Source organism: Triticum aestivum, chromosome 6A, assembly GCF_018294505.1.
Source record: "Triticum aestivum cultivar Chinese Spring chromosome 6A, IWGSC CS RefSeq v2.1, whole genome shotgun sequence".
Taxonomy (NCBI): Eukaryota; Viridiplantae; Streptophyta; class Magnoliopsida; order Poales; family Poaceae; genus Triticum; species Triticum aestivum.
This window is the reverse complement of record NC_057809.1, coordinates 286,816,056-286,888,144: the sequence shown is the minus strand read 5'-3', so window position 1 is coordinate 286,888,144 and position 72,089 is coordinate 286,816,056.

The following is a 72,089-nucleotide window of genomic DNA, read 5'->3' as shown; positions in this document are numbered from 1 at the left end:
TTCGTTTCTTGGTAATGATTCTAATGTTCATGAGATTATTATGCTGCCTAAATTGGATACATTTGTTTTGCTTACAAATGAAGGGCCTAGCTTGGAGAAGGATGAACATTGGAGCAAGAACACGCATGGAGTTGATGGCATGCGCAAGGGGATCAAGAACAGAGTTACAAGTGATGATTTCAGGACTTTGAAGCCGCCATAAGGAGTGCATGAAGCCTTGGACGAAATATACAAGATGCCACTTCATAATATTCGTCCATAGGCTATTCTAGGTACTGCGTCACCTTATTAATGGGCCAGGCCCATGTAATTTCGAAATACTTAAGTATAGGCTATTTTTAGAGTCCGTATGTGTAGGGAAACAAGAGTTAGGGTTGGTTTCGGACCCCACCCTCAAGGGCCACGAAATTCCCCCCCTCTTCCTCCATATATACAGCCCTTAGGGCGTCGTTTAGACTTTGGGTTTTGTTGATATTAAAAAATTCGCCATAGCTGCAACTTCGCGTACTTCGTTTGTGTCCAACGACCAGACCAAGACGTCACAGAACCCCACCTTGATTAATAAAGCTTTCATCTTATATTCGCAATATCCCGATTGCAATCTCAGTTTCTTGCTTGTTCTTCGTGATGAGGACATCAATACCATTGTTACACCCACATCCCCTACTGCTACATATACGGGACCAATTACTAGAGCTCGCGCACGCCAATTAAATTATCAGGTACTTCCGTTTCTTGGTAATGATTCTAATGTTCATGAGAATATGATGTTGCCTAAATTGGATACATTTGTTTTGCTTACAAATGAAGGGCCTAGCTTGGAGAAGGATGAACATTGGAGCAAGAACAAGCATGGAGATGATGCCATGCGCAAGGGGAACAAGAACGGAGTTACAAGTGATGATTTCAGGACTTTGAAGCCACCATAATGGGTGCATGAAGCCTTGGACGAAATATACAAGATGCCACTTCATAAATTTCATCCCGAGGCTATTATAGGTGCTGCGTCACCTTTTTATTGGGCCAGGCCCATGTAATTTCGAAATACAAACGTATAGGCTATTTTTAGAGTCCGTATGTGTGGGGAAACAAGAGATAGGGTTGATTTCGGACCCCTCCACCAAGGGCCACGAAATTCCCCTCTCTTCCTCCATATATACAGCCCTTAGGGCACCGTTTAGATTTTGGGTTTTGTTTAGATTAAAATTCGCCATAGCTGCAACTTCGCGTACTTCGTTTGTGTTCAACGACCAGACAAAGGTGTCACAGAACCCCACCTTGATCAATAAAGCTTTCATCTTATATTCGCAATATCCAGATTGCAATCTTAGTTTCTTGCTTGTTCTTCGTTTGCTCGCAGGAAACAGACCCTCGTGGTCAGGTTGATCGTGCTCCCGCGTGGTCAATAACCTCTCGGAGTTGGTTTAGCGATTGCTAAGGCGCGACGTCCTCGCACGTTCGTAGTCGGATCGTCAAAGTCGACTTCCACCAAAGCGATATCCATCATCTCATCGAAAGACGGGACACCTTTGTCTCTATCAAGTGGTATCAGATTTCCAGGTTGCTCGGTGAGATTTTACAGTTTTTCGTAGTTTAGATCGAGTCTGTTCTTCATACCTACAGTCCATGAAAAAGCCACAAAAAAAAGTTAGGGTTAGTTCAACATATCCGAACCAATCTGAGCCTTTGCATAATCTTTTTAGGGTTTTGCTTTGTTGAATTTGCGGTTGCATCATCGATCTAGTTGCTGGTCTTAGAGTCTAGTCTTTTAGAGTTTCGAGTTCTGGTCATAAGTTGTCACACCGCCGCCGCACCATCATCATCGCCCCTGCCATCTACCACCACCGCTCCGAATCCGTATCCATATACAACCACCAATCCGTGTCCATATACCACCACTGATCCATATCCATATACTACCACCGCTACCACCACCGCTGCCATATACCACCACCATATATCCACCACCAATCCGAGTTCCTTGCTTATTAGGTTTGTTTTCGGGATCCATCTAGTTTCCGATTCGTGTTTCCTTGCCGGAGTAGGTTTCGGAAAAAAAAGAGTCCGGAAACCACCCTCCGTTTAGGCCCAAAATTTTCCGAAAACGCACTTGTCGAAAAAATTTCTGGCTATCCTATTTTTAGGTGTTTTTGAGTGTTTTGAGACAGGTGCCATTATAGGAAGTTTTTTTTGACCCGTTTCCAGTTTTTGGGTTCGGGCAGTCGAAAAAAAAAATTGGTCAAAAAAATTTCGTGCCCATCCTGTCAGTTTGACATAGGAAGAGTTTTGAGACACTCGCCATTATAGTGATTTTTCGCCAAAAAAAACAGCGCAAAAAACAAAAGAGCGAAAAAAAATCCAGAGTGTGCTTTTCCCTTGTTTACGTGCCGCGCCGTGATTTTGTTGGTGTTCTAGGCTCGCGTCTCTAGCACAGTCTAGCCTAGGACCAGCACAGTACCGTCGTTGAGCGTTTATTCAACTTTGCATCTCTGAATTGATTATTGCTGACCCTTTTTGCTACCTTATTATAAGCCTTCCCAGCTCCACATACATCTACGTCGTGCGTTTGACTCTCCCTGGTAATCGCTCTATCCAAGCTTTGAGAGTTTTTGACTACAACGGTTGCCGATCACCGCCTGCTGCTGGGTAAGAACTGGTAAGAATTTGAGATTTGCTTGATGGATTTGTGACACCCACCACCACCTCTTGTTAGTAGTCTGTAGGATCATATTCTTGTGTGTTTCTATTGCTGCTAACCATGCCAGGATCACAAGCCGACGAGACTGACTGGGAGAACATGACGAATAAGGATTTGCATGATAAATTTCAGCAAATGATGAGTGGACAGGTGCAAGATGTGCTAAACAGATTTGAAGAGGCCATGGAGAAGATAGATGGCATGGAGAAGACGTTCGAAACAAAGCTCGATAACAAGTTTAATGAATTGCTCGCGCGTCTTCCACCACCACCACCCGCTGCACCTAACGCACCTCTCCAACAACAACAACAACGACTACCTCCACGTCGTGAAACAGACCTTCGCCGAGCGAGCCGTGTTCCTCTTGCGTTTGGCCAAACTGTTGGTGCTGCTGTTGATACTTCTGTGGCTCCTGCTGCTAATGCGGAGGAGGATGATTATGTGGGAGATTATGAGGATGAGGTTGATCAAAATCAGCACTACGTGCAGCCACCTGCACCACCACCAGCAGGTCGACCTCAGGTATATCTTCGTAATGGTAGGCCTGCACCACCACCTCAGGTACGAGATGATGTCCATATTCCTAAACTGAAATTGAATATTCCACCATTTGAGGGTAGATATGTTCCTGATATATATCTTACTTGGGAGTTAGAAACTGAACAACGATTTACATGTTTACAATATCCTGAGGAGAGACGAGTTGCTGCTGCTGTTTGTGCTTTCACTAGTTTTGCATGTGTATGGTGGTCTGAACATTGTAGATTATATCCTATTCCAACTACTTGGCCTGCTTTGAAAACTGCTATGCGTACTCGTTGGGTTCCACCATATTATCAACGTGAATTGCTTCAAAAATTACAGCGCTTAAGACAAGGAAAAAATTCTGTAGAAGAATATTATCAGGAATTACAAACTGGCATGATTAGATGTGGTATTGTTGAGGAGAATGAAGCTATGCTTGCACGTTTTCTGGGTGGATTAAATAGAGAGATTCAGACCATTCTAGACTATAAGGAGTATACTAATATCACTCGTTTATTCCATCTTGCTTGTAAAGCTAAACGTGAAGTGCAGGATCGACAAGCATTGGCGCGAACTAACTTTTCTGCAGGCCGACCTTCATCATGGACACTGCGTGCATCTTCTACTTCAACTACACCAGCACCTCAATCACGTGCCTCCTCCAGTCGTGATACAAGAAAACAGGCACAACCACCATTATCTGCCAAGAGCGCACCTGCTGGGCCTGCACAGAGTTCTTCTTCTTCCATGGCATCAACAGGGCACACAAGTGATATTATTTGTCGTCGTTGTAAGGGAGGAGGTCATTATGCGAGAGAATGCAAATCTCCACGTCTGATGATTGCTACCGCGGATGGTGGATATGAGTCCGCTAGTGACTATGATGAGGAGACTTTGGCTCTTATTACACGTGAAGAACATGGTGGAGATGATTCTGATCATGAGACGCAATACATGGCTCCTGAAGACGCTGACAGGTATGAATGTTTAGTTGCTCAACGTGTTTTGAGTGTGCAGGTCACACAAGCTGAGCAAAATCAGAGGCACAATTTGTTCCATACCAAGGGAGTTGTGAAAGAACATTCTGTGCGCGTCATCATAGATGGAGGGAGCTGCAACAACTTGGCTAGCATGGAGATGGTGGAGAAGCTTTCTCTCACCACAAGACCACATCCACATCCTTACTACATACAATGGTTCAACAACAGCGGCAAGGTTAAGGTAACACGTACTGTTCGTGTGCATTTTAGTATATCTACATATGCTGATTATGTTGATTGTGATGTGGTACCTATGCAAGCATGTTCCTTATTACTTGGTAGACCATGGCAATTTGATAAAAATTCTGTACACCATGGTAGAAACAATCAGTATACTCTTGTTCATAAGGATAAAAATATTACTTTGCTTCCTATGACTCCTGATTCTATTTTGAAAGATGATATTAATAGAGCTAATAAAGCAAAACAAGAGAAGAATAAGAGTGAAAATTAGATTGTGGCAAAAGAATTTGAGCAACAAATGAAGCCTAATAATAAACCATCTAGTGTTGCTTCTGAAATTAAATTGAAAAGTGCATGTTTATTTGCCACCAAATCTGATATTGATGAGCTAGATTTCAGCAAATCTGTTTGCTATGCTTTTGTGTGCAAAGAGGCATTATTTTCATTCGAGGACGTGCCTTCCTCTTTGCCTCCTACTATCACTAACATTTTGCAGGAATTCGCTGACGTCTTTCCACAAGACGTGCCACCGGGATTACCACCTATTCGAGGGATTGAGCATCAGATCGACTTAATTCCCGGTGCTTCACTGCCAAACTGTGCGCCATACCGTACCAATCCAGAGGAGATGAAGGAGATTATGCGTCAAGTACAAGAGCTTCTCGACAAAGGTTATGATGAGGACATCATAAACCTCTCGTGGTCAATAACCTCTCGGAGTTGGTTTAGCGATTGCTAAGGCGCGACGACCTCGCACGTTCGTAGTCGGATCGTCAAAGTCGACTTCCACCAAAGCGATATCCATCATCTCATCGAAAGACGGGACACCTTTGCCTCTATCAGGTTATATACGCGAATCCCTTAGTCCTTGTGCTGTTCCTATTATTCTAGTGCCGAAAAAGGATGGTACATCGCGTATGTGTGTTGATTGTAGAGGCATTAATAATATTACTATTCGTTATCGTCATCCTATTCCTAGGCTAGATGATATGCTTGATGAATTGAGTGGCTCTACAACATTCTCCAAAGTTGATTTGCGTAGTGGTTACCATCAAATTCGTATGAAATTGGGGGATGAATGGAAAACAACATTTAAAACTAAGTTTGGATTATATGAGTGGTTAGTCATGCCTTTTGGGTTAACTAATGCGCCTAGTACTTTCATGAGACTAATGAACGAAGTTTTACGTGCTTTCATTAGACGATTTGTGGTAGTCTATTTTGATGACATATTGATTTATAGCAGATCTTTGGAAGAACATTTGGAACATTTATGTGCTATTTTCATTGCTCTACGTGATGCACGTTTGTTTGGTAACCTTGGGAAGTGCACCTTTTGCACCGACCGAGTATCTTTTCTTGGCTATGTTGTTACTCCACAGGGAATTGAAGTTGATAAAGCCAAGATTGAAGCTATTGAGAGTTGGCCGCAGCCCAAAACGATCACACAAGTGAGGAGTTTTCTTGGCCTCGCTGGATTCTATAGGCGTTTTGTGAGAGATTTCAGCGCCATTGCTGCACCTCTCAATGAGCTTACAAAGAAAGATGTGTCTTTTCTTTGGGGTACCGCACAGGAAGAAGCCTTCTCGGTATTGAAAGATAAGTTGACACATGCTCCTTTACTCGAACTTCCTGATTTTAATAAGACTTTTGAGCTTGAATGTGATGCTAGTGGAATTGGATTAGGAGGTGTGTTATTACAAGATGGCAAACCTGTTGCATACTTTTCTGAAAAATTGAGTGGGCCTAGTCTAAATTATTCTACTTATGATAAAGAATTATATGCTCTTGTTCGGACTTTAGAAACATGGCAACATTATTTATGGCCCAAAGAATTTGTTATACATTCTGATCATGAATCTTTGAAACATATTAAAACTCAAGCTAAACTGAATCGTAGACATGCTAAATGGGTTGAATTCATTGAGACTTTCCCTTATGTCATTAAGCACAAGAAGGGAAATGAAAATGTTATTGCTGATGCATTGTCTCGTCGCTATACTATGCTTTCACAACTTGACTTCAAAATATTTGGTTTGGAGACCATCAAAGATCAATATGTGCATGATGTTGATTTTAAAGATGTAATGCAGAATTGTAAAGATGGAAGAATGTGGAACAAGTTTGTCGTTAACGATGGATTTGTGTTTCGTGCTAACAGGCTATGCATTCCAGCTAGCTCCGTTCATCTTTTGTTTGCAGGAGGCGCATGGAGGAGGATTAATGGGACACTTTGGCGTGAAGAAGACGGAGGACGTACTTGCTACACATTTCTTTTGGCCAAAGATGAGACGGGATGTTGAGCGTTTTATTGCTCGCTGCACTACATGTCAAAAAGCTAAGTCACGACTCAATCCTCATGGTTTATATATGCCTTTACCAGTACCTAGTGTTCCTTGGGAGGATATATCTATGGACTTTGTTTTAGGTTTACCTCGAACAAAGAAGGGGAGGGATATCATATTTGTTGTCGTGGATAGATTCTCGAAAATGGCACACTTTATACCATGTCATAAAAGCGATGATGCTGTTAATGTTGCTGATTTGTTCTTTCGTGAAATTATTCGCTTGCATGGTGTGCCAAATACTATTGTTTCAGATCGTGATACTAAATTTCTTAGCCACTTTTGGAGATGTTTATGGGCTAAGTTGGGGACTAAACTGCTTTTTAGTACTACTTGTCACCCCCAAACTGATGGACAAACTAAAGTAGTCAATAGAATGTTGTCTACTATGCTTAGGGCTGTTTTGAAGAATAATAAGAAAATGTGGGAGGAATGCTTGCCTCATATTGAATTTGCTTATAATCGTTCATTGCATTCTACTACTAAGATGTGCCCTTTTGAAGTTGTGTATGGTTTCCTACCTCGTGCACCTATTGATTTGTTGCCTCTTCCATCTTCGGAGAAGGTTAATTTTGATGCTAAACAAGGTGCTGAATTAATTTTAAAAATACACGAGTTAACTAAGGAAAACATTGAACGTATGAATGCTAAATATAAACTTGCTGGAGATAAGGGTAGAAAACATGTTGTGTTTGCACCTGGAGATCTTGTTTGGTTAAATTTGCGTAAGGATAGACTTCCTGATTTGAGCAAATCAAAGCTAATGCCACGTGCTGATGGTCCCTTTAAGGTGTTAGAGAAAATAAATGATAATGCATATAAACTTGAGCTGCCTGCAGATTTTGGGGTTAGTCCCACTTTTAACATTGCAGATTTGAAGCCTTATTTGGGTGAGGAAGATGAGCTTCCGTCGAGGACGACTTCATTTCAAGAAGGGGAGGATGATGAGGACATCAATACCATTGTTACACCCACAACCCCTACTGCTACATATACGGGACCAATTACTAGAGCTCGCGCACGCTGATTAAATTATCAGGTACTTTCGTTTCTTGGTAATGATTCTAATGTTCATGAGAATATGATGCTGCCTAAATTGGATACATTTGTTTTGTTTACAAATGAAGGGCCTAGCTTGGAGAAGGATGAACATTGGAGCAAGAACAAGCATGGAGATGATGGCATGCGCAAGGGGAACAAGAACAGAGTTACAAGTGATGATTTCAGGTCTTTGAAGCCTCCATAACGAGTGCATGAAGCCTTGGACGAAATATACAAGATGTCACTTCATAAATTTCGTCCAGAGGCTATTATAGGTGCTGCGTCACCTTTTTATTGGGCCAGGCCCATGTAATTTCGAAATACATAAGTATAGGCTATTTTTAGAGTCCGTATGTGTGGGGAAACAAGAGATATGGTTGATTTCGGACCCCTCCACCAAGGGCCACGAAATTCTACCTCTCTTCCTCCATATATACAGCCCTTAGGGCACCGTTTAGACTTTGGGTTTTGTTTAGATTAAAAGTTCGCTATAGCTGCAACTATCGTACTTCGTTTGTGTTCAACGACCAGACAAAGGCGTCACAGAACCCCACCTTGATCAATAAAGCTTTCATCTTATATTCGCAATATCCAGATTGCAATCTTAGTTTCTTGCTTGTTCTTCGTTTTCTCGCAGGAAACAGACCCTCGTGGTCAGATTGATCGTGCTCCGGCGTGGTCAATAACCTCTCGGAGTTGGTTTAGCGACTGCTAAGGCGCGACGTCCTCGCACGTTCGTAGTCGAATCGTCAAAGTCGACTTCCACCAAAGCGATATCCATCATCTCATCGAAAGACGGGACACCTTTGCCTCTATCACCAACAGCACAGCAACCACCAGGTCGTCCACATGCAAATAATGGCAATGGTAGGGCTCACCCTCAGGTACGAGATCATGACCATCTCCCTAAACTAAAATTGAATATTCCACCATTTGAGGGTAGATATGTTCCTGATATATATCTTACTTGGGAGTTAGAAACTGAACAACGATTTACATGTTTACAATATCCCGAGGAGAGACGTGTTCCTGCTGCTATTTGTGCTTTCACTAGTTTTGCATGTGTTTGGTGGTCTGAGCATTGTAGATTATATCCTATTCCGGCTACTTGGGCTGCTTTGAAAACTGCTATGCGTAATCGTTGGGTTCCACCATATTATCAACGTGAATTACTTCAAAAATTACAGCATTTAAGACAAGGAAAAAATTCTGTAGAAGAATATTATCAGGAATTACAAACTGGCATGATTAGATGTGGTATTGTTGAGGAGAATGAAGCTATGCTTGCACGTTTTATGGGTGGATTAAATAAAGAGATTCAAACGATTGTAGAGTATAAGGAGTATACTAATATCACTCGTTTATTCCATCTTGCTTGTAAAGGTGAACGTGAAGTGTAGGATCGACAGGCATTGGCGCAGACTAACTTTTCTGCAGGTCGACCTTCATCATGGACACCACGTGCATCATCTACTTCCACACGTTCTGCTACACCGGCGCCTCCGTTGGCTGCCACCTCCAACCGTGATACAATAAAGCAGGCACAATCACCACTATCTGCCAAGAGCACACCTTCTGGGCCTACAAAGAGCTCTTCTTCATCCATGGCATCAACAGGGCAAACACATGATATTATTTGTCGATGTTGCAAGGGTGGAGGTCATTATGCGAGAGAATGCCCATCTAAGCGTGTGATGATTGTTACTGAGGATGATGGGTACGAGTCCGCTAGTGACTATGATGAGGAGACTTTGGCTCTTATTACACGTGAAGAACACGATGGAGACGGTTCTGATCATGAGACGCAATACATGGCTCCTGAAGATGCTGACAGGTATGAATGTTTAGTTGCTCAACGTGTTTTGAGTGTGCAGGTTACACAAGCTGAGCAAAATCAGAGGCATAATTTGTTCCATACAAAGGGAGTTGTGAAGGAATGTTCTGTTCGCGTGATCATAGATGGAGGGAGCTGCAATAACTTGGCTAGCATGGAGATGGTGGAGAAGCTATCTCTCACCACAAGACCACATCCACATCCTTACTACATCCAATGGTTCAACAACAGCGGCAAGGTTAAGGTAAGACGTACTGTTCGTGTGCATTTTAGTATCTCTACATATGCTGATTATGTTGATTGTGATGTGGTACCTATGCAAGCATGTTCCTTATTACTTGGTAGACCATGGCAATTTGATAAAAATTCTATACACCATGGTAGAAACAATCAATATACTCTTGTTCATAATGATAAAAATATTACTTTGCTTCCTATGACTCCTGATTCCATTTTGAAAGATGATATTAATAGAGCTAATAAAGCAAAATAGGAGACAAATAAGAGTGAAAATCAGATTGTGGCAAAAGAATTTGAGCACCAAATGAAGCCTAATAATAAACCATCTATTGTTGTTTCTGAAATTAAATTGAAAAGTGCATGTTTACTTGCCACCAAATCTGATATTGATGAGCTAGATTTTAGCAAATCTATTTGCTATGCTTTTGTGTGCAAAGAGGCATTATTTTCATTCGAGGACGTGCCTTCCTCTTTGCCCCCTGCTGTCACTAACATTTTGCAGGAGTTCGCTGACGTCTTTCCACAAGACGTGCCACCGGGATTACCACCTATTCGAGGGATTGAGCATTAAATTGACTTAATTCCCAGTGCTTCGCTACCCAACCGTGCACCATACCGTACCAATCCAGAGGAGACGAAGGAGATTATGCGTCAAGTACAAGAACTGCTCGACAAAGGTTATATACGCGAATCCCTTAGTCCTTGTGCTGTTCCTATCATTTTAGTGCCGAAAAAGGATGGTACGTCGCGTATGTGCGTTGATTGTAGAGGCATTAATAATATTACTATTCATTATCGTCATCCTATTCCTAGGCTAGATGATATGCTTGATGAATTGAGTGGCTCTACAATATTCTCCAAAGTTGATTTGCGTAGTGGATACCATCAAATTCGTATGAAATTGGGTGATGAATGGAAAACAACATTTAAAACTAAGTTTGGATTATATGAGTGGTTAGTCATGCCTTTTGGGTTAACTAATGCACCTAGTACTTTCATGAGGTTAATGAACGAAGTTTTACGTGCTTTCATTGGACGATTTGTGGTATTTTACTTTGATGACATATTGATTTATAGCAAATCTTTGGAGGAGCATTTGGAACATTTACGTGCTGTTTTTATTGCTCTACGTGATGCACGTTTGTTTGGAAACCTTGGAAAGTTCACCTTTTGCACCGACCGAGTATCTTTTCTTGGCTATGTTGTTACTCCACAGGGAATTGAAGTTGATAAAGCCAAGATTGAAGCTATTGAGAGTTGGCCGCAGCCCAAAACGGTCACACAAGTGAGGAGTTTCCTTGGCCTCGCTGGTTTCTATAGGCGTTTTGTGAGAGATTTCAGCACCATTGCTGCACCTCTCAACGAGCTTACAAAGAAGGATGCGCCTTTTGTTTGGGGTACCGCACAGGAAGAAGCCTTCACGGTATTGAAAGATAAGTTGACACATGCTCCTTTACTCCAACTTCCTAATTTCAATAAGACTTTTGAGCTTGAATGTGATGCTAGTGGAAATGGATTAGGAGGTGTGTTATTACAAGATGGAAAACCTGTTGCATACTTTTCTGAAAAATTGAATAGTCTGAACTATTCTACTTATGATAAAGAATTATATGCTCTTGTTCGGACCTTAGAAACATGGCAACATTATTTATGGCCCAAGGAATTTGTTATACATTCTGATCATGAATCTTTGAAACACATTAAAAGTCAAGCAAAACTGAACCGTAGACATGCTAAATGGGTTGAATTCATTGAGACTTTCCCTTATGTCATTAAACACAAGAAGGGTAAAGAAAATGTTATTGCTGATGCCTTGTCTCGTCGTTATACTATGCTTTCACAACTTGACTTTAAAATATTTGGTTTGGAGACCATCAAAGATCAATATGTTCATGATGCTAAATTTAAAGATGTATTGCAGAATTGTAAGGAAGGGAGAACTTGGAACAAGTTCGTTCTTAACGATGGATTTGTGTTTCGTGCTAACAAGCTATGCATTCCAGCTAGCTCCGTTCGTCTTTTGTTGTTGCAGGAGGCGCATGGAGGAGGATTAATGGGACAATTTGGCATCAAGAAGACGGAGGATATACTTGCTACACATTTCTTTTGGCCAAAGATGAGACGGGATGTTGAGCGTTTTGTTGCTCGCTGCACTACATGTCAAAGAGCTAAGTCACGACTCAATCCTCATGGTTTATATATGCCTTTGCCAGTACCTAGTGTTCCTTGGGAGGATATATCTATGGACTTTGTTTTAGGTTTACCTCGAACAAAGAAGGGGAGGGATAGCATTTTTGTTGTCGTGGATAGGTTCTCGAAAATGGCACACTTTATACCATGTCATAAAAGCGATGATGCTGTTAATGTTGCTGATTTGTTCTTTCGTGAAATTATTCGCTTACATGGTGTGCCAAATACTATTGTTTCAGATCGTGATACTAAATTTCTTAGCCACTTTTGGAGATGTTTATGGGCTAAGTTGGGGACTAAGCTGCTTTTTAGTACTACTTGTCACCCCCAAACTGATGGACAAACTGAAGTAGTCAATAGAACATTGTCTACTATGCTTAGGGCTGTTTTGAAGAATAACAAGAAAATGTGGGAAGAATGCTTGCCTCATATTGAATTTGCTTATAATCGTTCATTGCATTCTACTACTAAGATGTGCCCTTTTGAAATTGTGTATGGTTTCCTACCTCGTGCACCTATTGATTTGTTGCCTCTTCCATCTTCAGAGAAGGTTAATTTTGATGCTAAAGAACGTTCTGAATTGATTTTAAAAATGCATGAGTTAACTAAGGAAAACATTGAGCGTATGAATGCTAAATATAAACTTGCTGGAGATAAGGGTAGAAAACATGTTGTGTTTGCGCCTGGAGATCTTGTTTGGTTACATTTACGTAAAGATAGATTTCCTAATCTGCGCAAATCAAAGCTAATGCCACGTGCTGATGGTCCTTTTAAGGTGTTAGAGAAAATAAAAGATAATGCATATAAACTTGAGCTACCTGTAGATTTTGGGGTTAGTCCCACTTTTAACATTGCAGATTTGAAGCCTTATTTGGGTGAGGAAGATGCGCTTCCGTCGAGGACGACTTCATTTCAAGAAGAGGAGGATGATGAGGACATCAATACCATTGTTACACCCACAGCCCCTACTGTTACATATACTGGACCAATTACTAGAGCTCGCGCACGCCAATTAAATTACCAGGTACTTTTGTTTCTTGGTAATGATTCTAATGTTCATGAGATTATGATGCTGCCTAAATTGGATACATTTGTTTTGCTTACAAATGAAGGGCCTAGCTTGGAGAAGGATGAACATTGGAGCAATAACACGCATGGAGTTGATGGCATGCGCAAGGGGATCAAGAACAGAGTTACAAGTGATGATTTCAGGACTTTGAAGCCGCCATAAGGAGTGCATGAAGCCTTGGACGAAATATACAAGATGCCACTTCATAATATTCGTCCATAGGCTATTCTAGGTGCTGCGTCACCTTATTAATGGGCCAGGCCCATGTAATTTCGAAATACTTAAGTATAGGCTATTTTTAGAGTCCGTATGTGTAGGGAAACAAGAGTTAGGGTTGGTTTCGGACCCCACACTCAAGGGCCACGAAATTCCCCCCCTCTTCCTCCATATATACAGCCCTTAGGGCGTCGTTTAGACTTTGGGTTTTGTTTAGATTAAAAGTTCGCCATAGCTGCAACTCCGCGTACTTCGTTTGTGTCCAACGACCAGACCAAGACGTCACAGAACCCCACCTTGATCAATAAAGCTTTCATCTTATATTCGCAATATCCCGATTGCAATCTCAGTTTCTTGCTTGTTCTTCGTTTGCTCGCAGGAAACAGACCCTCGTGGTCAGGTTGATCGTGCTCCGGCGTGGTCAATAACCCTCGGAAGTTGGTTTAGCGATTGCTAAGGCGCGACGTCTCGCACGTTCGTAGTCGGATCGTCAAGGTCGACTCCCACAGAAAACGATAGCCACCATCTCATCGAAATATCAGGACACCTTAGCCTCTATCATCCTATAATATTTAAAACTAGATCAGTAACAATTGTAGGGGAAATGGGTTTATAGCAACATAGAAAATCACCTATGCTTATTTTGAAACACTGAAGAAACATGTTAATTATGACATATCTTCTCAAAAAGATCAATGTGCAAATGAATTAATTGCTTGATCTATTGTGAGTATAGTGGGGTTTTACGCCCAAACTGTGAGTGTCGTCTTCTCCACAGGGACTAGGCGACGACAATGATCCTCGGCTAAAGCTAGGTGACAGAATTCAGATGATGATTGCGAGGAAATATAGACCTAAACTAACCAAAGTCGACGACAAAGAAAATGCAAAGAGCACAGGGAGATTCAGATTTTACTCATTGTCTTTTTGGTGTTTTCGTAATGCTTGAGAAATTAAAATACTAACATCAATGACAAAGGAAGTCAAAAGACATGGACATATATATCTAGCAAGCATATGACAGAAAGAGGAAACTAGATTATGGGACAACAGGAAAATGATTATATCACAAGCATATATGTCACAGGTACATAGGTAATACAGAGACTAGTTATTTAGATGGGTTCAAGCACATACAAAGTTAACTAGTACACAAGGTGAACACACACAAATACTAGAAGGTTACTAAATCACAGAGCAAGATTTCAATGACAATTATTTCTCACAGCCTAAAGTAATACGAGTCAAGCATTATATATTACAAGTACCAAACAGAACAGGCTACAGGTTGCCAACACTCCTAAAATCTGAATGTTACAAAGTTTTACACATCTTAGCTTATAGAAAATTCATAGAGAGAGAGATAGATCTAAAGAGAGCAGCAGCAGAGGAGGTAAGGAATAAGAGTAGCAGTGAGGGGAAGGGAGTAGCAGCAGCAGGAGGCGTTGAGAGGAGGAGGTGCAGCAGGGCACAACAAGGAAAGAGCAGCAGTGGAGCTTGGAGAGAAGGAGCAGCAGCAAGGGCATGGAGAAATAGTGCAGTTGGAGAAGAAGAAGGAGCAGCAGCGTGACAGAGTAATAGGGGGCGCAGGAGAAGGAACAACTGCAATGTGAAGATTCAGAACAGCAAAGGGAAGAAGAAGAGCACCAACAGTAGGGATTCAGAGAGGAAGAAGCAGAGACGCAAGAAAAGGAGCAGCAGCAAAGGGAATCAGCAAGGAAAACAAGCAGGTGGAGGCGCGCGGGGGGTCAGATGCCCACGGTCTCCCTGTCTGCTCAGGCGCGCGAGGTTGGAAGGAGAGCGAGTGCGGGTGGCGCTTGGTGCTGCTGGCGACGGTGGTTGGAGATGGTGGCGCTAGTGGCGGCGTTGTGGATGGATGATGCTGGACTCGGGGAAGGATAAGAAGATGCTGGCGTTGGGCGGATGGTGCACCACCACGCCGGCCTGGCCGTGGTGGTGACCGGTGGTGGAGATGGAGATGGGGTAAGGAGAGGTGTTGCCAGGCCCGATTTGGGGATTGAGAGCGCTAGGGATTTGATTCCGTCGATCAGATCTTCCAGTAGCACGCTGGCCCCTGTCCTTTTCTTCTTTCTGCACAAGTTGGTCCTGTTCTTAAGTTTGGCCCCATCTGATTACTTCTTTTTCTTCACGCCCACAACTTCTTGACACTCTCCATTATAGAAGGATTTTGGGCCTTTTTGCCCTTTTCTACAAAATATGGAGGAGTGTTGTAAATGTAACATAACGGGAACATCCGAATATTTCTTGAGTAAATAATGAGAAAATATGATTGCAATGTGATGCAAAAAGGCTAAAAAGATTATATGAGGAAATGCTCTATCAAGTTCCCCCACAATTAAATCTTTGCTTGTCCTCAAGCAAAGGCATATGACAAGAGCAAGAGTATGAACAGTGAACTGACTAAAGAAGGTCCTAGTAAAGTAGATCTCCAAACAATGCTGCTTCATACTTAGTTAGTGAAGATTAATGGTTAGGATGCTACAAAGCAATAGGATACTAGTAGACTCGATCATTTTAAACTTCTACAATGATAAAAGTGGATCAACAAGTTTAAATGCGGATTGTGCCAAAAGGTTCCTAAAGAGAGCATGATCCCGAGAAATACTTGTTACCAGGAACACAACATTGTGGCTAAACTACTTATTGAATTTTCAAGTAAGCACTGATAATATTTTATCAGTCTCACCAAAGGAACATACCACCGATCCCGAGAACATGGTATACACCTGGCTCGACCAATTATATATTTTTTGTTTGTCTCCCCAAAGGAACATACCACCGATCCCGAGAACATGGTATACACCTAGTTCGACAAATATTGCATTTTTATTTATTTATTACTGTCCAAGCTACCAAATTTCACATGCCACTGATCCAGGGAACATGACATGCTACTGTTGGTAGACTAGACTTATATTCATTATTACATATTGAACAAAGGAATTACAATGGCATGAAACATAAAGAAGGAAACAAGAATCATCACCCATCCATGTCTGGTTCACATGCTATCGATCCAGAGAACATAGCATGCTAATCCATAGTGGTTAAGTGATTGCTCTGAATGGGAACACACTTGGCACAAAATCGGCATCTAACACTTAATGATCTAGGTGTATCAAAGTAAATGCAGAAAATGATGGAGTTTTCTAGTGTACTAGGGATCTGAGCACTCAAAACTAATAACTTTCACTAATTTCAGCAAAGCAAGCAAGGTATAGATCACTAGTTTACAAGGCATTCCACAATCGGTTTACATGTTCACATCGTGCACAATATGTCAAATGAAATTCAGTGGAACAACATTTAAGAAATGGCTTAAGCAACCCAAATATCAAATGATTTCAGCATGTATCAATGGATGATATATTCAGATTGGGGACATGAAATAGCTCACCGGGTTTTCATCATGTAGCACTTGCTCGATCATCTCACATCCTCTTGCATTGTGACTCCTCTCCTTTTGCTTCTCTATCCTCATGCTCTCTATCCTCGTGCACGCTCCTGCTTCGCTCTTCTTCATGTGTGCTCCTCTACTTCTCCTCATCACCATGTTCTGAATCCACCGGGATCCCAAGGAATGTCACCTCGAACCTGGTCAGCATGTAGTGGATCGTGCACAAGCAAAAACCTGAAAGAACTCTCAACTAAAGAGACAATGCAAGTGGTGGGGATAATACCCTCCAAGTCATCAATCGAATATCCAATTACATAAGCATAGCTATAAAGCACATGTTTAGGATGGTAGAAATCAGGGTCAACACTAACATGAGGATGATATTTTTCATTAAGCTCAAGACTAGCATAAGAATGATATGTTTCATTAAGCATAGGTCTAGCACGAGGAAAGTAACTGTGATCATCACTAATGTGAGTAATGCCACTAACAGGGTATATATGATCATATCCAAGCAAATACTTTTTCAAATCTACTTTAACAGATTGCATCATGCAATGCAAGGTAGAAGCAAAGGAATCATAAGGACACATGTCATTGAGAGGATTAGATAAACCTGCTAGATCAAGCTCTTGTACGATGATAGGCAAATGAATTTTTGGTTCCTCAAGTTCAACTACAGCAGCTTCTTGTACTTCTTCAGGAGTGATAGGCAACGAATCTTCGTCTTGATCACTTGGGCATTCAAGCTCTTGATCATCTTATTCCTTGTCTTCTTGTAAATCTTCTTCAAGTTGAGGTATCTGTTCCTCTGGATCTTCTATGGTGCTACTACCAACAACACCTAATTGAGTCTGAAGTGTCCCCATCTATGAATATTCACTAACATGATCTAGTAGGGGTGCTGAGATCACTACCTCGCTGTCTTTATGAGCAATGTTCTCCTCATCAACATCACTGCTAAGTTTCAACAGTGACACTGATGACTTCCTCCAGTCATGCAGCTCAGCAACATGTGGGATCTTCTCAGGATATTGTAGTATCAACTCTTCTAAATTTGACTCAACCTCTTGTATCTCTCTCCTTGGAATGTCTCCGACTTGCTTAGTTGTATGTGCAAGAGTTGGAATCTCATCTTCACTATTCTTCTCTGAGATACTCTCTTTAACTATGATAGAGGTAACCACTGGTGGAGCTAATGATTTCTTCTTGACAAATAGTCTAGATACAGTTGTAACACAAGTGTGGGCAATTGGTGATACGACTAAATTCCACCAGTCACATAGCTGACTAACACAAGTGAATTTCTCCATATCTTGTTGTCTCAACCTTGCGTCAGTCAGAGTAGATTCCTCATAAACCTCTTATTGCAACTTTGACACATTGTAAATAGTTTAATTGCCATGAGGTATTGGATTTGCTACTATGGTATCCATCTGATCAACAGTGGTTGCATCATCTTGGAAAATATTGTAATCATCATCAAGTATAATTGAAGTAAGATCAATGTTTCTATATGGAGGCTCTAATTCAGTTCTGAAATGTTGTTGTCCCCAGAATGAAACATGTTGATTTTGAATATTAGGCACCATGGATGATTTCTGTTCACTTATGGAACACACGGCTTCTGATTGTACACAGCTTGCAACCTTCAGATTTGAACTAGGCCCTTCATAACTCCATTGCATTTGGCAGAAGGCAATGTTCTCAATGAGAATAATTGCACCCTCAACGGTCTTGTTCATGATTGTTCCACCAGCTGACATATCAATAAGATCTCTTGAAGCATGTGTTAGCCCTCTATAGAATATCTATAACACTAACCAATCCTTTTGCCCATGATTAGGACATTTTCTAAGCAAATACTTATATCTCTCCCAAGCTGCATACAAGCTCTCACTTCTATCTTGTGCAAAGTTGAGGATCTGGTCACGAATTGCACCTTGCTTGTAAAGTGGAAAATATATGTGCAAGAAAGCTTGTGAAATATCACCCCAAGTGTATGATCTTGATGGCAAAGAATAGTACCAGTCCTTAGCAGAATCTCGGAGAGAGAATGTGAAAAACATACACTTGATAGCATCTTGGGAAATGCCATGGTACTGGACTGTATTGGCATACTCCAGAACATTACTAATATTCTCATGAGGGTCTTCATTGGGTAATCCTCTAAACTGATTATGCAAGACGAGAGCAATAAGTCCAGGCCTCAACTCAAAATTTTTGGCCTCAATAGATGGCCAAATTGGCCCTGTCATTGTGTCCAAACTACTTGGCAACCAAAGATCACGTACTAAAGCCATATGTTCAAGTGCAACTATCAATCGGCCTACAAATAATAAGATATGCTACACACGCTCACAAACATCAAACACTGGTGAGAGGGTTAGTATCCTAATAAGTCGAAGCAACAAAAAGTAAAAAGGTAAAAGAAACACAGAAATAAATTTGACTGGAAATTTAAACAAAAACTATACTATGCCTAGTATATAGCTTCGCACAATCGCTCGACGCTAGTCCCCGGCAACGATGCCAAAATGATCTATTGTGAGTACAGTGGGGTTTTACACCCAAACTGCGAGTGTCGTGTTCTCCACAGGGACTAGGCGACAGCAACGATGCTCGGCTAAAGCTAGGTGACAGAATTCAGATGATGATTGCGAGGAAATATAGACCTAAACTAACCAAAGTCGACGACAAAGAAAATGCAAAGAGCACAGGGAGATTCAGATTTTACTCATTGTCTTTTTGGTGTTTTCGTAATGCTTGAGAAATTAAAATACTAACATCAATGACAAAGGAAGTCAAAAGACATGGACATATATATCTAGCAAGCATATGACAGAAAGAGGAAACTAGATTATGGGACAACAGGAAAATGATTATATCACAAGCATATATGTCACAGGTACATAGGTAATACAGAGACTAGTTATTTAGATGGGTTCAAGCACATACAAAGTTAACTAGTACACAAGGTGAACACACACAAATACTAGAAGGTTACTAAATCACAGAGCAAGATTTCAATGACAATTATTTCTCACAGCCTAAAGTAATACGAGTCAAGCATTATATATTACAAGTGGCAAACAAAACAGGCTACAGGTTGCCAACACTCCTAAAATCTGAATATTACAAAGTTTTACACATCTTAGCTTATAGAAAATTCATAGAGAGAGAGAGAGAGATCTAAAGAGAGCAGCACAGGAGGTAAGGAATAAGAGTAGCAGTGAGGGGAAGGGAGTAGCAGCAGCAGGAGGCGTTGAGAGGAGGAGGTGCAGCAGGGCACAACAAGGAAAGAGCAGCAGCGGAGCTTGGAGCGAAGGAGGAGCAGCAAGGGCATGGAGAAATAGTCCAGTTGGAGAAGAAGATGGAGCAGCAGCTTGACAGAATAGCAGGGGGCGTAGGAGAAGGAACAACAGCAATGTGAAGATTCAGAACAGCAAAGGGAAGAAGAAGAGCAGCAACTGTAGGGATTCATAGAGGAAGAAGCAGAGATGCAAGAAAAGGAGTAGCAGCAAAGGGAATCAACAAGGAAAGCAAGCAGGTGGAGGCTTGCGGGGGATCAGACGCCCGCGGTCTCCCTGTATGGTCAGGTGCGCGAGGTTGGAAGGAGAGCGAGTGCTGGTGGCGCTTGGTGCTGCTGGCGGCGGTGGCTGGAGATGGTGGCACAGGTGGCAGCGGTGTGGATGGACGATGGTGGACTCAGGGAAGGAGAAGAAGATGGTGGCGCTGGGCGGATGGCGCACCACCACGCCGGCCTGGCCGTGGCGGCGGCCGGTGGTGGAGAAGGAGATGGGGGAAGGAGAGGTGTTGCCAGGCCCGATTTGGGGATTGAGAGCGGTAGGGATTTGATTCCCTCGATCAGATCTTCCATTTGCACGTTGGCCCCTATCCTTTTCTTCTTTCTGCACAAGTTGGTACTCTTCTTAAGTTTGGCCCCTCTGATTACTTCTTTTTCTTCACACCCACAACTTCTTGGCACTCTCTATTATAGAAGGATTTGGGGCCTTTTTGCCCTTTTCTCCAAAATATGGAGGAGTGCTGTAAATGTGACATAACGGGAACATCCGAATATTTCTTGAGTAAATAATGTGAAAATATGATTACAATGTGATGCAAAAAGGCTAAAAAGATTATATGAGGAAATGCTCTATCATTGCTACTAAGACAACAACCAAATTCTAGAACATCAGAAGCTATAATTAACTACAACAATGCTACAAGTTCTTACTCATGTACAATAAATAACAAATATAACATTTTATGAGGAAGGTAAATATAACTGCAACAACATAGCGACAGTGTTTGGATGATAGTAAATTGATTCTAACAGGTGTGTGTATGCACAAATTTAGTAACATAGAACAAATAGCAATAAGGTCGTCCACTATGTATGCCAAAACTGGGGTAAAGACAATTGTTTCTATATCTCGCACTGGTGCTCTACAGTTGCGAGCCGATGCAGCGGAGAAAAATCAGGGACCCAGACTCCGGAGCACGTAGTTGCTCCAATGCCTAGTTCCTTCGTGCCATAAAGATTTAGTATTTTACTGCTTGGCTGCTCGGATCTGTGGACCAAAGTTAGCTGCACAAACTGTCGAAGCGGTGCCAAATAATTTTCTAATGACACCGCTGGTGAGATGGCACCAAGTTAAGATACTAGGTACAAACTGTGACACTGTCTTAGGATGCGTTTGGTTGAAGGTGTGGTATGAATGGGTTGGGACCATGACAGTGTCTGAATCACATCTAACAAATGATTTGTAACAATGGAAGAGGGTCTAACCTTCTCTGCACATGCCAGAAACTTGCTCCCACTGTCCACAGATTCAAACGCAACTAGCTTCATGCATGGAGATTGATGTTGACAACGAGCAGATAGATCTTCAGCCACCCCGCTCCATTTGTTGCCACTGATGGTACTAGGGAGCTACAAGAGGAATTATAGAGGCGAGGGGCATGATCTTTTGATGAGATGGTGGCTATCGTTTTGGTAGAAGTCGACTTTGACGATCTGACTACGAACGTGCGAGGACGTCGCGCCTTAGCAATCGCTAAACCAAGTCCGAGAGGTTATTGACCATGCCAGAGCACGATCAACCTGACCACGAGGGTCTATTTCCTGCGAGCAAACGAAGAACAAGCAAGAAACTGAGATTGCAATCTGGATATTGCGAATAAAAGAGGAAAGCTTTATTAATGAAGGTGGGGTTCTATGATGTCTTGGTCTGGTCATTGGACACAAATGAAGTACGCGAAGTTGCGGCTTTGGTGAACTTTTAGTCTAAACAAAACCCAAAGTCTAAACGATGCCCTAAGGGCTGTATATATGGAGGAGAGAGGGGGAATTTCATGGCCCTTGGAGGAGCGGTCCGAAACCAAGCCTAACTCTTGTTTCCCCACACATACGGACTCTAAAAATAGCCTATACTTAAGTATTTTGAAAATACATGGGCCTGGCCCAATAATAAGGTGACGCAGCACCTAGAATAGCCTCTGTACGAAATTTATGAAGTGACATCTTCTATATTTCGTCCAAGGCTTCATGCACTCCTTATGGTGGCTTCAAAGTCCTTAAATCATCACTTGTAACTCCGTTCTTGATCCCCTTGCGCATGCCATCATCTCCATGCTTGAACTTGCTCCAAGGTTCATCTTTCTTGTCCAAGCTAGGCCCTTCATTTGTAAGCAAAACAAATGTATCCAATTTAGGCAGCATCATATTCTCATGAGCATTAAAATCGTTACCAAGAAACAAAAGTACCTGATAATTCAATTGGCATGTGCGAGCTCTAGTAATTGGTCCAGTATGTATGGCAGCAGGGGCTATGGGTGTAACAATGGTATTGATGTCCTCATCAGACCTCCACCAACGCGATGGCGCAGAATGATCATCTGCCACTAGTCTTCAAGTTTGGTGAAGTCAACTCCGAGCCGGAGGAGATATAAAATAAGGAGGAATGGGGCCTCATGGACATGACCCAGAACGAGCTGGCTGCGGCAGTTGCTGCCCCCACTCCCGTCCCTGCTCCCATCCCCGCGCCTGTGCCAGCGACCATCCCTGTAGCATTGACGGGCTGGTCGCCGAGCACTATTGCATAGCTGGAAGCTGCGGGCGTCAGTGAGATCTACGCGGACCCGCGCGAGCTGGTGTACATGCCAGCGCTAGCACCCGTGCCCGTGCCCGTGCGCGCCCCTCCACCCACCGTGGCACCGGCACCCGTGCGTTGGGTTGAACCCATCGCGCCCGTGCCCCTGCCCGTGCACGCCCCTCCACCCACCGCGTTGCCAGTTCCTGTGCGTTTGGCTGTACCCGCCGTGCTCGTGCACGCGCCCGCGTCAGTGGCATGGGACGCTGCCATCGACCGCTACCTCTCAACGGCGCCAGTTACCGTCCTCCCGCGCCCCGCCCGTTGATCGCGCGATGAGATGATGTTTGATTTACAAGTGAATAACATTTTGTGCTGCCTTGAAGACTTCAACATCAGTGTCCCGGAGGACGACAAGGACAACGACGGCGCGACACGCCATCTCCGCCGCCGCTGGAAATAGTTTTTTGGGTTTTAATACTATATCTCGAATTCTCGATCATATGAATATAAATTCGCAGTGTGACTGAATGAACGATATGGTTTGAACGAACTTGCGTTTTTCTCACTTAATGTACAAACCTATCAAATGATTTTCTTTTGAAAAAAACGTCAATGGTATTTAAATATAAAACACTCATCGTAAACATTTTAGTTAGAACACCTGTATGCAAACCGACAGCTTCCCCAGGAAGCCAAGGGAAAATGTGCCGAGCAGTATTTTTGCAGCTCTTAATCGCAAACGTTTTAGATAGAACACCCGGATGCAAAGTGAGAGCTATGGTCTTCCCTCGCAGTGCAGGATTTGTGCATCCCTTCAACGCAAATGCTTGTTTTGCATGACCCGTGTGCAACCACGTAGAAACAATTGGGTGAGATTTGCATCTGTCATTTTGGGTATGTTGTCATTTGTCAAACTAGAAAGATTGACATTTGTTTATCTAGTAACATTGCCATTTGTCAAAAATGTAGCTAAAAATCACTAGCACTATCTAATTTTTGCAACTAAAATCACTAGCACTGTTCATATGGACATCACTAGGAGGCGTGAGTTGATGGACGCATATGCAAATGTACCATTGATTACATACAACAAGTCATCAACCCACAACGACAACGAGGATACACATTGGATTATAGATCATTTCCAACAAAACATTCTAGTAAAGTAAAGTTTTTCTCACACAACAAATAACAAAGCGATGAAATGAACTTCAGCTTAACCACTCGTCGGCATTGGAAACGCTTGCTTTGAACCAGGAGTGATTCTCTAGGAAGGGCCAACTACTGTCAATCTCGAGACCAACGCAGGACTGATCATCCAGGCTGAAGCGGCCTATGTCAGGACCCATATTGGGATGGTAGGGAAGCATAGAAATGTCCAAGGTATATATACAGTTGCTTCTCATAAATGGTAGTGACATCATGATGAGGACATCAATACAATTGTTACACCCACATCCCCTGCTGTTATACATACTGGACCAATTACTAGAGCTCGTGCACGCCAACTAAATTACCAGGTACTTTCGTTTCTTGGTAATGATTCTAATGTTCATGAGAATATGATGCTGCCTAAATTGGATACATTTGTTTTGCTTACAAATGAAGGGCCTAGCTTGGAGAAGGATGAACATTGGAGCAAGAACAAGCATGGAGATGATGGCATGCGCAAGGGGAACAAGAACGGAGTTACAAGTGATGATTTCAGGACTTTGAAGCCACCATAATGGGTGCATGAAGCCTTGGACGAAATAAACAAGATGCCACTTCATAAATTTCGTCCCGAGGCTATTTTAGGTGCTGCGTCACCTTATTATTGGGCCAGGCCCATGTAATTTCGAAATATATAAGTATAGGCTATTTTTAGAGTCCGTATGTGTGGGGAAACAAGAGATAGGGTTAATTTCGGACCCCTCCACCAAGGGCCACGAAATTCCCCCCTCTTCCTCCATATATACAGCCCTTAGGGCATCGTTTAGACTTTGGGTTTTGTTTAGATTAAAAGTTCGCCATAGCTGCAACTTCGCGTACTTCGTTTGTGTTCAACAACCAGACAAAGGCGTCACAGAACCCCACCTTGATCAATAAAGCTTTCATCTTATATTCGCAATATCCAGATTGCAATCTTAGTTTCTTGCTTGTTCTTCGTTTGCCCGCAGGAAACAGACCCTCGTGGTCAGGTTGATCGTGCTCCGGCGTGGTCAATAACCTCTCGGAGTTGGTTTAGCGATTGCTAAGGCGCGACGTCCTCGCACGTTCGTAGTCGGATCGTCAAAGTCGACTTCCACCAAAGCGATATCCTTCATCTCATCGAAAGACGGGACACCTTTGCCTCTATCAAGTGGTATCAGATTTCCGGGTTGCTCGGTGAGATTTTACAGTTTTTCGTAGTTTAGATCGAGTCTGTTCTTCATACCTACAGTCCACGAAAAAGCCACAAAAAAAATTTAGGGTTAGTTCATCATATCCGAACCAATCTGAGCCTTTGCATAATCTTTTTAGGGTTTTGCTTTGTTGAATTTACGGTTGCATCGTCGTGTCTAGTTGCTGGTCTTAGAGTCTAGTCTTTTAGAGTTTCGAGTTCTGGTCATAAATTGTCACGCCGCCGCCGCACCATCATCATCGCCCCTGCCATCTACCACCACCGCTTATCCGCCACCGCTCCGAATCCGTATCCATATACCACCACCGATCCATATCCATATACTACCACCGCTACCACCACCGCTGCCATATACCACCACCATATATCCACCACCAATCCGAGTTCCTTGCATATTAGGTTTGTTTTCGAGATCCATCTAGATTCCGATTCGTGTTTCCTTGCTGGAGCATATTAGGCCATGGAGAAGATCACTGGCCTTGAGAAGACGTTCGAAACAAAGCTCGATAACAGATTTAATGAACTGCTTGCGCGTCTTCCACCACCGGCTGCACTTGTCGCACCTCTGCAACAACAACAACTACGCCCCCTTCCGAATCAGTATGGACGAGCACAGCATGTTCCTATTGTGCCAGGACAAAATTCTGGTGCCGCTGGTACTGCTGTTGGTGTTTCTTTGGCTCCTGCTACTGCTCCTGCTGGTACCCAGGAGGATGATGAGTATGCGGGCGATTATGAGGATGAGGTTGATCAAAATCAGATCTACGAGCAGCCACCAGCACCACCACCAGCAGGTCGACCTCAGGTATATATTCGTAATGGTAGGCCTGCACCACCACCTCAGGTACGAGATGATGTCCATATTCCTAAACTGAAATTGAATATTCCACCATTTGAGGGCAGATATGTTCCTAATATATATCTTACTTGGGAGTTAGAAACTGAACAACGATTTACATGTTTACAATATCCTGAGGAGAGACGAGTTGCTGCTGCCGTTTGTGCTTTCACTAGTTTTGCATGTGTATGGTGGTCTGAACATTGTAGATTATATCCTATTCCAACTACTTGGGCTGCTTTGAAAACTGCTATGCGTACGCGTTGGGTTCCACCATATTATCAACGTGAATTGCTTCAAAAATTGCAGCGTTTAAGACAAGGGAAAAATTCTGTAGAAGAATATTATCAGGAATTACAAACTGGCATGATTAGATGTGGTATTGTTGAGGAGAATGAAGCTATGCTTGCACGTTTTCTGGGTGGATTAAATAGAGAGATTCAGACCATTCTAGACTATAAGGAGTATACTAATATCACTCGTTTATTCCATCTTGCTTGTAAAGCTGAACGTGAAGTGCAGGATCGACAAGCATTGGGGCGAACTAACTTTTCTGTAGGCCGACCTTCATCATGGACACCACGTGCATCTTCTACTTCAACTGCACCAGCACCTCCATCCGGTGCCACCTCCAGCCGTGATACAAGAAAACAGGCACAACCACCATTATCTGCCAAGAGCGCACCTGCGGGGCCTGCACAGCGTTCTTCTTTTTCCATGGCATCAACAGGGCACACAAGTGATATTATTTGTCGTCGTTGTAAGGGAGGAGGTCATTATGCGAGAGAATGCAAATCTCCGCGTGTGATGATTGCTACCGCGGATGGTGGATATGAGTCCGCTAGTGACTATGATGAGGAGACATTGGCTCTTATTACACGTGAAGAACATGGTGGAGATGATTCTGATCATGAGACGCAATACATGGCTCCTGAAGACGCTGACAGGTATGAATGTTTAGTTACTCAACGTGTTTTGAGTGTGCAGGTCACACAAGCTGAGCAAAATCAGAGGCACAATTTGTTCCATACCAAGGGAGTTGTGAAGGAACGTTCTGTGCGCGTCATAATAGACGGAGGGAGCTGCAACAACTTGGCTAGCATGGAGATGGTGGAGAAGCTTTCTCTCACCACAAGACCACATCCACATCCTTACTACATCCAATGGTTCAACAACAGCGGCAAGGTTAAGGTAACACGTACTGTTCGTGTGCATTTTAGTATCTCTACATATGCTGATTATGTTGATTGTGATGTGGTACCTATGCAAGCATGTTCCTTATTACTTGGTAGACCATGGCAATTTGATAAAAATTCTGTACACCATGGTAGAAACAATCACTATACTCTTGTTCATAAGGATAAAAATATTACTTTGCTTCCTATGACTCCTGATTCCATTTTGAAAGATGATATTAATAGAGCTAATAAAGCACAACAGGAGAAGAATAAGAGTGAAAATCAGATTGTGGCAAAAGAATTTGAGCAACAAATGAAGCCTAATAATAAACCATCTAGTGTTGCTTCTGAAATTAAATTGAAAAGTGCATGTTTATTTGCCACCAAATCTGATATTGATGAGCTAGATTTCAGCAAATCTGTTTGCTATGCTTTTGTGTGCAAAGAGGCATTATTTTCATTCGAGGACGTGCCTTCCTCTTTGCCTCCTGCTGTCACTAACATTTTGCAGGAGTTCGCTGACGTATTTCCACAAGATGTGCCACCGGGATTACCGCCTATTCAAGGGATTGAGCATCAGATTGACTTAATTCCCGGTGCTTCACTGCCAAACCGTGCACCATACCGTACCAATCCAGAGGAGACGAAGGAGATTATGCGTCAAGTACAAGAGCTTCTCGACAAAGGTTATATACGCGAATCCCTTAGTCCTTGTGCTGTTCCTATTATTCTAGTGCCGAAAAAGGATGGTACATCACGTATGTGTGTTGATTGTAGAGGCATTAATAATATTACTATTCGTTATCGTCATCCTATTCCTAGGCTAGATGATATGCTTGATGAATTGAGTGGCTCTACAATATTCTCCAAAGTTGATTTGCGTAGTGGCTACCATCAAATTCGTATGAAATTGGGAGATGAATGGAAAACAGCATTTAAAACTAAGTTTGGATTATATGAGTGGTTAGTCATGCCTTTTGGGTTAACTAATGCACCTAGTACTTTCATGAGATTAATGAACGAAGTTTTACGTGCTTTCATTGGACGATTTGTGGTAGTTTACTTTGATGACATATTGATTTATAGCAGATCTTTGGAAGAACATTTGGAACATTTACGTGCTGTTTTTATTGCTCTACGTGATGCACGTTTGTTTGGTAACCTTGGGAAGTGCACCTTTTGCACCGACCGAGTATCTTTTCTTGGCTATGTTGTTACTCCACAGGGAATTGAAGTTGATAAAGCCAAGATTGAAGCTATTGAGAGTTGGCCGCAGCCCAAAACGGTCACACAAGTGAGGAGTTTTCTTGGCCTCGCTGGATTCTATAGGCGTTTTGTGAGAGATTTCAGCACCATTGCTGCACCTCTCAATGAGCTTACAAAGAAAGATGTGCCTTTTCTTTGGGGTACTGCACAGGAAGAAGCTTTCACGGTATTGAAAGATAAGTTGACTCATGCTCCTTTACTCCAACTTCCTGATTTTAATAAGACTTTTGAGCTTGAATGTGATGCTAGTGGAATTGGATTAGGAGGTGTGTTATTACAAGATGGCAAACCTGTTGCATACTTTTCTGAAAAATTGAGTGGGCCTAGTCTGAATTATTCTACCTATGATAAAGAATTATATGCTCTTGTTCGGACTTTAGAAACATGGCAACATTATTTATGGCCCAAAGAATTTGTTATACATTCTGATCATGAATCTTTGAAACATATTAAAAGTCAAGCTAAACTGAATCGTAGACATGCTAAATGGGTTGAATTCATTGAGACTTTCCCTTATGTCATTAAACACAAGAAGGGAAAAGAAAATGTTATTGCTGATGCATTGTCTCGTCGCTATACTATGCTTTCACAACTTGACTTCAAAATATTTGGTTTGGAGACCATCAAAGATCAATATGTGCATGATGCTGATTTTAAAGATGTAATGCAGAATTGTAAAGAAGGAAGAATGTGGAACAAGTTTGTTGTTAACGATGGATTTGTGTTTCGTGCGAACAAGCTATGCATTCCAGCTAGCTCCATTCGTCTTTTGTTGTTGCAGGAGGCGCATGGAGGAGGATTAATGGGACACTTTGGCGTGAACTAGACGGAGGACGTACTTGCTACACATTTCTTTTGGCCAAAGATGAGACGAGATGTTGAGCGTTTTATTGCTCGATGCACTACATGTCAAAAAGCTAAGTCACGACTCAATCCTCATGGTTTATATATGCCTTTGCCTGTACCTAGTGTTCCTTGGGAGGATATATCTATGGACTTTGTTTTAGGTTTACCTCGAACAAAGAAGGGGAGGGATAGCATATTTGTTGTCGTGGATAGATTCTCGAAAATGGCACACTTTATACCATGTCATAAAAGCGATGATGCTGTTAATGTTGCTGATTTGTTCTTTCGTGAAATTATTCGCTTGCATGGTGTGCCAAATACTATTGTTTCAGATCGTGATACTAAATTTCTTAGCCACTTTTGGAGATGTTTATGGGCTAAGTTGGGGACTAAACTGCTTTTTAGTACTACTTGTCACCCCCAAACTGATGGACAAACTGAAGTAGTCAATAGAACGTTGTCTACTATGCTTAGGGCTGTTTTGAAGAATAATAAGAAAATGTGGGAGGAATGCTTGCCTCATATTGAATTTGCTTATAATCGTTCATTGCATTCTACTACTAAGAAGTGCCCTTTTGAAGTTGTGTATGGTTTCCTACCTCATGCACCTATTGATTTGTTGCCTCTTCCATCTTCGGAGAAGGTTAATTTTGATGCTAAACAACGGGCTGAATTGATTTTAAAAATGCATGAGTTAACTAAGGAAAACATTGAGCGCATGAATGCTAAATATAAACTTGCTGGAGATAAGGGTAGAAAACATGTTGTGTTTGCACCTGGAGATCTTGTTTGGTTACATTTGCGTAAGGATAGATTTCCTGATTTGCGCAAATCAAAGTTAATGCCACGTGCTGATGGTCCCTTTAAGGTGTTAGAGAAAATAAATGATAATGCATATAAACTTGAGCTGCCTGCAGATTTTGGGGTTAGTCCCACTTTTAACATTGCAGATTTGAAGCCTTATTTGGGTGAGGAAGATGAACTTCCGTCGAGGACGACTTCATTTCAAGAAGGGGAGGATGATGAGGACATCAATACAATTGCTACACCCACAGCCCCTGCTGTTATACATACTGGACCAATTACTAGAGCTCGTGCACGCCAACTAAATTACCAGGTACTTTCATTTCTTGGTAATGATTCTAATGTTCATGAGAATATGATGCTGCCTAAATTGGATACATTTGTTTTGCTTACAAATGAAGGGCCTAGCTTGGAGAAGGATGAACATTGGAGCAAGAACAAGCATGGAGATGATGGCATGCGCAAGGGGAACAAGAACGGAGTTACAAGTGATGATTTCAGGACTTTGAAGCCACCATAATGGGTGCATGAAGCCTTGGACGAAATAAACAAGATGCCACTTCATAAATTTCGTCCCGAGGCTATTTTAGGTGCTGCGTCACCTTATTATTGGGCCAGGCCCATGTAATTTCGAAATATATAAGTATAGGCTATTTTTAGAGTCCGTATGTGTGGGGAAACAAGAGATAGGGTTGATTTCGGACCCCTCCACCAAGGGCCACGAAATTCCCCCCTCTTCCTCCATATATACAGCCCTTAGGGCATCGTTTAGACTTTGGGTTTTGTTTAGATTAAAAGTTCGCCATAGCTGCAACTTCGCGTACTTCGTTTGTGTTCAACGACCAGACAAAGGCGTCACAGAACCCCACCTTGATCAATAAAGCTTTCATCTTATATTCGCAATATCCAGATTGCAATCTTAGTTTCTTGCTTGTTCTTCGTTTGCTCGCAGGAAACAGACCCTCGTGGTCAGGTTGATCGTGCTCCGGCGTGGTCAATAACCTCTCGGAGTTGGTTTAGCGATTGCTAAGGCGCGACGTCCTCGCACGTTCGTAGTCGGATCGTCAAAGTCGACTTCCACCAAAGCGATATCCTTCATCTCATCGAAAGACGGGACGCCTTTGCCTCTATCACATCATGTCAACGACAGCTGGATCGCCTTCCACCATCATTGGATAGTTTTGTCCAAGGAAGAGCGAGTTTCCTCTAAGACTTTCAATACTGAACCAGGGAGAAGGTGTTGGCGCTAGTACACTAGTATCCATCCCGAATACCCTGCAACGGATGTTGGAATAGGTCCGAAGAGTGCTACCATGCGAGACAACACCTGCTTCCTTAGTAACATCAGTAGTGCCCTCTATACAGACAAGAAGAGGTGATCCATCGAAATAAGTTGCCAGGCGTCACAGAGTTTATGGGTCCTGCTCGTCCTCATGCTCGTGATCATCAGCATCGTCATCTCCCCATTGGTTATAAAAATTTTCAAGTATAGGTGGTGGAATGTTCACAGGACCTTGGAAACACAAGAAGGTTAATTAGTAAAGGGAAACTAGCTAACCCGCATGCATGTGGATGAAACAATTATAATTATGGTGCAAGACAAATGTACCGAAAGCATCAGGATTCCATGCAAAAACAGTGCCACGAGTGGTGGCAGCAAACACAAGACCCTCGTATTGAATTGCATCACAGTACTCATCCATGTACAGAAATTGATTTCTGAGCAATATCCATCGAGGTATGGAAGTAAGGACGGCAACAAGCTTATCGAAGATAGCAACAACTTCATAGTTCGCGTAATCCCAAGAGCAGTTGGGAACTCGACAAATTGTTATCTTTCGTAGATGACATTCACCATGATCGTATTTGAACTCACATAGAATACCGGTGTACTCAACCTCTGGGAAGTCTGAGATTTTTGGAAGTGGAACCTGGTGACGGGTGTACACATTCACAAGTTCCCAGTCGCAGTTGTACCGAGTATAAACAACCCAATCTCCATTTGTGCCTGCCCAAGCCTTGCCCTCAAGCGATGGCATCTTAACATCATACGTATCATTATCAAGCGGCATTAACTTGCACAAGGCGAGGCTTCCCTCGTCCCCGCGCCTGTCAGCAGGGTCACGGCGAAGAAGATAGGGGAGATCAAACCGCTCCTGGACCCTTGGGTTCCTTGTAATGATGTTATTAGTTGAGTTGTGAATAGTCTTGAACGAACCTGCCATGCTAGCTGAGGTGATGATGTCGCATCGATCAATGAGTTCCTCCACCACTTCATCTTTCAGATCGGGGCAAGAATAACGGGGCCGTTTCCGGCCTGTTCCCTCCATGGAGAAGATGATCGAACAATGGCAGAAGGAAGGGTGAAGGCAAACGGAGGGAGGAAGAGCGTGCGACAACAGTTCCAAATCGAGAGGGAAATGCGAAGAGGTGGTGGACGGTTGCCACGGTACAAGAAGAGGCTAGTGGGGAGCGAACGGTTGCCACAAAGGTCACACACTGATGACAAGGCCGAGTGAACCGCATGCCGTATATCACACACACACCTTGATCTGGCTGGCCGTTCTTTTGTGTTGCCTAATCACAAACAGTTCATCCGAGTGAACTGTATGCTGTACATCGCACACACCTTCATCTGGCTGACCATTTCTTTTGTGTTGCCTAATCACAAACAGTTCATCCGAGTGAACAGTATGTTGTACATCGCACACCTTCATCTGGCTGCCCGTTTCTTTTGTGTTTCCTAATCACAAATAGTTCATCCGAGTGAACCGTATGCTGTACATCGCACACACCTTCATCTGGCCGCCCGTTTCTTTTGTGTTGCCTAATCACAAATAGTTCATCCGAGTGAACCGTATGCTGTGTATCGCACACACCTTCATCTGGCTGCCCGTTTCTTTTGTTCCTCCTCATCACAAATAGTTAATTGAACTTAACCGTATGCCCTGCATCGCACACGCAACTAAAATCTGAACCGTGTTTGATGCATCCGTCATCGCAAACGTTTTGCACCTTTTTTGACGGTTTTTTACACCACCGTTTGCGATTATTGCATCACACACAGTTTCGTCGTAGGGTCTCTGATCGTAGTGTCGCGTTAGCAGCATCCTGCAGTATTGTGTCTATCACTACGATCGAGATTCAATAAACCATTTATATTAAGTGTATGACCATAGAAGGTTTTATTCATGTAAACAGAACAACAATTATTCATTGACTTAAATGAATTATCGTATTGCAATAAACATGATCCAATCACATTCATGCTCAACGCAAACACCAAATTACATTTATTTTAAGTTCAACACTAATCCCGAAGGTAAAAGGAGTGTGCGATGGTGATCTTATCAACCTTGGAATCGTTTCCAACACAAATCGTCACCTTGCCCTTAACTAGTCTCTGTTCATTTTGCAACTCCTGTTTCGAGTTACTAATCTTAGCAACCGAACCGGTATCAAATACCCTGGGGTTACTATGAACACTAGTAGTACACATCAATAACATGTATATCAAATATACTTTTGTTCACTTTGCCATCCTTCTTATCCGCCAAGTATTTGGGGTAGTTCCGCTTCCAGTGACCATTCCCTTTGCAGTAGAAGCACTCAGTTTCAGGCTCAGGTCTAGCTTTGGGCTTCTTCACGGGAGTGGCAACTTGCTTGCCATTCTTCTTGAAGTTCCATTTCTTTCCCTTACCCTTTTACTTGAAACTAATGGTCTTGTCAACCATCAACACTTGATGCTTTTTCTTGATTTCTACCTTCGCCGACTTCAGCATCGCGAAGAGCTTGGGAATCATTTTCGTTATCCCTTGTGTATTATAGTTCATCACGAAGTTCTAGTAACTTGGCGACAGTGACTAGAGAACTCCGTCAATCACTATCTTTTCTAGAAGATTAATTCCCACTTGATTCAAGTGATTGTAGTACTCGGACATTCTGAGCACATGCTCACTAGCTGAGCAATTCTCCTCCATCTTATAGGCAAACTACTTGTCAGAGATCTCATACCTCTTAAGACGGGCATGAGTCTGAAATACCAATTTCAGCTCTTGGAACATCTCATATGCTATGTGGCGTTCAAAACGTTTTTGAAGTCCCATTTCTAAGCCGTAAAGTATGGCACACTAAACTATCAAGTAGTCATCATACCGAGCTTGTCAAACTTTCATAACATCTGCATCAGCTCCTGCAATAGGTCTGTCACCTAGCAGTGCATCAAGGACATAATTCTTCTGTGTAGCAATGAGGATAATCCTCAGATCACGGACCCAGTTCGCATCATTGCTACTATCATCTTTCAACTTAGTTTTCTCTAGGAACAGATCAAAAATAGAAAGGGGAGCTATACACGAGCTATTGATCTAAAACATAGATATGCAAATACTATCAGGACTAAGTTCATGATAAATTAAGTCCAAATAATCATATTACTTAAGAACTCCCACTTAGATAAACATCCCTCGATTCATCTAAACGATTACATGATCCAAATCAACTAAACCATGTCTGAACATCATGTGAGATGGAGTAGCCTTCAATGGTGAACATATCAATGTTGATCATATCTACTATATGATTCATGTTCGACCTTTCGGTCTCCAGTGTTCCGAGGCCATGTCTGTACATGCTAGGCTCGTCAAGTTTAACCCGAGTATTCCGCACGTGCAAAACTGTCTTGTACCCGTTGTATGTGAACATAGAGCTTATCACACCCGATAATCACGTGGTGTCTCGGCACGACGAACTGTCGCAACGGTGCATACTCAGGGAGAACACTTATACCTTGAAATTTTAGTGAGGGGTCATCTTATAGTGCTACCGCCATACTAAGCAAAATAAGATGCATAAAAGATAAACATCACATGCAATCAAAATATGTGACATGATATGCCCATCATCATCTTGTGCCTTTGATCTCCATCTCCAAAGCACCGTCATGATTTCCATCGTCACCGGCTTGACACCTTAATCTCCATCGTAGCATCGTTGTTGTCTCGCCAACTATTGCTTCCACAACTACCGCTAACGCATAGTGATAAAGTAAAGCAATTACATGGTGATTGCATTTCATACAATAAAGCGACAACATAAGGCTCTTGCCAGTTGCCAATAACTTTTACAAAACATGATCATCTCATACAATAACGTATATCACATCATGTCTTGACCATATCACTTCACAACATGCCATGCAAAAACAAGTTAGACGTCCTCTACTTTGTTGTTGCAAGTTTTACGTGGCTACTACGGGCTTCTAGTAAGAATCGTTCTTACCTACGCATCAAAACCACAATAATATTTCGTCAAGTTTGTTGTTTTAACCTTCAACAAGGACCGGCCGTAGTCAAATTCGATTCAACTAAAGTTGGAGAAACAGACACCCGCCAGCCACCTTTATGCAAAACAAGTTGCATGTCTGTCGGTGGAACCGGTATCATGAACGTGGTCATGTAAGGTTGGTCCGGGCCGCTTCATCCAACAATACCGCCGAATCAAAATAAGACGTTGGTGGTAAGCAGTATGACTATCATCGCCCACAACTCTTTGCGTTCTACTCGTGCATATCATCTACGCATAGACCAGGCTCGGATGCCACTGTTGGGGAACGTAGCATGTAATTTTAAAAAATTTCCTACGATCACGCAAGATCTATCTAGGAGATGCATAGCAACTAGAGGGGGAGAGTGTGTTCACATACCCTCATAGACCAAAAGCGGAAGCGTTAGATTAACGCGGTTGATGTAGTCGAATATCTTCACGATCCAACCAATCTAGTACCGAACGTATGACACCTCCAAGTTTAGCACACGTTCATCTCGATGACGTCCCTCGAACTCTTGATCCAGCAGAGGGCCGAGGGAGAGTTTCGTCAGCACGACGGCATGGTGACGGTGATGGTGATGTGATCCGCGCAGGGCTTGGCCTAAGCATTATGACGCTATGACATGAGGAGTAAACTATGGAGGGGGCACTGCAAACGGCTAAGAGAACAACTGTTGTTCCTTGGGGTGCCCCCTATCACCGTATATAAAGGAGGAGGGGAGGAGGCGGCCGGCCCTAGGGGGTGCGCCATGGGGGGAAACCGAATAGGACTCTAAGTCCTTTTTGGCCCCCTCTTCCTTTCTTACGGAGGGGGAAAGGGGAAGGGAGAGGGAGGAGGAGAAGGAAAGGGGGGCGCGCTCCCTCCCCTAGTCCAATTCGGACTCCTCATGGGAGGGGGGCGCGACCACCCCTTGTGGGCTGCCTCCTCTCTCCCCTATGGCCCATGTAGTCCCATTACTTCCCCGGGGGTTTCCGGTAACCCCTCGGTCCTCCGAAAGATACCCGAACCACTCCGAAACCATTCCGGTGTCCGAATACCATCTTCCAACATATCAATATTTACCTCTCAACCATTTCGAGACTCCTCATCAGGTCCGTGATCACATCCGGGACTCCGAACAATCTTTGTTCACCAAAACACATAACTCATAATATAAATCATCATCGAACGTTAAGCGTGCGGACCCTACGGGTTCGAGAACTATGTAGACATGACCGAGGCATATCTCTGGTCAATAACCAATAGCGAACCTGGATGCTCATATTGGTTCCTACATATTCTACGAAGTTCTTTATCGGTCAAACCGCAATGACTACATACGTAATTTCCTTTGTCACCGGTATATTACTTGCCCGAGATTCGATCGTCCGTATCCTCATACCTAGTTCAATCTCGTTACCGGCAAGTCTCTTTACTCGTTCCATAATGAATCATCCTACAACTAACTCATTAGTCACATTGCTTGCAAGGCTTATCATGATATGAATTACCGAGAAGGCCTAGAGATACCTCTCTGATACTCGGAGTGACAAATCCTAATCTCGATCTATGCCAACCCAACAAACACCTTCGGAGACACCTATAGAGCACTTTATAATCACCCAGTTACGTTGTGGCATTTGATAGCACGCAAGGTGTTCCTCCGGTATTCGGGAGTTGCATAATCTCATAGTCAAAGGAATATGTATTTGACATGAAGAAACCAATAGCAATAAAACTGAACGATCAACATACTAAGCTAATGGATGGGTCTTGTCCATCACATCATTCTCCTAATGATGTTTTCCCATTCATCAAATGAGAACACATGTCTATGGTTAGGAAACTTAACCATCTTTGATTAACGAGCTAGTCTAGTAGAGGCTTACTAGGGACACAATGTATTGTCTATGTATCCACACTTGTATCAAGTTACTGGTTAATACAATTCTAGGATGAATATTAAACTTTTATCATGATATATGGAAATATAAAATAACAACTTTATTATTGACTCTAGGGCATATTTCCTTCAGTCCGGTGCGGGGCCGCGGGCCAGCATCTTGGATGATCTGGCATAGCTGACTGCCGCTCACGTTCATCGCCTCCATAGGTGCTTGTGGCTTCTCGTCACTTGGTCTTGGGTCTTGGATTGGAGTGAGCAGTGGTGCGTACGATTTGGTAGATGGATTGGAGTGGTGGGGAGGCTTCAAAGAGTGGAAACTATGTTGCATTCACACCGTGTTGGCTCCATTCTGCTTCTCCAATTAATTCCCTCTTCATGCTAATTGAGGATGCATCATTGACCATTCAACATCTCGGGAACCGCTACCCTCTCCCTCCTTGGCATTCAAGCCGTACCAATGTGAATGCGGGTCAAGAAGAGACTAGTCATTACTACATTGTGCACCGCAACTAAGGCGGAGGGGAAAATGAGAGAACTTAATATTTACTGTAGTACTACCATTGCAAGCAACGAACTGATCGCAGCATGCCGTGCTTGGTAGTCTCAAGGAACTAAAAACATACACGACCCACGTCTCTTATTGGTTGATTCCTTTATTCATGTCAAGAAATAAGAAGCAAGGTCAAGTTAATCCACCACACCTAAGTGCTTTGGGATTATAAGGTTTTTGTAAGCGATCGACACAATAACCTTAAGATCTGCATCCGAGGGTGGCACGTATTGGACGCAAACATCAATAGAAATAAATGTCACAAAACTGCGACACCACGCCCTCCCCTACACATAAGACTGGCATGCAAGCATACGCAACTCCCATGTTCAGGTTGTGCTTGGCTCTTCACCTCATCGAGAAGTTAAACAATGATGTTGTTTACAACTAGAATAAAAATGTTATACACTAATAAAAAATTAAGGCCACGAGGCGATGCAGTGCTGGTTACAGGAGGAAAGAAGAAAGATGCATCCATCAACGTCGTACTCGTCTTTGACTCAGGGCGTCGGCCCATCGAACGGTGGCTAAGTAGTAGCGGCTTTCATGGCCAGGTCAACGTGCTTTCGAACAATGGCGTCCAAAGATTCCAGCTGGTGGAAGGAGGCCACTGTCTTTCTGTCCTTGTTGGCCTTGTAGTGGCCTATGTAGATGGTTTCCTCATAGACGTGGATGTGCAGGTCGACAGTTTCTTGCATGGCGAGGCACTACACAACGAGCGCGGCCTCGAGGTGCACATTCTTCGTCGCGACATCCAGCAGCTGCAGGGCCACCATTGCTTCAAAGAGTTTGTCGTCGATGAGGGTGGCAGGCAACGAGGAGCCTGTGCGCGCAGGCTAGAGTAGTATGACAAGGTCATCCGCGTGCTTCTTGACGGCAGTGAACTTACGGATGGAGTAGACCATCATCTGGTCCATGCGAGAGGCGAAGCCGGCGTCGACGAGGGCTATGACGCCGGCGGTCGCCAGCACCAACTGGAAACGTTGCGTGGTGCAGGGCCGTAGGTCGGCGTCTTGGATGATCTCGCACAACTGACTACCGCTCACGTCCATCGCCTCCATAGGTGCTTGTGGCTTCTGGTCACTTGGTCTCGGGTCTTGGATTGGAGTGAGCAGTGGTGCGTACGATTTGGTAGATGGATTGGAGTGGTGGGGTGGCTTCAAAGAGTGCAAAATGCATTGCATTCACACTGTGTTGGCTCCATTCTGCTTCTCCAATTAATTCCCTCTGCATGCTAATTGAGGATGGATCATTGACCGTTCAACATCTCGGGAACCGCTAACCTCCATCTCCTTGGCATTCAAGTCATATCAATGTAAATGAGGTTCAAGAAGAGACTAGTCATTACTACATTGTGCACCGCGACCAAGGAGGAGGGGAAATGAGAGAACTTAGTATTTACTGTAGTACTACCATTGCATGCAATGAACTGATTGCAACATGCTGTGCTAGGTAGTCCCAAGGCATTAAAAACATACACGGCCCATGTCTCTTATTTGTTGATTTCTTTATCCATGTCAAGAAACAAGAAACGAGGTTGAGTTAATCCACCATGTCGGTGCCACAAACCCTGGGTCTGTTGACCAAATGTGCATAGGCACAAGATCAAGATTGAAGCACCAGCTTAAGTCAGAGATTGAAGAACCAAGATATTTGAAGAACCAACATGCAGCTCAAAGGGACCAGGATCGAGCCTAAGGAGCAAGATATCGGCAAGAGAAGGGCCTCCCTTGCCGGGCAGGCGAGCCCGGCAAGGTGCGAGGCCACCACTAGAAGCAAGCAACCGAGGCTCCCCGGCAGAGCCTGCCAGGGCTCACGGGGAAGAACCACCCCACCAACCACTCAAGCACGACTCACATCGTCAATCAGTGCGGTGTAAAGCCACAAGATGATTAAGTGGCAGCCATTCGCCACATGGCAGCCGTTTCCTACAGAAGAAGCCTACGGATGACACTCATCCTGCAACGTGGCAAGAGAACATGTACGGAGCCGGCAAGATAGCCCGGCATGCCTTGCTAGGCGACCAGTGATGTGACACTCAGCGGCACATTTAATGCACCTTGTCAGCCCGCAGAGGTAGCTATGATAGCACTGTTCTCTATCATATCAGTGGTCAATAACCATTTTGCCACTGTGGTGACCCCTTAATCTATAAAAGGAGGCCCCTGGCACTCGTAGGGGGGTTAGAAGGTTGGAAAGTTGACAAACCCAAGCCACCATACGCACGTAGTCGCTGCGGCCCCGAGGCAAACCTTGCAGGGTGAAGTGTACTACGCACCACCACATTCATTCCACCATCAATCCACTAAAGCAGGAGTAGGATCTTACGCCTCGCGGCGGCCCGAACCTGGGTAAATTGCTTGTGTGCTCTCCGACACGCTGCAGTACGCTGGTCTGCTCTTTGTGCAATGCGCCATCCCCCTGCCAAACCAAGAAGGGGCCACCCGGTCCCATAGGTGGCCACCCATCCCCCTGCGACATCTTTGGCGCGCCAGATAGGGGGAGCGCTTGCGCGAACCTGAAAGTGTACGCCGTGCATCATCTTCATCGCCATCTTCATCCGTGACGGCGCCATCGACCATGGAGCCCAAGAAGAAATCTGGCACCTCAGCCCATCCATCCACCTCGAAGGCTCCACCACCGCGACCTCTCACGCCGCGGGGGACACGGGAGCGCGTGAGGACATGGACACTGCTGGGGGCATGGCTGGAGAAGGTGGTGCCATGATCACCTCCCCCACGGCCGACATGGGGGCCGGAGCTAACGGAGGAGAACAACATCAGCAGCGTCTCGACGGTCAAGCTCTGCAAGGTGCGAGCAAGGCGGTTGTCGGTGTCAAAACCTTCGGATCTCGGGTAGGGGGTCCCGTACTGTGCGTCTAAGGCTGATGGTAACAAGAGGCGGGGGGACACAATGTTTACCCAGGTTCGGGCCCTCTCGATGGAGGTAATACCCTACTTCCTGCTTGATTGATCTTGATAATATGATTATTACAAGAGTTGATCTACCACGAGATCGTAGAGGATAAACCCTAGAAGCTAGCCTATGATTATGATTGTTCTTGTCCTACGGACTAAATCCTCCGGTTTATATAGACACTGGAGGGGGCTAGGGTTACACAGAGTCGGTTACAGAGAAGGAGATCTACATATCCGAATCACCAAGCTTGCCTTCCACGCAAAAGAGAGTCCCACCCGGATACGGGACGAAGCCTTCAATCTTGTATCTTCATAGTCCAATAGTCATGCCAAAGTATATAGTCCGGCTATGCGAGGACCCCTTAATCCAGGACTCTCAAAGTAGCCCCTGAACCAGGCTTCAATGATGATGATTCCGGCGCGCATATTGTCTTCGGCATTGCAAGGCGGGTTCCTTCTCCGAATACTCCATAGAAGATTTTGAACACAAGGATGGTGTCTGTCTCTGCAAAACAAATTCCACATACCACCATAGAGAGTATATTATTCCACAAATCTAATCTGCTGACAACTTTTTATAACGTGACGTCCTGCAATGGCCCGGTCATTACGTTCCGTTTCTCCCTGCCTGCCACTGCATGTGTTGCGAGGCGGTTTTATTGGCATGTCTTGTCGAAGCAGAGATCGTGTTCCCCTTATCACGGGATTCTCATCAATACGGATATGGGTAACCCAACCATGCCATCAATCGCGTCGCTTGGGGAATAAGCAATTTTATGGGGCAAGTAGGGAGGCGCATAGTTTCTACCGCCTTTATAAAGGGACAAGGATTCCTCTTTTTCACCCACGCCTTCTTCTTCCCCTGCCCATCCATTCTCGCGCACTCGAGCTCCACCGCCCAAGTTCTCATCTTCTCTGCAAAGCCATTCCGAACATGTCCGGAGCGGGAGGCAAGTGGATGGTCTCCTCCGTTATGGAGGAGAACATTACGAAGCTCCGGGAAGCCGGATACCTGGCCGCAGACATCGTGCACCGGCTCCCAGACGCGGGGCAGATCATCCCTACCCCAGAACCCCATGTGATGTGGAGCATCCCACGTTCATCCCCATGTACACTCCGACTACCCTCTAAGTCCCAAAGATACATAAGTTGAGACCTCGACTATTTGCCATTGGACGCAAGGTGAACTCGCTCCTCTTTGAACCATCACTTTTCATACATGATGATAGAGGCTAAGGTGTCCCGATGTTTCGATGAGATGGTGGCTATCGTTTTCTGTGGGAGTCGACCTTGACGATCCGACTACGAACGTGCGAGACGTCGCGCCTTAGCAATCCCTAAACCAACTTCCGAGGGTTATTGACCACGCCGGAGCACGATCAACCTGACCATGAGGGTCTGTTTCCTGCGAGCAAACGAAGAACAAGCAAGAAACTGAGATTGCAATCTGGATATTGCAGATATAAGATGAAAGCTTTATTGATCAAGGTGGGGCTCTATGACGTCTTGGTCTGGTCGTTGGACACAAACGAAGTACGCGAAGTTGCAGCTATGGCGAACTTTTAATCTAAACAAAACCCAAAGTCTAAACGACGCCCTAAGGGCTGTATATATGGAGGAAGAGGGGGGAATTTCGTGGCCCTTGAGGGTGGGGTCCGAAACCAACCCTAACTCTTGTTTCCCCACACATACGGACTCTAAAAATAGCCTATACTTAAGTATTTCGAAATTACATGGGCCTGGCTCCATTAATAAGGTGACGCAGCACCTAGAATAGCCTATGGACGAATATTATGAAGTGGCATCTTGTATATTTCGTCCAAGGCTTCATGCACTCCTTATGGCGGCTTCAAAGTCCTGAAATCATCACTTGTAACTCCGTTCTTGATCCCCTTGCGCATGCCATCAACTCCATGCGTGTTCTTGCTCCAATGTTCATCCTTCTCCAAGCTAGGCCCTTCATTTGTAAGCAAAACAAATGTATCCAATTTAGGCAGCATCATAATCTCATGAACATTAGAATCATTACCAAGAAACGAAAGTACCTGGTAATTTAATTGGCGTGCGCGAGCTCTAGTAATTGGTCCAGTATATGTAACAGTAGGGGCTGTGGGTGTAACAATGGTATTGATGTCCTCATCATCCTCCCCTTCTTGAAATGAAGTCGTCCTCGACGGAAGCGCATCTTCCTCACCCAAATAAGGCTTCAAATCTGCAATGTTAAAAGTGGGACTAACCCCAAAATCTACAGGTAGCTCAAGTTTATATGCATTATCATTTATTTTCTCTAACACCTTAAAAGGACCATCAGCACGTGGCATTAGCTTTGATTTGCGCAGATTAGGAAATCTATCTTTACGCAAATGTAACCAAACAAGATCTCCAGGCGCAAACACAACATGTTTTCTACCCTTATCTCCAGCAAGTTTATATTTAGCATTCATACGCTCAATGTTTTCCTTAGTTAACTCATGCATTTTTAAAATCAATTCAGAACGTTCTTTAGCATCAAAATTAACCTTCTCTGAAGATGGAAGAGGCAACAAATCAATAGGTGCACGAGGTAGGAAACCATACACAATTTCAAAAGGGCACATCTTAGTAGTAGAATGCAATGAACGATTATAAGCAAATTCAATATGAGGCAAGCATTCTTCCCACATTTTCTTGTTATTCTTCAAAACAGCCCTAAGCATAGTAGACAATGTTCTATTGACTACTTCAGTTTGTCCATCAGTTTGGGGGTGACAAGTAGTACTAAAAAGCAGCTTAGTCCCCAACTTAGCCCATAAACATCTCCAAAAGTGGCTAAGAAATTTAGTATCACGATCTGAAACAATAGTATTTGGCACACCATGTAAGCGAATAATTTCACGAAAGAACAAATCAGCAACATTAACAGCATCATCGCTTTTATGACATGGTATAAAGTGTGCCATTTTCGAGAACCTATCCACGACAACAAATATGCTATCCCTCCCCTTCTTTGTTCGAGGTAAACCTAAAACAAAGTCCATAGATATATCCTCCCAAGGAACACTAGGTACAGGCAAAGGCATATATAAACCATGAGGATTGAGTCGTGACTTAGCTCTTTGACATGTAGTGCAGCGAGCAACAAAACGCTCAACATCCCGTCTCATCTTTGGCCAAAAGAAATGTGTAGCAAGTATATCCTCCGTCTTCTTGACGCCAAAGTGTCCCATTAATCCTCCTCCATGCGCCTCCTGCAACAACAAAAGATGAACGGAGCTAGCTGGAATGCATAGCTTGTTAGCACGAAACACAAATCCATCGTTAAGAACGAACTTGTTCCAAGTTCTCCCTTCCTTACAATTCTGCAATACATCTCTAAATTCAGCATCATGAACATATTGATATTTGATGGTCTCCAAACCAAATATTTTTAAGTCAAGTTGTGAAAGCATAATATAGCGACGAGACAAAGCATCAACAATAACATTTTCTTTACCCTTCTTGTGTTTAATGACATAAGGGAAAGTCTCAATGAATTCAACCCATTTAGCATGTCTACGGTTCAGTTTTGCTTGACTTTTAATGTGTTTCAAAGATTCATGATCAGAATGTATAACAAATTCCTTGGGCCATAAATAATGTTGCCATGTTTCTAAGGTCCGAACAAGAGCATATAATTCTTTATCATAAGTAGAATAGTTCAGACTAGGCCCACTCAATTTTTCAGAAAAGTATGCAACAGGTTTTCCATCTTGTAATAACACACCTCCTAATCCAATTCCACTAGCATCACATTCAAGCTCAAAAGTCTTATTGAAATTAGGAAGTTGGAGTAAAGGAGCATGTGTCAACTTATCTTTCAATACCGTGAAGGCTTCTTCCTGTGCGGTACCCCAAACAAAAGGCACATCCTTCTTTGTAAGCTCGTTGAGAGGTGCAGCAATGGTGCTGAAATCTCTCACAAAACGCCTATAGAAACCAGCGAGGCCAAGGAAACTCCTCACTTGTGTGACCGTTTTGGGCTGCGGCCAACTCTCAATAGCTTCAATCTTGGCTTTATCAACTTCAATTCCCTGTGGAGTAACAACATAGCCAAGAAAAGATACTCGGTCGGTGCAAAAGGTGCACTTTCCAAGGTTTCCAAACAAACGTGCATCACGTAGAGCAATAAAAACAGCACGTAAATGTTCCAAATGTTCCTCCAAAGATTTGCTATAAATCAATATGTCATCAAAGTAAACTACCACAAATCGTCCAATGAAAGCACGTAAAACTTCGTTCATTAACCTCATGAAAGTACTAGGTGCATTAGTTAACCCAAAAGGCATGACTAACCACTCATATAATCCAAACTTAGTTTTAAATGTTGTTTTCCATTCATCACCCAATTTCATACGAATTTGATGGTATCCACTACGCAAATCAACTTTGGAGAATATTGTAGAGCCACTCAATTCATCAAGCATATCATCTAGCCTAGGAATAGGATGACGATAACGAATAGTAATATTATTAATGCCTCTACAATCAACGCACATACGCGACGTACCATCCTTTTTCGGCACTAAAATGATAGGAACATCACAAGGACTAAGGGATTCGCGTATATAACCTTTGTCGAGCAGTTCTTGTACTTGACGCATAATCTCCTTCGTCTCCTCTGGATTGGTACGGTATGGTGCACGGTTGGGTAGCGAAGCACCGGGAATTAAGTCAATTTGATGCTCAATCCCTCGAATAGGTGGTAATCCCGGTGGCACGTCTTGTGGAAAGACGTCAGCGAACTCCTGCAAAATGTTAGTGACAGCAGGGGGCAAAGAGGAAGGCACGTCCTCGAATGAAAATAATGCCTCTTTGCACACAAAAGCATAGCAAACAGATTTGCTGAAATCTAGCTCATCAATATCAGATTTGGTGGCAAGTAAACATGCACTTTTCAATTTAATTTCAGAAACAACAGTAGATGGTTTATTATTAGGCTTCATTTGGTGCTCAAATTCTTTTGCCACAATCTGATTCTCACTCTTATTTGTCTCCTGTTTTGCTTTATTAGCTCTATTAATATCATCTTTGAAAATGGAATCAGGAGTCATAGGAAGCAAAGTAATATTTTTATCGTTATGAACAAGAGTATACTGATTGTTTCTACCATGGTGTACAGAATTTTTATCAAATTGCCATGGTCTACCAAGTAATAAGGAACATGCTTGCATAGGTACCACATCACAATCAACATAATTAGCATATGTAGAGATACTAAAATGCACACGAACAGTACGTGTTACCTTAACATTGCCGCTGTTGTTGAACCATTGGATGTAGTAAGGATGTGGATGTGGTCTTGTGGTGAGAGATAGCTTCTCCACCATCTCCATGGTAGCCAAGTTATTGCAGCTCCCTCCATCTATGATCACACGAACAAAACGTTCCTTCACAACTCCCTTTGTATGGAACAAATTATGCCTCTGATTTTGCTCAGCTTGTGTAACCTGCACACTCAAAACACATTGAGCAACTAAACATTCATACCTGTCAGCATCTTCAAGAGCCATGTATTGCGTCTCATGATCAGAGTCGTCTCCACCGTGTTCGTCACGTGTAATAAGAGCCAAAGTCTCCTCATCATAGTCACTAGCGGACTCATACCCACCATCCTCAGTAACAATCATCACACGCTTAGATGGGCATTCTCTCGCATAATGACCTCCACCCTTGCAACGTCGACAAATAATATCATGTGTTTGCCCTGTTGATGCCATGGATGAAGAAGAGCTCTTTGCAGGCCCAGAAGGTGTGCTCTTGGCAGATAGTGGTGATTGTGCCTGCTTTATTGTATAACAGTTGGAGGTGGTAGCCGACGGAGGCGCCGGTGTAGCAGAACGTGTGGAAGTAGATGATGCACATGGTGTCCATGATGAAGGTCGACCTGCAGAAAAGTTAGTCCACGCCAATGCATGTCGATCCTGCACTTCACGTTCAGCTTTACAAGCAAGATGGAATAAACGAGTGATATTAGTATACTCCTTATACTCTAGAATCGTCTGAATCTCTCTATTTAATCCACCCATAAAACGTGCAAGCATAGCTTCATTCTCCTCAACAATACCACATCTAATCATGCCAGTTTGTAATTCCTGATAATATTCTTCTACGGAATTTTTTCCCTGTCTTAAGCGCTGCAATTTTTGAAGTAATTCACGTTGATAATATGGTGGAACCCAACGAGTACGCATAGCAGTTTTCAAAGCAGCCCAAGTAGCCGGAATAGGATATAATCTACAATGCTCAGACCACCAAACACATGCAAAACTAGTGAAAGCACAAACAGCAGCAGGAACACGTCTCTCCTCGGGATATTGTAAACATGTAAATCGTTGTTCAGTTTCTAACTCCCAAGCAAGATATATATCAGGAACATATCTACCCTCAAATGGTGGAATATTCAATTTTAGTTTAGGGAGATGGTCATGATCTCGTACCTGAGGGTGAGCCCTACCATTGCCATTATTTGCATGTGGACGACCTGGTGGTTGCTGTGCTGTTGGTGGCACGTAGTTCTGATTTTGATCAACCTCATCCTCATAATCTCTCACATAAGCATCCTCCTCCACATCAGCGGTAGGAGCCACAGAAGTATCAACAGCAGCACCAGCAGTTTGGCCCGGTTGAGGAGGGACACGGCTCGCTCGGCGGAGGGCTGTTTCCCGACGTGGAGGTAGTCGGTGTTGTTGCTGTTGTTGCAGAGGTGCGGCAGGAGCAGCCAGTGGTGGTGGTGGAAAACGCGAAAGCAATTCAGCAAACTTGTTATCGAGCTTTGTTTCAAACGTCTTCTCCATGCCATCTATCTTCTCCATGGCCTCTTCAAATCTGTTTATCACATCTTGCACCTGTCCATTCATCATTTGCTGAAACGTATCATGAAGCTCCTTGTTCGTCAAGTTCTCCCAGTCAGTCTCGTCGGCTTGTGATCCTGGCATGGTTAGCAGCAATAGAAACACACAAGAATATGATCCTATAGACTACTAACAAGTGGTGGTGGTGGCGGGTGTCACAAATCCATCAAGCAAATCTCAAATTCTTACCAGTTCTTACCCAGCAGCAGGCGGTGATCGGCAACCGTTGTAGTCAAAAACTCTCAAAAGCTTGGATAGAGCGATTGCCAGGGAGAGTCAAACGCACGACGTAGATGTATGTGGAGCTGGGAAGGCTTATAGTATGGTAGCAAAAAGGGTTAGCAATAATCAATTCAGAGATGCAAAGTTGAATAAACGCTCAACGACGGTACTGTGCTGGTCCTAGGCTAGACCGTGCTAGAGACGCGAGCCTAGAACACTAACAAAATCACGGCGCTGCACGTAAATAAGGGAAAAGCACACTCTGGAACTCTCTTTTTTTTCGCTCTTTTTTTGCGCTCCTCTTTTTTTTTGCGAAAAATCACTATAATGGCGAGTGTCTCAAAACTCTTCCCTCGTCAAACTGATAGGATGGGCACGAAAAAAAAAAATCACTTTTTTTTCGGAAATCAGGGCAGCGACGACGAAAAAGTGCGACAAAAAATCACTATGATGGCACGTGGCTCAAAAGACTCAGAAAAGCCTAAAAATAGGATAGGGAAAAAAATTTCCCGTGAAAATTTTTGGCCTAAAAACTGCCCGGGGGTCTCCAGACTCTTTTTTTTTTCCGAGACCTACGCAGGCAAGGAAACACGAATCGGAATTTAGATTGATCTCAAGAACAAACCTAATATGAGAAGAACTCAGATTGGTGGTGGATATATGGTTGTGGTATATGGCAGCGGTGGTGGTATATGGTAGCGGTGGTGGTATATGGATAGAGATTGGTGGTGGTATATGGATACGGATTGGTAGTGGTGTATGGATATGGATTCAGAGCGGTGGCGGATAAGCAAAAGTGGTAGATGGGCGATGATGATGGTGCGGCGGCGGCGTGACAACTTATGACCAGAACTCGAAACTCTAAAAGACTAGACTCTAAGACCAGCAACTTGACACGACGATGCAACCGCAAATTCAACAAAGCAAAAACCCTAAAAAGATTATGCAAAGGCTCAGATTGGTTCGGATATGATGAACTAACCCTAAATTTTTTTGTGGCTTTTTTGTGGACTGTAGGTATGAAGAACAAACTCGATCTAATCTACGAAAAACTGTAAAATCTCACCGAGCAACCTAGAAATCTGATACCACTTGATAGAGGCTAAGGTGTCCCGATGTTTCGATGAGATGGTGGCTATCGTTTTCTGTGGGAGTCGACCTTGACGATCCGACTATGAACGTGCGAGACATCGCGCCTTAGCAATCGCTAAACCAACTTCCGAGGGTTATTGACCACGCCGGAGCACGATCAACCTGACCACGAGGGTCTGTTTCCTGCGAGCAAACGAAGAACAAGCAAGAAACTGAGATTGCAATCGAGATATTGCGAATATAAGATGAAAGCTTTATTGATCAAGGTGGGGTTCTGTGACGTCTTGGTCTGGTCGTTGGACACAAACGAAGTACGCGAAGTTGCAGCTATGGCGAACTTTTAATCTAAACAAAACCCAAAGTCTAAACGACGCCCTAAGTGCTGTATGTATGGAGGAAGAGGGGGGGAATTTCGTGGCCCTTGAGGGTGGGGTCCGAAAACAACCCTAACTCTTGTTTCCCTACACATACGGACTCTAAAAATAGCCTATACTTAAGTATTTCGAAATTACATGGGCCTGGCCCATTAATAAGGTGACGCAACACCTAGAATAGCCTATGGACGAATATTATGAAGTGGCATCTTGTATATTTCGTCCAAGGCTTCATGCACTCCTTATGGCGGCTTCAAAGTCCTGAAATCATCACTTGTAACTCCGTTCTTGATCCCCTTGCACATGCCATCAACTCCATGCGTGTTCTTGCTCCAATGTTCATCCTTCTCCAAGCTAGGCCCTTCATTTGTAAGCAAAACAAATGTATCCAATTTAGGCAGCATCATAATCTCATGAACATTAGAATCATTACCAAGAAACGAAAGTACCTGGTAATTTAATTGGCGCGCGCGAGCTCTAGTAATTGGTCCAGTATATGTAATAGTGGGGGCTGTGGGTGTAACAATGGTATTGATGTCCTCATCACATGAGACATGGCTACTACCTCAAACATGTGTGCTATGCATGACCAGGAACCAAGAGGAAGCCCATGAACAAGGAGGCGAGGACACCAAGCGCGAGGAACGAGAAGAAGAGCTGCAGAAGAAGCTCCAGCCACCGGACGACCGGTCGGGACCGGACGTCCAACGCCTGAAGACCCACCGGACAACCAGCACGACCGCACCCGAGCCAACATCAGCGGAAGTCTGAAGCTACTGGACGTCTGGTACCCCCGTCACAGAACGGATCCAGCGGACGTCCGGAGGAGACCGGATGACCGGACGCTCATGAGACACCGGACGACCGGTCCCTAGTGGATGTCCGGTACCTGGCTGTGTCCAGTTTCAAGCCGAGGCCCATATACCCCTTCACTTCACCCCCATTTGCACTTAAACTATAAATAGACCCCCTATTCCTTCTAGCTAGGGTTAGCATTGTGATAGCTCATTTGAGAGATAGAGCTACGCTCATCCATATCGGATCTCCTCCTTGCGAGAGACCGCGGCCTCTTCGGAGAAGATCCCTTTGGATTCAAGCCCCCTTTCTAAGGGAAGTTCCCCCCGTGGATTCAAGACCTCCTGACGGAGAAGACCGGCTACCCTTGTATCGTCCTTAGTTGTCTGTGGATCGTGTATCTTCTCTTATGTATTCGAGGATCTAGCACATGTGTGACTATTTCTTGTTGGTTGAGTGATTCTCTCGTGTTTCCCCCCGTGATTTCCCTCGTTTTCCCCTCGTGTTCCTCGTGTTCTTCGCGGGATCCGCTCCTTTCGTGAAAGATCGGGCGATTAGGATTCTACCCTACATCACCATGAGAGGGTTGTATTCCTCACCCACTTCGTCTGCGGACTGGGATTTCCCCTCCACCCATTTGTCTGCGGGCTCATGTTCTACTACGGGCTGGACTTCCATGATCTGGCCCCCAATTTCATCCTCAACATCTCAGCATTTATCGTCATGTGCGAGGCCTTCCTCCGCATCAAGCCCCACTTCGGCCTATGGCTGAAGACCTTCAACGTGAAACCGAAGGTGGCGGTCGGCCAGCAAGCGGAGTGCGGAGGCGCCATGGTGGGAAAAATGCCCAACGTCACCTGGCTCGAAGGCTCCTATGTGGAGACCGTGAAGGGGTGGCAATCGGGGTGGTTCTACATCACCGAGCCGCGCGACACCAACTGGGTGGCGGCCCCCGAATTTCGATCCGGCATCCCCATGCGGCTCACCTCCTGGAAAGAGAAGGGCCTATCCTGGGGTTCATCGGTGGAGCTGACCGGACTCCAGAACTATGTTAAAAATATGATAAGCAAGAAAATCAAGCTTGTCAACGTGGTCCAGGTCATGCTCTTCTGCCGGATCCTTCCGTGGCAAAGACGGGCATTCAATATGTGGGAGTTCGACACGGCCAAGCACCAGACGCTGCAAGAGCTTTTTGACATGACGCACCAAGACATCTGGAAGGTGTTGTTCAAGGCCACCGAGGTACCTCCTCCCCTTACCGAGTATCGCAGACTCATCGCAAAGTGCCCTGCCAATCCGGTAAGCTCTTTAGATCTCATAAGATGTTCCTTTCCCCAGTATAATCATGTGAGGGATGTGAGCCTCCATGCCATTTTAATAGGACTGGGTAGCGATAGCGGAGCGGATTGATTGTCCGGCCCCACTGCCCGAAGATCCAGCAAGGGCTCTCTTAACGGATATGTTGGTTCCGGCGCCCTATGAGGCACCGGAGAAGAAGGCCAAGAAGAAGGTCGCGGGGACCAGGAAAGGTATCCGGCGCAAGGTTGTATCGGACTCATCGTCCGAAAACACCGAGGCGCACTCCTCCCATGAAAACGTGGAGGAGGAAGAGGAAAGTTCTCCCCCCCCCCAGCCGGGGGAGACAAGAAAAGGAAGGCTGCCCCAACTAGGGAAGCCGAAGGGTCCAAGAAGGGAAGGACCCTCCTTCTGGACTACTCGACAACAGCCGCTTACAGCGACGAGGAGTGGTTGCCCAGGGACAAGCCCCTGGCGAAGTCGTAAGTATCCGAATACTATAATAGTTCTGGTATGTTTTATTTTATTGCTTCTTATCATGTCAAACATGATCATGCAGTCCATCCAAAGCCCTATCGACGTATCCCCTTCGGATGAGTCTTTGGGCCAGTCGGCGATTAACAGCGATTCACTCCCGACAGCCACCTCCCCCCGGCCTACGGACGACATCGAGGTGTTGTCTCAAAGGGCATCGAACCAAGGGGAGATAATTCTGGAGGCGCCCCAAGGCGACATCCCAGATGCTGGGCGCATGGGGGGCAAGACTCCCATGGGCTCTAATGACGGGGGCTGCAGCAAGTTTGGCCCCCAGCCGGATTCTATGCCGGAACCTCCAGTGGTTCCGGATTCTGTCAGGCGGCCCCTCGCTAAGGGGGGCGAGCCGTCTGTGCCGATGGCCTTTGTCCATCCAGAGGCATCGAACAACTTGCTGGAAGCGCTTCACGGCGCTTCCATTGACGAAGAGCACCGCACTATCATGAGTGCGGTGGTCGAGAAGGTTCGGTCCACCAAAAGCGAAGTGACCGAAGCCTGTGCTAGCCTCCTAACAGGCTTTGAGGTAAGTAATCAAATTATGAGAAAATATCACATCATAGACAGTAGCTCCTGATGCTTTGTTTGGTGTTCGCAAAGAAAGGCCGAACAGAGGATCAAATAATAATCACAGGAGTCTAATCAGAATATGTCTATGTGAATAAGCAGGCTTCGCTGCTGGCCACCGCCGCTCGTACTGCGGAGGTCTCCGGACTGAAGCGGGACCTTGAGTGGTCCAAGGAAGAGCTTGGCCTTACCAAGAGGGAGCTCGAAGAGAACAAAGGTAAGTGATACCCCGTTTGTATATTGATAAAGGAAAAAAGTGGTTATTAGATCATAGGATCATCATGAATTTTGTTAGGGGCCACGACCAAAGTGGTGGCCCTGAAGAAGGCGTTGTCCGAGGACAAAGACAAAGCGGCCAAGGAGCGCATCAAGTGCGAGAAGCAAGAGGCCCGAGTCGGCGAGGTTCAGCAAGAGCTCCAGGATTTTGTCAAGAAATACGAGTCCTTGGAGTGTGACTCTAAGACGCAGGGGTCCGAGCTTGCGAAGGCCCTCGAGAACACACAAAATGCCAAGGCCGGAGCCCAAAGGCCCTTCAGGATATTCAGGCGGTCAAGAAGATAGCGGCGGGTAAGGCATTCATTATGCAAAGCAAGCATGTGAAGGAAACTTTCCTTTTACTTACCCGAATTCGGAGCTCTCCAGGAGCGTTCGCAGATCTACCCAGCAGCGTATTGGATGCCGCGGAGTTCTACCGGGCCGAGGAAGGGAGCTTGACGGAGAAGTTGTTCTGGTCTCAATATACTGGGACCGAACATCCTATGCCCTTGAGCGACCAGCTGAAGCAACTGGTTGAGCTTCACAAGGCGGCCGAACTGGCCATGAAGGGTCTCATAGTCCGGATGTGGCCTGGCGAGCCCCTGCCTGGCAGCTACTTCGGCCTGGTAAAGCAGCTTGTGAATGCCTGCCCACGGTTTGAAGTCATAAAGTGGTCTGTCTGCATTGAAGGTACGCGCAGGGCCTTTGCCCGTGCAAAAGTGCACTGGGCGAAGATGGACGCCGAAAAGCTAGTGAAGGAGGGGCCACCGGAGGGCAAGGAGCATCGCCACCCCGAAAAGTATTATGACAGTGTCCTGAAGGGTGCCTGCCTTGTGGTGAAGGAATGTGCTAAGGATGTAATATTTGAATGAATGTACTCATGTGATCCTGTAATATGAAAACGAGTTCATGTGCGCTATATAACGCTTGTCGATTTAAAATATTACCTTCTATGCGGCCGTTTACAAAATCTGAGAGTTGGTCAGTCGTCGGCTTCTGCCCCCATGTAAGTAGTACTGAGGTGTTCGGGATAAATCTTAAACACTCTTTTTCCAAAAAATTGGTCCTTTAAGGAGGTGTTTAGCGCAGCGAACAAGGCAATCGGACTATACAGCTTTATCACTCTCACTTAGCCATAGAAGTCTGCAATTTTAAATTTTGGCGAAGCCCCTAGTATTCGAAAGGCCGAACTTGGGGCGCTATGTACGCCTAAATCGGACAAGGCCGATTCCTCGCCCGAAGCGGAAAAAATCTTTAAGGATTTGAGACCTCTCGAACAGTGACCAGCTCTCGCCGCATCATGACAGTCAGTTTTCGACTTTCTCTACTGAGGTGCTCGTCCGGAAGAACCGGGACACAATCACAGTAGTTCTCCCAGTGCTACCTTAGCCGATATAGCGGAACGTAAGGTACCAAAACATGGGAGCCGGGCAAACCCAACTATTGACCCAAGACATGATTCGGAGCTGATGCATATAATGCTATAAGTTCAGGGTGCTGCACTGTCAAAAGTGTTCGGACTTTTCTTGCCGTGTTATGGGGTACACTGAAGCCCCTGGCGCACTAGACGTACTAGAATGTACAGGTGCAATTTGTCGTAAATAAGAAGACAGGGAAAAAAGATGAAGAAATGCAATAATAAGCTAACGATGTACATTGTTATTTAAATGATACGTCAAAGCATATGTATACAAGTAGTGCAATAAGCGAAAAATAGGACTATTTGACATGTCCTATCCAAGGGCAGGCTGTGTGTGGGTATGTAAAACAGGTATAGCAATCGTTATCAGAGACCACCTGGGGATTCCCTTGTACGTCAAAGCTTCTTGCTTCCTTGGTGTTTCCTTCCCGTGATGGGTTCGATAATCAGGGTATCGGAGAGGGCCTTTAGAGAATAGGGTCCTGAAAGGAAGAAAATGGTAAAGATATACGGGTCTTGAGGCGGTTGAGCTGCATTGTGGGCCGTGCCATAGCCGTGCCTCCGCCTATGCCCATGGTATCCTGAGTGCGTAATTATGTACGCGCGACGCAAATTTCGCCGCTTGACTGGCACTAGGATGGAGGCCGAATTGCTAGGCGAGCTCTGAACATGCTGGGCGATCCTGTTGCAGGGTACTCCGGACTCGCTTGAAGGTGTCCGGGGGCTATATCACCGAATTGGCGGTTTGCCTCAGAAGGCTGCTTTGTACTTCTGCTGCGAGGGCCGCAGTGTGCTCCTCCGTACAGAGCGAGCGTTCTGTGTTTCCATTAACTGTTATAACCCCGCGAGGTCCTGGCATTTTGAGCTTGAGGTATGCATAATGCGGTACCGCATTGAATCTGGCGAATGCGGTTCGTCCGAGCAGTGCGTGATAGCCATTGTGGAAGGGGACAATATCGAATATCGACTCCTCGCTTCGGAAGTTGTCCGGAGATCCGAAGACCACTTCTAGTGTGATTGATCCCGTGCAATAGGCCTCTACACCTGGTATGACACCTTTAAAGGTGGTTTTTGTGGGTTTGATCCTCGAGAGGTCGATACCCATTTTGCGCACTATCTCCTGATAGAGCAGGTTCAGGCTACTGCCCCCGTCCATAAGGACTTGAGTGAGGTGAAATCCATCAATGATGGGGTCAAGGACCAACGCGGCAGAACCTCCATGACGGATAGTTGTAGGGTGATCCCTGCGATCGAAAGTGATCGGACAAGAACCCCATGGGTTGAACTTTGGGGCGATTGGCTCCACCGCATAGACGTCCCTTAGTGCACGCTTGCATTCCCGCTTGGGAGTATGGGTTGCGTATATCATGTTAACCGTTTTCACTTGGGGAGGAAATTTCTTCTGTCCTCCTATGTTCGGCGGCCGGGGCTCCTCCTCGTCGTTGCTATGCAGCCCCTTTTCCTTGTTTTCGGCATTCAACTTGCCGACCTGTTTGAACACCCAGCATTCTCTGTTGGTGTGGTTGGCTGGTTTATCGAGGGTGCCGTGAATTTGACATGAGCGATCGAGTATGCGGTCCAAACTGGACGGGCCCGGATTGCTTCTTTTGAATGGCTTTTTCCGCTGACTGGATTTAGAGCCACCAAATCCGGCATTGACTGCCGTGTCTTCGGCGTTGTCACCGTTATTTCGGCGCTTGTGTCTGTTGCGACGTGGCTTGCCATTGCTATCTCTGGCATCTGGATTGCCATGATTTCTTGATGTATTGTTGCTACGAGCCAGCAATGATAGAGGCAGAGGTGTCCCGTCTTTCGATGAGATGATGGATTTCGCTTTGGTGGAAGTCGACTTTGACGATCCGACTACGAACGTGCGAGGACGTCGCGCCTTAGCAATCGCTAAACCAACTCCGAGAGGTTATTGACCACGCCGGAGCACGATCAACCTGACCACGAGGGTCTGTTTCCTGCGAGCAAATGAAGAACAAGCAAGAAACTGAGATTGCAATCTGGATATTGCGAATATAAGATGAAAGCTTTATTGATCAAGGTGGGGTTCTGTGACGCCTTTGTCTGGTCGTTGAACACAAACGAAGTACGCGAAGTTGCAGCTATGGCGAACTTTTAATCTAAACAAAACCCAAAGTCTAAACGATGCCCTAAGGGCTGTATATATGGAGGAAGAGGGGGGAATTTCGTGGCCCTTGGTGGAGGGGTCCGAAATCAACCCTATCTCTTGTTTCCCCACACATACGGACTCTAAAAATAGCCTATACTTATGTATTTCGAAATTACATGGGCCTGGCCCAATAATAAGGTGACGCAGCACCTAAAATAGCCTCGGGACGAAATTTATGAAGTGGCATCTTGTATATTTCGTCCAAGGCTTCATGCACCCATTATGGTGGCTTCAAAGTCCTGAAATCATCACTTGTAACTCCGTTCTTGTTCCCCTTGCGCATGCCATCATCTCCATGCTTGTTCTTGCTCCAATGTTCATCCTTCTCCAAGCTAGGCCCTTCATTTGTAAGCAAAACAAATGTATCCAATTTAGGCAGCATCATATTCTCATGAACATTAGAATCATTACCAAGAAACGAAAGTACCTGGTAATTTAGTTGGCGTGCACGAGCTCTAGTAATTGGTCCAGTATGTATAGCAGCAGGGGCTGTGGGTGTAACAATTGTATTGATGTCCTCATCATCCTCCCCTTCTTGAAATGAAGTCGTCCTCGACGGAAGTTCATCTTCCTCACCCAAATAAGGCTTCAAATCTGCAATGTTAAAAGTGGGACTAACCCCAAAATCTGCAGGCAGCTCAAGTTTATATGCATTATCATTTATTTTCTCTAACACCTTAAAGGGACCATCAGCACGTGGCATTAGCTTTGATTTGCGCAAATCAGGAAATCTATCCTTACGCAAATGTAACCAAACAAGATCTCCAGGTGCAAACACAACATGTTTTCTACCCTTATCTCCAGCAAGTTTATATTTAGCATTCATACGCTCAATGTTTTCCTTAGTTAACTCATGCATTTTTAAAATCAATTCAGCACGTTGTTTAGCATCAAAATTAACCTTCTCCGAAGATGGAAGAGGCAACAAATCAATAGGTGCACGAGGTAGGAAACCATACACAACTTCAAAAGGGCACATCTTAGTAGTAGAATGCAATGAACGATTATAAGCAAATTCAATATGAGGCAAGCATTCCTCCCACATTTTCTTATTATTCTTCAAAACAGCCCTAAGCATAGTAGACAACGTTCTATTGACTACTTCAGTTTGTCCATCAGTTTGGGGGTGACAAGTAGTACTAAAAAGCAGTTTAGTCCCCAACTTAGCCCATAAACATCTCCAAAAGTGGCTAAGAAATTTAGTATCACGATCTGAAACAATAGTATTTGGCACACCATGCAAGCGAATAATTTCACGAAAGAACAAATCAGCAACATTAACAGCATCATCGCTTTTATGACATGGTATAAAGTGTGCCATTTTCGAGAATCTATCCACGACAACAAATATGCTATCCCTCCCCTTCTTTGTTCGAGGTAAACCTAAAACAAAGTCCATAGATATATCCTCCCAAGGAACACTAGGTACAGGCAAAGGCATATATAAACCATGAGGATTGAGTCGTGACTTAGCTTTTTGACATGTAGTGCATCGAGCAATAAAACGCTCAACATCCCGTCTCATCTTTGGCCAAAAGAAATGTGTAGCAAGTACGTCCTCCGTCTTCTTCACGCCAAAGTGTCCCATTAATCCTCCTCCATGCGCCTCCTGCAACAACAAAAGACGAACGGAGCTAGCTGGAATGCATAGCTTGTTAGCACGAAACACAAATCCATCGTTAACGACAAACTTGTTCCACATTCTTCCTTCTTTACAATTCTGCATTACATCTTTAAAATCAGCATCATGCACATATTGATCTTTGATGGTCTCTAAACCAAATATTTTGAAGTCAAGTTGTGAAAGCATAGTATAGCGACGAGACAATGCATCAGCAATAACATTTTCTTTTCCCTTCTTGTGTTTAATGACATAAGGGAAAGTCTCAATGAATTCAACCCATTTAGCATGTCTACGATTCAGTTTAGCTTGACTTTTAATATGTTTCAAAGATTCATGATCAGAATGTATAACAAATTCTTTGGGCCATAAATAATGTTGCCATGTTTCTAAAGTCCGAACAAGAGCATATAATTCTTTATCATAAGTAGAATAATTCAGACTAGGCCCACTCAATTTTTCAGAAAAGTATGCAACAGGTTTGCCATCTTGTAATAACACACCTCCTAATCCAATTCCACTAGCATCACATTCAAGCTCAAAAGTCTTATTAAAATCAGGAAGTTGGAGTAAAGGAGCATGTGTCAACTTATCTTTCAATACCATGAAGGCTTCTTCCTGTGCGGTACCCCAAACAAAAGGCACATCCTTCTTTGTAAGCTCGTTGAGAGGTGCAGCAATGGTGCTGAAATCTCTCACAAAACGCCTATAGAATCCAGCGAGGCCAAGAAAACTCCTCACTTGTGTGACCGTTTTGGGCTGCGGCCAACTCTCAATAGCTTCAATCTTGGCTTTGTCAACTTCAATTCCCTGTGGAGTAACAACATAGCCAAGAAAAGATACTCGGTCGGTGCAAAAGGTGCACTTCCCAAGGTTACCAAACAAACGTGCATCACGTAGAGCAATAAAAACAGCACGTAAATGTTCCAAATGTTCTTCCAAAGATCTGCTATAAATCAGTATATCATCAAAATAGACTACCACAAATCGTCCAATGAAAGCACGTAAAACTTCGTTCATTAGTCTCATGAAAGTACTAGGCGCATTAGTTAACCCAAAAGGCATGACTAACCACTCATATAATCCAAACTTAGTTTTAAATGCTGTTTTCCATTCATCTCCCAATTTCATACGAATTTGATGGTATCCACTACGCAAATCAACTTTGGAGAATATTGTAGAGCCACTCAATTCATCAAGCATATCATCTAGCCTAGGAATAGGATGACGATAACGAATAGTAATATTATTAATGCCTCTACAATCAACACACATACGTGATGTACCATCCTTTTTCGGCACTAGAATAATAGGAACAGCACAAGGACTAAGGGATTCGCGTATATAACCTTTGTCGAGAAGCTCTTGTACTTGACGCATAATCTCCTTCGTCTCCTCTGGATTGGTACGGTATGGTGCACGGTTTGGCAGTGAAGCACCGGGAATTAAGTCAATCTGATGCTCAATCCCTCGAATAGGCGGTAATCCCGGTGGCACGTCTTGTGGAAAGACGTCAGCGAACTCCTGCAAAATGTTAGTGACAGCAGGAGGCAAAGAGGAAGGCACGTCCTCGAATGAAAATAATGCCTCTTTGCACACAAAAGCATAGCAAACAGATTTGCTGAAATCTAGCTCATCAATATCAGATTTGGTGGCAAATAAACATGCACTTTTTAATTTAATTTCAGAAGCAACACTAGATGGTTTATTATTAGGCTTCATTTGTTGCTCAAATTCTTTTGCCACAATCTGATTTTCACTCTTATTCTTCTCCTGTTGTGCTTTATTAGCTCTATTAATATCATCTTTCAAAATGGATTCAGGAGTCATAGGAAGCAAAGTAATATTTTTATCCTTATGAACAAGAGTATAGTGATTGTTTCTACCATGGTGTACATAATTTTTATCAAATTGCCATGGTCTACCAAGTAATAAGGAACATGCTTGCATAGGTACCACATCACAATCAACATAATCAGCATATGTAGAGATACTAAAATGCACACGAACAGTACGTGTTACCTTAACCTTGCCGCTGTTGTTGTACCATTGGATGTAGTAAGGATGTGGATGTGCTCTTGTGGTGAGAGAAAGCTTCTCCACCATCTCCATGCTAGCCAAATTGTTGCAGCTCCCTCCGTCTATTATGACGCGCACAGAACGTTCCTTCACAACTCCCTTGGTATGGAACAAATTGTGCCTCTGATTTTGCTCAGCTTGTGTGACCTGCACACTCAAAACACGTTGAGCAACTAAACATTCATACCTGTCAGCGTATTCAGGAGCCATGTATTGCGTCTCATGATCAGAATCATCTCCACCATGTTCTTCACGTGTAATAAGAGCCAAAGTCTCCTCATCATAGTCACTAGCGGACTCATATCCACCATCCGCGGTAGCAATCATCACACGCGGAGATTTGCATTCTCTCGCATAATGACCTCCTCCCTTACAACGACGACAAATAATATCACTTGTGTGCCTTGTTGATGCCATGGAAGAAGAAGAACGCTGTGCAGGCCCCGCAGGTGCGCTCTTGGCAGATAATGGTGGTTGTGCCTGTTTTCTTGTATCACGGCTGGAGGTGGCACCGGATGGAGGTGCTGGTGCAGTTGAAGTAGAAGATGCACGTGGCGTCCATGATGAAGGTCGGCCGGCAGAAAAGTTAGTTCGCCCCAATGCTTGTCGATCCTGCACTTCACGTTCAGCTTTACAAGCAAGATGGAATAAACGAGTGATATTAGTATACTCCTTATAGTCTAGAATGGTCTGAATCTCTCTATTTAATCCACCCAGAAAACGTGAAAGCATAGCTTCATTCTCCTCAACAATACCACATCTAATCATGCCAGTTTGTAATTCCTGATAATATTCTTCTACAGAATTTTTTCCTTGTCTTAAACGCTGCAATTTTTGAAGCAATTCACGTTGATAATATGGTGGAACCCAACGCATACGCATAGCAGTTTTCAAAGCAGCCCAAGTAGTTGGAATAGGATATAATCTACAATGTTCAGACCACCATACACATGCAAAACTAGTGAAAGCACAAACAGCAGCAGCAACTCGTCTCTCCTCAGGATATTGTAAACATGTAAATCGTTGTTCAGTTTCTAACTCCCAAGTAAGATATATATCAGGAACATATCTACCCTCAAATGGTGGAATATTCAATTTCAGTTTAGGAATATGGACATCATCTCGTACCTGAGGTGGTGGTGCAGGCCTACCATTACGAATATATACCTGAGGTCGACCTGCTGGTGGTGGTACAGGTGGCTGCACGTAGTGTTGATTTTGATCAACCTCATCCTCATAATCTCCCACATAATCATCCTCCTCCACATCAGCAGCAGGAGCCACAGAAGTATCAACAGCAGCACCAACAGTTTGGCCAAACGCAAGAGGAACACGGCTTGCTCGGCGGAGGTCTGCTTCGCGACGTGGAGGTAGTCGTTGTTGTTGTTGTTGGAGAGGTGCGTTAGGTGCAGCGGGTGGTGGTGGTGGAAGACGCGCGAGCAATTCATTAAACTTGTTATCGAGCTTTGTTTCGAACGTCTTCTCAAGGCCAGTGATCTTCTCCATGGCCTCTTCAAAATTGTTCAGCACATCTTGCACCTGTTCAGTCATCATTTGCTGAAACTTATCATGAAGCTCCTTGTTCGATAAATTCTCCCAGTCAATCTCGTCGGCTTGTGATCCTGGCATGGTTAGCAGCAATAGAAACACACAAGAATATGATCCTACAGACTACGAACAAGTGGTGGTGGTGGGTGTCACAAATCCGTCAAGCAAATCTCAAATTCTTACCAGTTCTTACCCAGCAGCAGGCGGTGATCGGCAACCGTTGTAGTCAAAAACTCTCAAAGCTTGGATAGAGCGATTACCAGGGAGAGTCAAACGCACGACGTAGATGTATGTGGAGCTGGGAAGGCTTATAATATGGTAGCAAAAAGGGTCAGCAATAATCAATTCAGAGATGCAAAGTTGAATAAACGCTCAACGACGGTACTGTGCTGGTCCTAGGCTAGACTGTGCTAGAGACGCGAGCCTAGAACACTAACAAAATCACGGCGCGGCACGTAAACAAGGGAAAAGCACACTCTGGAATTTTTTTTTCGCTCTTTTTTATTTTTGCGCTCTCTTTTTTTTTGCGCTGCTTTTTTTTTGCGCTCTCTTTTTTTTTGCACTGCTTTTTTTTTGCGAAAAATCACTATAATGGCGAGTGTCTCAAAACTCTTCTTAGCTCAAACTGACAGGATGGGCACGAAATTTTTTCGACTAATTTTTTTTTTTTGACTGCCCGGACCCAAAAACTGGAAACGGGTCAAAAAAACTTCCTATAATGGCATCTGTCTCAAAACACTCAGAAACACCTAAAAATAGGATAGCCAGAAAAAAATTTCGACTAATTTTTTTTTTCCGTGACCTACTCCGGCAAGGAAACACGAATCGGAATCTAGATGGATCTCGAAAACAAACCTAATATGACAAGAACTCGGATTGGTGGTGGATATATGGTGGTAGATGGCAGCGGTGGTGGTATATGACAGCTGTGGTGGTATATGGATACGGATTCGAAGCGGTGGTGGATAAACGGTGGTGGTAGATGGCAGGGGCGATGATGATGGTGCGGCGGCGGCGTGACAACTTATGACCAGAACTCGAAACTCTAAAAGACTAGACTCTAAAACCAGCAACTAGACCGACGATGCAACCGCAAATTCAACAAAGCAAAACCCTAAAAAGATTATGCAAAGGCTCAGATTGGTTTGGATAGGATAAACTAACCCTAATTTTTTTTGTGTGGCTTTTTCGTGGACTGTAGGTATGAAGAACAGACTCGATCTAAACGACGAAAAACTGTAAAATCTCACCGAGCAACCTGGAAATCTGATACCACTTGATAGAGGCAGAGGTGTCCCGTCTTTCGATGAGATGATGGATTTCGCTTTGGTGGAAGTCGACTTTGACGATCCGACTACGAACGTGCGAGGACGTCGCGCCTTAGCAATCGCTAAACCAACTCCGAGAGGTTATTGACCACGGGGGAGCACGATCAACCTGACCACGAGGGTCTGTTTCCTGCGAGCAAACGAAGAACAAGCAAGAAACTGAGATTGCAATCTGGATATTGCGAATATAAGATGAAAGCTTTATTGATCAAGGTGGGGTTCTGTGACGCCTTTGTCTGGTCGTTGAACACAAACGAAGTACGCGAAGTTGCAGCTATGGCGAACTTTTAATCTAAACAAAACCCAAAGTCTAAACGATGCCCTAAGGGCTGTATATATGGAGGAAGAGGGGGGAATTTCGTGGCCCTTGGTGGAGGGGTCCGAAATCAACCCTATCTCTTGTTTCCCCACACATACGGACTCTAAAAATAGCCTATACTTATGTATTTCGAAATTACATGGGCCTGGCCCAATAATAAGGTGACGCAGCACCTAAAATAGCCTCGGGACGAAATTTATGAAGTGGCATCTTGTATATTTCGTCCAAGGCTTCATGCACCCATTATGGTGGCTTCAAAGTCCTGAAATCATCACTTGTAACTCCGTTCTTGTTCCCCTTGCGCATGCCATCATCTCCATGCTTGTTCTTGCTCCAATGTTCATCCTTCTCCAAGCTAGGCCCTTCATTTGTAAGCAAAACAAATGTATCCAATTTAGGCAGCATCATATTCTCATGAACATTAGAATCATTACCAAGAAACGAAAGTACCTGGTAATTTAGTTGGCGTGCACGAGCTCTAGTAATTGGTCCAGTATGTATAGCAGCAGGGGCTGTGGGTGTAACAATTGTATTGATGTCCTCATCAAGCCAGCTGTCCTCGCCCGCACAAAAGTGGGTCATGAGTGTCATGAGGGCGGCCATGGACTTTGGCTTCTCTTGGCCGAGGTGTCGGGCGAGACACTCGTCGCGGATTTTATGCTTAAATTCCGCTAAGGCCTCAGCATCCGGACAGTCGACAATTTGATTCTTTTTAGTTAGGAACCGAGTCCAGAATTTCCTGGCTGACTCCCCGGGCTGTTGGGTTATGTGACTCAAGTCATCAGCATCCGGTGGTCGCACATAAGTGCCCTAGAAGTTGTCAAGGAATGCGTCTTCCAAGTTCTCCCAACTGCCAATGGAGTTAGCCGGCAGGCTATTCAGCCAATACCGAGCCGGTCCTTTGAGTTTTAGTGGGAGGTACTTCACCGCGGGCCATGTGGATGTGGAGGAGGAAATCTTCAATCCATACCGCGGGGTCTGTTGTACCATCATATGATTCAATCTTTACGGGTTTAAACCCTTCTGGGAATTCATGACTCATTACTTCGTCGGTGAAGCATAGGGGGTGTGCGGTGCCTCTGTGTCGGGCTATGTCACGACACAGTTCATATGAGTCTTGTCTGCTGTATTCGGCCCGGCCGGATTTGCTTTTAGTATATCCGGCGTGACGGTCATCGTCATGCATTGGGGTGCGCCTCCGTGATCCGTAGATCGATCTTGTATGTCCTGCTTTGTTTTCCAATACGTCTCGCAGGTCCTACGTGTTGGCCCGGGCCTTGGTGTTTTCGTTTGACTGGCGACGGGGTGAGGGCTGGACTTCGGGCTCATATGCCTCTTTGTCTCGGCCGCGAGGTGGCCGGTCAGCCGCATCATACGCTGGTAGTGTAGGCTTTAATGCTTCCTCCTCGAGTTGGTGATAGACGATATAATTCTTTGATACCACTTGATAGAGGCTAAGGTGTCCCGATGTTTCAATGAGATGGTGGCTATCGTTTTTTGTGGGAGTCGACCTTGACGATCCGACTACGAACGTGCGAGACGTCGCGCCTTAGCAATCGCTAAACCAACTTCTGAGAGTTATTGACCACGCCGGAGCACGATCAACCTGACCACGAGGGTCTGTTTCCTGCGAGCAAACGAAGAACAAGCAAGAAACTGAGATTGCAATCGGGATATTGCGAATATAAGATGAAAGCTTTATTGATCAAGGTGGGGTTCTGTGACGTCTTGGTCTGGTCGTTGGACACAAACGAAGCACGCGAAGTTGCAGCTATGGCGAACTTTTAATCTAAACAAAACCCAAGGAAAAAGCTACTAGATGGATCTACTTATATAGGAGCAAGGGGTGGCGGCCAAGGAGGTGGGAGGACGTCCCAAGGCATCCTTAAACTAACCCTAGGTCGTACAAGGCTCATGGGCCCAAGTGGAGGTGATGCAACACCTTTGGGCTTGTAGTTTGACTCGGATTCTGCTGCAATGTCAGATTGTTTCGTCTGTAACTCAACTCTCCGGACGAATTTGAATGTGAATCCAATTGGGTTGGAAAGAGCACGAAATCTAGTTTCCAACAAAAAAAGAATCACCCAATTCGGAGTCCGTATGAAAAAGTTGTTGGCGTTTTGAGTCAGGTATGTCTGTGCAGTCCGAATCTGAATCCAGAACGTGAGAGACTTGGACTCTATCTTCTCTTGGCCCAAAAGTGACGTGAGAAGGACTTTTTGAACACAACCTAAACTTCTCCTTTTCCCTTATCTTCATATGTGGATTGTACAAATGTCCCATACACCTGCAATTAGACAAAACACAAAAGTGTGTGAAGTATTTTTGTTCTGGATAACATAAATAGATTATTGAATAGTTTGCATTAGAAATCAGCTGACAAATATGCATGTATGCAATATTTTTGGTCGTATCCAAGGTAGTCGTGTCCTCATCAGTTGGGGTAGCAACCTGCGCTTTGGGTAACTTTTGGTTGGGCGCTCGAGTTTGTATTCCTCGGCTGACAGGACCTCGGTCCATCTATCCGCTAGCAGATCTTGATCAGCTTGAAGCTGTTGTTGTTTTTTCTTCAGGCTTTTTGTTGTGGCTATAAGCCGACGCTTGAAACTCTCCTGCTCGACGGGATCCTTAGGCATGATAAATTCTTCGTCGCCGAGGCTCACCTTGTCTTCGGAGAGGGGCATGTAATTGTCATCCTCTGATTGTCTGTCTACCGCCTGTTCCTTAGGGCTAGCTTGCCCATCCTCCCGCTCGAAGCCTGGCTGGAGGGGATTGTCTTCGTCTTCGGCACTATCCGTAGCGTTATTGTCTCTTGTGCCGGTATTGCTGCTTTTGCTATGGCGAGGCTTAGAGTGGCACCGATGACGCCGGTGCTTAGATTCCTTCTCGAGGGGATTATCCTCCGTTGCCTTATTGCCATCACTTTCTTTGGGGGTGTCCACCATGTATATATCATATGATGAGGTGGCTGTCCAGCGCTCTGTGGGTGGTGGTTCCTGTTCTTCTCCTGCATCGTCGTCCATACCGTCGATGTTTTCGGAGCCGAAATCAAGCATGTCGGTTAAGTCGTCGACAGTGGCTATTAAGTGGGTGGTGGGTGGGGAATGAATTTCTTTGTCGTCCGCTTCCCACTCAAGCCGGACATAGTTCGGCCAAGGGTCTCTTGACAAGGAGAGAGACCTCAATGAATTTAGCAGCTCACCCAAGGGCGAGTGCTGAAAGATATCCGCGGAGGTAAACTCCATGATCGGTGCCCAATCAGATTCGATAGGCATGGACGCAGGCGGTTCAGAGCCTGTGGCTGGGGACGAATCCAAGGGTCCGGCAACACAGGTCTCATAGGAGGTGAAGTCAGTATTCGGCTCTATCACCGCTGAGTGTGCGGCCTCCATGGCGGGGTCCATCCACCCGTCCTCGGACGGCACGGTCTGCTCCGGATTGAGGGCCGGAGTAGCCACAGGTGTGATCTCCCGAACACCGTCCGGCAGCGGAGCTAAGTCATGCTCGTCGTGACTGTAAGGCGCACCTGACATGGTCTCGAATCCGTCGAAGATCAAGTCTCCGCGGATGTCGGTAGTATAGTTCAAGCTTCCAAACCTGACCTGATGGCCAGGGGCATAGCTCTCGATCTGCTTCGGATGGCCAAGCGAGTTGGCCCGCAGTACAAAGCCGTCGAATATGAATATCTATCCAGGGAGAAAAACCTCACCCTGGATCGCATCGTTGCCGATGATCAAAGGAGCAATCAAGCCTTTACGTGACGGCATAGTGGAACTCTCAATGAAAGCACCAATGTCGGTGTCAAAACCAGCGGATCTCGGGTAGGGGGTCCCGAACCGTGCGTCTAAGGCTGATGGTAACAGGAGGTGGGGGACACAATGTTTACCCAGGTTCAGGCCCTCTCGATGGAGGTAATACCCTCCTTCCTACTTGATTGATCTTGATGATATGAGTATTACAGGAGTTGATCTACCACGAGATCGTAAAGGCTAAACCCTAGAAGCTAGCCTATGATTATGATTGTTGTTGTCCTACGGACTAAACCCTCCGGTTTATATAGACACCGGAGGGGGCTAGGGTTACACAGAGTCAGTTACAGAGAAGGAGATCTACATATCCGAATCGCCAAGCTTGCCTTCCATGCAAAAGAGAGTCCCACCCGGACACGGGACGAAGCCTTCAATCTTGTATCTTCATAGTCCAACAGTCCGGCCAAAGTATAGAGTCCGGCTGTCCGAGGACCCCTTAATCCAGGACTCCCTCAGCGGTCACTCCATCCGCACCCCCTCCTCTCGCCGACGAGCACAACCGCATCAACGGTGCTCGGTCCGGGGCGAGCCATCGCCCTCCGGTTGCCCCCATCACAGGAGCGGCCGCGACGCATGTGCTTCCTCCAGGACGAGCCAACCAGGCTGCTGCGCTCAACAGAGCCGTTGATCTTTGAGCACCACCACCGCACGACCTCGCTAACCCGATGGTCGTCCCACCGTAGCGCGGGAGCGGCGCTGCCGCTGCCGCCGCTGGCACCATCCGGAGCCAGGCGATGGTGCGGTCCACATCATCGACATCCATGCCAAGCACGGCCACGCAAGCCATGGCACGAGCTCAGCTATTACTAAGGTTCCCGCTGGCAGCCAAAGAGATGGATGAGTGGCGTGGCACCATCCAAAGAATGCTCGGTTTCACCGAAGCTGGGGGATCGCGACGAGGTTGCCCACTGAACCTCCCCAAGCAATAGCCACCACCCGCGCCGCTAGCCGTACGAAGGGGGCCGTCCTCTTGGTTTAGTCCCCGCCACGGTAGCCGGCGAGGGTGCAGCAGAATCAAGACCCCGACGACGTCTCGATGGCCTCTTCTGACCCTCGATGATGTAGGGTAGAACCCTAGTGGACCGATCTTTCACAAAAGGAGCGATTCCTGCGAAGAACATGAGGAGGGAAACGAGGGGAAAATCATGAGGGGAACACAAGAGAACACTCAAACCAACAAGAATGATCACACATGCGCTAGATCCTCGAAACACAAGGAGATACACGATCCAAATCCAACAAGGGACGATACAAAGGGTAGCCGGTTCTTCTCCGTGAGGAGGTCTTGAATCCACAAGGGGATCTTCCTGTAGAGGGGTCTTGAATCCAAGGTGGATCTTCTCCGAAGAGGGGCCGTGGTCTCTCTCAAGGAGTAGATCTGATATGGATGAGCGAAGCTCTATCTCACAAATGAGTTAACACAACACTGACCCTAGAAAGGAGGTGGAGGTGGTCTATTTATAGTCTTAGCCACGAAGGGGTAAGTGGGAGAGGGGTACAAGGCCAAAGGCCCGCGGCTGCACACAGGCAGGTACCAGACGACCGGTGGGGGTCGGACGTCCGGTGGTTCAGGACGGACCGGACGTCCGGCGTGCGTCGGACGTCCGCTGATTCTTCTCGGGACAGGTGGCACTGGATTTCCGGTAAGCGTCGGACGTCCGGTGCCTGGGACTTGTTGGACGGCCGGTGTCGTCGGTCGTCCGGCGGCTGTAGAGGGTCGGACATCCGGTGGCTTCCGGTCTCTGCAGCTCCGTCTTCTTCCGTCTTCTCTTCCAGGCTTCCCTCGCGGATGGTGTAGGTGTTCCTTGGCGCTTGCACTCCTCCTCGTCATTCGTGAAGTTCCGACAATACCTATGCATGCACATGAGAGGGGTGTCAAGTAGTATACCATCCTCAAAGGGGTCAAGTGAACACATGTAAAGGGGAAGATTCACCTTTAGGTATGAGAAGTAGATGTCGCACGTGTCACTTGCCAAATGGACTCTTGACATGGTGATGACCATAGGATGCTCCGCGTCATCTCCCCTCCCTTCGGAAAGATCCGACCTCGGATCGAAATCCAAATCACCATGGGAAAGAGATGGCGTCGCCATGTAGGAGTGGTCGATCACCAAGTTCTCGTCATCTTGAAGCTCGAAATGGGCACTCTCCAATGTCACACCGTCTCGTGATTCCTTCAAAAGGAGCAAGGAGAACAAACACTGGGAAAAACATATGCGGTTAGCGTTAGTGCAAAACCAAGCATTCAAGAGGTGATTCACCCAACAAGTGTTGTCATCAAGCATAGCATATGGTGTGACAAAGGATTGTGACATGGCATGTAAGCACATAAATTGAGCACAAAGAAGGACATCATGGAAACAAGCATGTAAATGTGAGGTATTGATGCAAATATGTTGGACAAGTGAAGAAGCATCTACCTCAAGTTCATAGCAAGCATTCACAAATTGCTCAATGAAAGGTCTATGGTAGGCATAGGAATCATTCACAACACCAAATGAAATGAAGTGTCTAAACACATGTGTCAAGTGCAAGACAATCCAATCATAATGTGCATTGGGTGTAGTGAATATCGTGTGGCACTCAACACAATAGAAAGAGCAATTGTTCATCATGTGTGAGGCAATCAAGTCAAGCATAGTAATCAAGTCGTGCAAGCTAGTAGTGAGAAGATGCAACATACTAGAGGAAATCATGGCAATCATGTCATGTGAGCAAATAATAGACATAGACAACGCACATGACATATCGCAAGCACGAACACAAAAGCAAAATGGAAGTATCATCATAGGCATGGGGCACAAAGCAAACATGGCAATAACAAGCAATGTCTCCACCAAGCTTGCAAATACACATACAAGTATGAGAATCAATCATCATGTGTAATGCAAAGCATGGGTCATGGATGCATGGCAAAAGCATAGTAATGAGCATATCATGCAAAGTGATCATGGCAAGATGGGCATAGAATATGTAGTGGACAATAACCCATAGCCAAGTGAGGGTCATGTAGAAGAAATGCGCGAAGTCTTTGCGCGAAGAGAGCGGTGGGAAATGCAATCCATGGGATCCCAAGTCATCATTGCTCTCTAGAGCTCGTTTTGTCAACTCGTGGGATTGCGAGGTTGACAAGTATTCATGGGTACCTACACAAAAGAGACACAAACCAAAGAAATTGTGCATATGGTAAATGTACACATCATCCATCTTGATGTGTATTTGCACATGGAAGTTAGCACAAGATAAGCATCGCTCAAAGAAATTTGATGCATGGTATAAGAACATGTCATCCATCATGAAAGAATAGTTATTGTGTATAACATGATGGGGATGCAAATTGAGCATACAAGTATATGGCACATCAATAGCATGTTTATTCATGGGAAGCAAATTGTGCACATAAATATGAGGATCATGCAATGGATGGGAGTGATCAAAATCTCCTAAAATGTATGAGGAAACTATGGGGGTCTCCTCATGAGCAATGTTGGAAACATCATATGGAGAAAATGGACAACATCCAAAACAATGCATATCCGAAGCTAGGTGGTTATGGCATGGCATATGAGATAAATGATGCAAAGGTAGCATGTCAATATCATCACAAGAGAAACAAATGCCAATAACCATAGGCTTGTCATCTATGCCATAAGTGCAAATTGGGTTAATCTTCATGGCATATGCATAGTCACTATGAAGAGATTGCAAATATGACATATGATTGATCTCATGCATAGCATATGACAAGTCAAGCGGATTGGCAAACATGATGTGACCTAAGGAATTGTTACAAGAAATCCTATGCAACATGGCATCACAACTAATAGACTTCACATGAGAATCATCATACTCATCGTAAATGGGCAACAAATCATCACATGAGGAAGTCGCACTAGCATGAATCATGGAAATAGGGGGATCAACATCATGCAAGCAATCAATGTCATGAATGTCCACTAGTGGGACTAGAGCATCACCTTCACCTATGTTACCGTGTTCATTCGACTCATGTGGTGTAGGTGTGGTGGGAAAGACCAAATGGTGGTCATCTTCATCTTGATGGAACCATGTGGGGGTGCATCGTCTTCCACCATGGCCATCGTCTTGTCCAAAGGGAGGACAAAGTCATCGCGAATCGGCGCGTCATCATATAAGGGACCTAGCACCAAATGAGAAGACACAATAGAGGTAGAGGTCAAGTCGTTAGTGTTAAAAGTGGCCTCACATGACCTATCAACTATCTCACTCTCTCTATGTGGTGGTTCACTCACTCCCTCAAAATAGGTGCACTCAAACTCACATATGGTGGAGTCACTCATCTCACTCAAGAGGTGGGGGTTGTGGCTCTCCTCACATGGAATAGTGGGAACACATCATATATGGGGCTAGTGGTGAAATCACTCTCACTCTCAATATGGTGGCTAAAGTCACTCAACTCATCACATGTCGTTGTGGTCGAAGGGAAAATCCCATGCTCAACCGTCTCGTAGTCGTCACCGTGTATGAAGGCCGAAGATGGCACATCATCACTCTCGCCTCCTAAGATGGAAGCATCATCCTTGCTCGCCACATTGTCGCTCGCCTCCAAAGCTTGGTCCTTGAGGGTCTCTGTAGTCGTACTCGTCGCCGCACCGTCTTGAAAAAGAGTCATGGAGGACTCGGCATCGTCAATGCCACAAAGAGGGATGGCGTCGAACTTGGGAGTATCGTCTTGGAGCTCGTCAAGCTTGGACATCGTGGTGGTACTAGCCACATGCTAGTTCTCATGGAGCTTGGTCGTCGCGAAGTGAGCTTGGGGTGGAGAAAGTTTGGCCTTCATAAGTTCTTGTTCCGCCTTGAGAGCACCAATGTAGTTGTCGTCGAGGGACTTGTAGTTCTCGAGGAAGATCGT